The 72,089-nt window shown below is 43.8% G+C and overlaps 1 protein-coding gene, 3 long non-coding RNA genes and 1 other non-coding gene across 5 annotated transcripts; 4 read left to right on the top strand and 1 right to left on the bottom strand.

Annotated features, from left to right (window-relative positions):
- The first annotated feature begins 24,787 nt into the window (after positions 1-24,787).
- Positions 24,788-28,079, top strand: LOC138972814 (uncharacterized). The gene is made up of 3 exons (XR_011457769.1): positions 24,788-25,402; positions 25,984-26,147; positions 27,940-28,079. It is a non-coding gene; the product is annotated as an uncharacterized lncRNA (long non-coding RNA).
- Positions 26,670-30,462, bottom strand: LOC138972808 (uncharacterized). Its single transcript, XR_011457763.1, has 3 exons — positions 30,091-30,462; positions 28,775-28,949; positions 26,670-28,337 (listed from the first exon to the last, which is right to left on the bottom strand). It is a non-coding gene; the product is annotated as an uncharacterized lncRNA (long non-coding RNA).
- Positions 30,463-32,497: 2,035 nt separating this feature from the next.
- LOC138972800 (uncharacterized) lies at positions 32,498-36,938 on the top strand. The gene is made up of 3 exons (XR_011457759.1): positions 32,498-32,792; positions 33,580-33,670; positions 34,680-36,938. It is a non-coding gene; the product is annotated as an uncharacterized lncRNA (long non-coding RNA).
- Positions 36,939-39,621: 2,683 nt separating this feature from the next.
- LOC138972820 (probable arginine--tRNA ligase, mitochondrial) lies at positions 39,622-64,451 on the top strand. Its single transcript, XM_070345487.1, has 19 exons — positions 39,622-39,799; positions 40,510-40,619; positions 40,985-41,084; positions 41,967-42,041; positions 42,446-42,552; positions 42,981-43,120; positions 43,504-43,580; positions 44,057-44,156; positions 44,879-44,952; positions 52,490-52,593; positions 53,051-53,146; positions 55,048-55,108; positions 55,828-55,904; positions 56,649-56,782; positions 61,579-61,753; positions 62,281-62,376; positions 62,778-62,852; positions 63,354-63,417; positions 63,934-64,451. The coding sequence occupies exons 1-19, from the start codon at positions 39,764-39,766 to the stop codon at positions 64,018-64,020; spliced, it is 1,788 nt and encodes a 595-aa protein (XP_070201588.1). The 5' UTR covers positions 39,622-39,763; the 3' UTR covers positions 64,021-64,451.
- On the top strand, positions 46,216-46,334 carry LOC138951341 (5S ribosomal RNA). Its single transcript, XR_011451102.1, has one exon. It is a non-coding gene; the product is annotated as a 5S ribosomal RNA (ribosomal RNA).
- Positions 64,452-72,089: the final 7,638 nt, after the last annotated feature.

Raw genomic sequence — 72,089 nt, 5'->3', positions numbered from 1 at the left:
ACTGCTTCAGTCAAACTGCCAGTTCAACTTTATCTCTGTGGGTTGTTTTTTTCTCTCAGAGTAACATGGGGAAAAAAAACCTTTAAAAAACTTGCATGCTACAGAGCTGGATTGTTTCTAGTGATCATGCAGCATGATTTATCCGCATAGAAAACTACTGAAACACCTAAACAGAAATAACAATGTCTACAGAAAAAACCCACTGTTTGATTGCTGTCTGTAGTACTCCTCTTGCTAACAGTGGCATTAAAATAATTAAAACTAAGCTATGCTCTCTTGGGGGGGGAAAAGTGCTCTTAGTACTTTTTGTGTCTACATAGGCAAAACAAAACTATGCAATGTTTCAGATTTCCTGACCCACCCTATGTTTTTCCTCCTTATCCTGGACTATTTTGGACTCTTACAAAAATGTAGGCTACTTCAAAAATGACAAATTTTAATTTTGCAGGCTTACAAGGAAATTGACTCTTCTCTTACAACCAGAATACACCATGATTTCAAGCAAATAAAAAACTACATGCACCTGAGAAAAAAAAAACTTTAATTCAAGAAGTTAGACCTCCTAACCCCAGCTTTTCAATTCAATTCAATACGTTGTTGATGTTGATTATGGAGCTTAACGTCCTCCCAGGTAACTAGGGACCTATATTGGGGCATGATTTTTTATACAATGTTAAAAGTGTAGGGTGTAATGGGGGGGAGGGGGACTGGAGGGTGACGGGGTGTAGTCGCTAATAAATTTAAAGGTGCGTTTATTATCTAATATACCAGACATTTTGTTTTGGCTGGTGTACAGAATAACATCACATAAAATCACACTCGTAAAACATACAAAACACATAAAATGTACACATCAGTACACACATAACCCAAACCACACATATCCATACCAGCACCATCACACACATATCCACATACATACTCTAGTTTGTACATTATAAAAATAAATACATTATGATTAATATCATTACTAGTCAACTTAAATTAAGGCTCAAAATAGGTCTTAAGATGGATGTTATTTAGTGTAATGAAGAGATTATAAAAACCAAAAAAAAGCTATGAGAAAGAAAGTATGAAAGAATGATGCCCTTTCTCCGGTGAAAGTTCTGCTGATTGTGGTAACTTTTTTTTCTGTCTAAAACAGGCATCAGTTAACTGAACGAGCTGTTTGAGGGGGTGCATACACAGCAAGACTACAATGCAACAGTGCCCAGACTTTGACTGCTACAGGCTGCTTTCCCATGCAAAGTACAAATGCAAGTGTCCATAAACCAGGGTTTAATACAAAGTCATGTAGTATGTGAGTGAGTTCTGATGAAAAAGTGATTGTGTTGTAATATTGGTTATTACTGAGTGTTGATGTTACAATGATTACATTATAAAAACAACAACAGAACAATGTGAAGAGCAAACTTCTTCTGTGGGCATGCAAGTGAGTTAATCTTGTGTGTGTGTGTGTGAAACTATATGTGACTGAGTGTTACAAATTTAAATGACAACAGTTTTCTTGATAGCCTTTAAAAACAACAACAAATACATACATTTAACAATCAAACAAATATAGGCACCTCAAAAAAAGTTGTATGTACACCTTCGTGGCTGGTGATGCATTCTTGCTCCCCTGCAAGTTTTCATTCTACAATGTACCTCAGGCTAGCTTCCTCTCTCTCTCAAATCTGCCCCTCCCACACAATACACAGGTACAGTGGCCACTCTGACACCAGTCTCTGAAATAATCAAGAACAGTTAAAACTGCGATGAGCTGTTGTTCTTTTACTCGTGAATGCAATGCATGAACACTTAAACAATATCCCACTTATTCGCGAGTGCGTTGACAAGGCGAGAGTGAAAAAATAGCACAGACTCGAAAGCAGACGATAAGTTCAGCACAGAGAGCGGGCGTGTTTACCTTTGATCGCTGAGACAAACAGTGTCGCAATTTTCATCGTCACTGTTTCACTACTGCTGGAAGTGGCCTCCACCCTCATCTTTCATGCTTGATTCGAGGAGAGAAACCGGTAGTTCGAACATGTACGGTTCAATTTCGTCTGCAGTTACGCTTGTTGTCATGTTGGTAAACAACCATCTCCACACGGTGTGACGTCACGGATAATTTATTCATAAGCCAGTCTCGCGAAGATCACGCGGCACAATGGCGGGTCGTTTTGGAGAAGAAATCCGTCGCTTCGGTCACAAAATTCGTCGGATTACGGCCTTAGAAGATTCCGAAGTAAACCAAACATTGTTGAAGACGGTAAGAAAGTGGTTTTCTAACTAACTGCAAACATCGGGAAGTGTTCGGTCGCGCAGGAACACGATTCGAAGCGTTTTTGACGCTAAAACAGCGTGGTCTGGTCCTTTAACCAGCCTGCTTGCCTAGCGTTGTGGAGATTCGACCACTAGCACCTCGATCGAAACCTCTTAAGTGATATAATTATATCTGTGAATAAGAACCGTGCCACGGTCTGTGGCTTACGTCAGAACACAAAGAGAAGCAGACATACAGACACAAAGACAGACACACAGACATAAAGACAGACAAACAGATTATGATAACTAGTCAGCCAGCCAGCCAGTCAGACAGACAGACAGACACAAGCACCCCACACATCGACAGATAGACAGTACCAGCACCCATTATTACACACATTCAGACATATTCGCACATTTACACACACACGGAAAGACAGACGGACAGACAGACCGACCGACCGGCAGGTAGACAGACAGACAGTATTCGTATTCAACAGTTTTAAGAGAGGTTATTAGTACTTTACGGCAAGACTGAATAAACCACCACATCTAAAGTGAAGCCCGTTCCTCCGAGCACAGAAATGACCATTTTACCAGACGCATAAAATGTCTCTTTGTCCGATTGGTTTCCGACATGCAGTACTACTCAGTTGTACCCTGACAAGGCCACTCCACACCAGAATGTCTCTGCAGTTCCAGCAGAAGCTGCTCTACATTACCATTTATGTGTAGCAGACTACACGACGGTCGGTGTACGGTCTTTGCGACAATTGACTTCCGCGAGCCGCTATTACCGTAAAATTCAATCAATTTGTCCTTCCATAGGCACTTGACTTGAAGCAGTTTTGTTCCAAGGCCTCGGTCTTCGTCCTTTACGCGTGCTTTTACATTTTTTTAAATTTTTTATCTGACGCATTATTCTAACACGAGGCCTGTTAAATGTCCGAAAGCGTTAACCCGTGGGATGTCTTTTGACACAATTTTTGTTGTTGTTATCCAGAACATTTTGACCGATGTATATTCTGAATCCAGGTCCAACTGACCTATTGTTCTCTGTGTCTGGGAACAACACTGTTGAAGTGATATTTTGAGCTCAAAGAATTGTTCCCTCTCACCACCATTCTTACGTGGCGGATACCTAAGTCAGTGTGTGCGTAATTATTTTCTTTTCTTCTTTTTTAATCAGAGGATGCGCGTTCCTGGAAAAGTTGAATGTAACTAGACCTCGACGTCAAGCAACTGTGTGTCTAGTCTCACGAACAGTGCTGCTGTGGAAGCCCCTTTTAAGGCCTCTGGGGAAAAAAAAGCAGGTCTTACAAATGATGGAGTCTTTAAAACATACGACAGCGATTGACCTCGTACATCGAAGTCTGATTATTGGCAGGTGTTAAACTTGAAGGGGGTGGGGGGTCGACTCGAGTGCATGTAAAGTACTGCACCTTGCTTTCAGTGCATTTGACTCTGTGCATAAAGTTCTGCACCTTTCTTTCGGTGCCTGTGCCTCTTTGCAGGAGGCCTTAGCTGATATAATACGGAACGCGGATCGAATCAACTGATGCATCAAATTGATGCATCCAAAACCAAGATTTGATGCATCATGTTCACAATTTGATGCATCTTTTTCACAAAAGGATGCATCATTTTCAAAAAGGATGCATCATTTTCCAAAACTGATGCATCCGATACGAAAATGATGCATCCTTTTAGAAAATGATGCATCATTTTGATGTATCATTTTGATGCATCACTTTCGGTTTTGTATGCATGCGAAAGATCATTCATTTCCGGTCTTTCCGTAAGAAATGCCTGAGCACGGAAAAACTTGAAATGACATTTTGACGAATATAAACAGATGCCGTCGGCACCTCCTTCTCCTTCGTTTCTCGCCTCCTGCCGTCTTTGCTCGACTGTTTGAACCACAGCTTCTTCCAAACCGTCAATTACACTTGCCATGATTTCGGAAACATTCCTGCTGGTAGTGGGATTGGGAATGGCGCGTACAAAAGAGGCTTAGAAATAGTTCGTTTCGCTTCGTATTCCGGTTCAAATTTTGCTTTTTGCTCGGCACTTTCCGGGAAAACCCGAAAATTCTGATGCATCAAAACGATGCATCAAATTCGTGGTTTTGGATGCATCAATTTCCTGCATCAGTTGATACGATCCGCGTTCCGTAATATACCATCATATATAGGCTACCATACTCACAATAGCGTTTTATAACGTCAACCATAGCGGTGTATTACTGTCTTGGGTCATACCGCTTTTCATAACGGTGTATGAAGACAGCACCTCCTCGTGCCACGGAGAGTGACCACTAATGCAATCTACGGACCCCCTCACGGCGGGCTTAGCTCAGTCTCGTCACGCATTTTTCATTTAATGGTCTGCCACCCAACCGCAATACCATGGAACCCCTCTTTGTAAGACCTCCAAAAATCTGAGAAAGTCAGGTCTTAAAAATGGGGGAGTCTTAGTTAGTTAGTTAGCTGTTGCTTTTCGGGTCCAGCGGACCATAATAGGCCAAATCAGGACCCCGGGGAGTCTTAAATTAGAGCGGGTACATTTACAGAGGTTATGAACAGAAAAGCTGTAAAAGCACGATCTTAATAATAGGGGAGGACTATGATTCTTAAATTGGAGGGTTCCACTGTAGTAGTTAGCGTTGCCATGATCTTTGATGACGTCAATTGTGAGATGATTTACTTGGCACGAAGTTTGTTCTCTCCTGAACCTGATACTCTGCAAATGGAAGGATTGACGACTTGCTGTTTGGGTGATACGTACTGATAGTGTAGAACTTAATACCTGTCTAACGTCAGTGAACGGTGTTATTGCCAGAGCCATTTTAAAGTGTCTGTAATATAACCACGAAGAAGGTGGGCCTTAACGGAAGTTTGAGCCGATTTATAATTAGGAACCATATATTATACAGAGAATGAAGGGTTTTATGAAAAAAGTCAAAATACCAGCGCAAAAGCCGCAGAGAAAAGTGTACTAGGGTTGTTTCAAAAGTTAGGCTAGCCGCCTAGATATGAGTGTTTGTCTGCCTCTGACGTCACATGACCAAAAAAGGGAAAATCCAATGTTCAATCGATACCTTACGGGTTAATACAAACTTGGTTGTGTAGAGGCAATTAAAGCTATGTACACACTTTGTCCGCTCACCCCACTCTCTTATTAATCTTACACTCTAAGGGTATTTTCTTTGCTTTGGTACGACAATGCTCCTTCGTTAATGAGACCAGCATGCATAGAGGCCGATGGGGTCGAATTCCAACACTATACCCTGACTGAGCGACCCTGCACTGACCAACCACAGAACTGGCGACGTCAAGCTACTCGCACGCGCCGGGTGAACAACGGGAGTTTTGGTGGTCGTTTCATTTTTTGGATTTCCTTCTCCAAAAAAGGTGAAATTAAACCAAAAGTATGAAAAGGAATATTGAAGACTCTATTGTCCTGGCCTTGATATTTGAAGACATTTGCTTCCAGGCAAGGTCACGTGCTGAGGGTGTCGGAAGCTCTACTCGTGTCTCCTTGTGCGGGTTTGTACTACCAGACAGGAAAGCTGGGCCGAGGTGCACGAAGCCAAAGTGGGTGCCACCTAAACGGGTAGTACGCAGCCGCGAGATCTGATTGGTTGAAATTGACATTTGTAGCGATTTCAACCAATCAGAAACTGCGGTGTCTTCCCATCCAATTGGGTGGCACCCACTTTTGCATCGTGCACCTCAGCCCTACGCCCCGCCCACCTCGTGCCACCAGAGTCAGCACAGAAACATTCTGATTAAAACGAGTTTCATTTGATACGCGGACATCGGCACAGAAGACCTGTTGCTTTAACAGACATAAGAAAACTAAGCATTGTCAAGCAAGCATCGCCCTGCTGTCCATGGTATTCGAATAGCGTCGTTAAATTGCATGGTCGTTTGTTGCGGGTAGCTGTGGTCAATGGTCAAATCCGACCCCCTTACTGCCGGTGAATGGTCAGCATTCATTATTAATGTTGGTATTAGTCAGACCAGCAGGTCCTTGGACTTGGTTTGAACTTGGGTGAACTGTGCCCGAGATATGGTCTACAACTCTTCTACTTTTCTCGTGCGCATTCGAAAAAAGCGTCACGGACATTCTTATAGCCGGAAATGAAAGAAATCTGTTCTTGAGTGTGTGTGTGTGTGTGTGTGTGTGTGTGTGTGTGTGTGTGTGTGTGTGTGTGTGTGTGTGTGTGTGTGTGTGTGTGTGTGAGCGAGAGCATTAGTAAATGGAGGAGTTATTTACTGTTTATCGACTGTAGATTTAAATATTGTTGAGCGATTTACTTTTACTAAAGATATCAAGAAATGGAGAGGACCTCTGGCATTTATAGACACCACCCCCCCCCCCCCCCCATCCTTCCGCCCCCTCTCTCTCTTGTTCCTCTCTTTCTCTTGTTCCTCTCTCTCTCCCTTCTCTCTCTCTGTCTGTATGTCTGTCTGTCTGTCTCTGTCTCTCTGTCTCTCTGTCTCTGTCTCTGTCTGTCTGTCTGTCTGTCTGTCTCTCTCTCTCTCTCTCTCTCTCTCTCTCTCTCTTTCTATCTCTCTCATTCTCAACACCGTCAGGAGGTGGAATCTACGCGTGAGAATGTGTATCGATCCGGCCGACTCTTCCCATGCCCAGCTTTCAGCAATCTGTTCTGGAGATCCCTTTTGGGAGTACATGTAGTGGTTTCAAAGCCCACTGACTTTGACACTTCAGTGGGACTAGCCAGGCGGCATCAGGATTTTTCCCCAGAGCTGTGTACCAGTGGAAACCATGTTACGAAGTTGACATTTTTTTAATTTTAACCATACAAATTGATTTTATTAATAAGAACCGGTTCCTTATATATCCTTGGCCTGCAGATAAAGAATTAGAAATACTTGCACATTTGTTTGTCGACGTTCAGTAAATTACAAAGGTTTTAAAGTATGTCAACTACGTCACATGGAAACCAAAGGTTGTGACATGGATTTGAACACTTACAATTATTTTTGTTAAAAGACAAAAATATATATACTAAGTTTTTTGTTGCATGTCTGTATCATTATCTAATTTGAGTATAACTGAAACAAGTCGCGTAAGGCGAAAATACAACATTTTGTCAAGCTGTCGAACTCACAGAATGAAACTGAACGCAATGCAATTTTTCAGCAAGACCGTATACTCGTAGCATCGTCAGTCCACCGCTCATGGTGAAGGCAGTGAAATTGACAAGAAGAGCGGGGTAGTAGTTGCGCTGAGAAGGATAGCACGCTTTTCTGTACCTCTCTTCGTTTTAACTTTCTGAGCGTGTTTTTAATCCAAACATATCATATCTATATGTTTTTGGAATCAGGAACCGACAAAAAATAAGATGAAATTGTTTTTAAATTGATTTCGAAAAATTAATTTTGATCATAATTTTTATATTTTTAATTTTCAGAGCTTGTTTTTAATCCAAATATAACATATTTATATGTTTTTGGAATCAGAAAATGATGAAGAATAAGATGAACGTAAATTTGGATCGTTTTATAAAAAAATTTTTTTTTAAACATTTTTCAGATTTTTAATGACCAAAGCCATTAATTAATTTTTAAGCCACCAAGCTGAAATGCAATACCGAAGTCCGGCCTTCGTCGAAGATTGCTTAGCCAAAATTTCAATCAATTTGATTGAAAAATGAGGGTGTGACAGTGCCGCCTCAACTTTTACAAAAAGCCGGATATGACGTCATCAAAGGTATTTATCGAAAAAAAGAAAAAAAAACGTCCGGGGATATCATTCCCAGGAACTCTCATGTCAAATTTCATAAAGATCGGTCCAGTAGTTTGGTATGAATCGCTCTACACACACACACGCACAGACAGACACACGTGCACAGACAGACAGACACACACACACACACACACACACACACACACACACACATACACCACGACCCTCGTCTCGATTCCCCCTCTATGTTAAAACATTTAGTCAAAACTTGACTAAATGTAAAAAGTAAAGAGAATAAATTCTAGTTGCCATTTAATATACGTATAATCATTTAAAGGACTGAAAATGCATGTCACAAAATGGTACCCAGCTCTGGAGAATAACCCATCACCATGGTTGCAGTGACGGCTTCACTGACAGGGGGCGCTAGCAGAGCCCGAGGTTTGGTAATTGGATGGGTGCGGGGGAGGGGGTAGTGCATGATAAAAACTAGCTCTAACTGTTGCCAAAACACTGGCTTCTACATTATCGTTTACCTACATCTCTGGAATTCTGCGCCAGGCTATTAATAGCGCAATGCACATTGCGTTCCGCGCGAGCGTCACTGCAGCGGAAAGCGACATTACATACCCTCTACATATTCAGCTTCGCAGTGTGTGGCACAAACATATGTTTGTCTCGATTTATCTCAAACTGCACTCATTTCATATTGTTTTGGGTGAAAAAGCTCAGAACAAGACGACTTTCTTCTTCAACCCACGCTCTTCTGCTTGTAGCCAGCCGTGTTTTGTTCGCATTTTTGCCCATGACAATAATTGTGAGAGACAGTGAAGAAAATGCATGGTGTAAAAGCAACGCGGTAACGAGCAGTAACACGCGTTAGCTTCAGTTCTGGCTGGCAACAGTCTTCCAGCTCTCTAACGTAGATTTCGGCTAAACTTTGTTGCAGTACCCGTCTTGTACATATAAAGATCTGAGTCTTTTTTCAATCCAGAGCCGCGGAAGATGACAGATCTCTCCCCCGTGTAAGTGCAACCACATGCATGCATTAGTTGGTGTGCCCTGCATGGCTTCTCAAAATACCCCTATGTTTTTCCCACAATGGAGAAAACTAATACAAAGCAGTGATGATCCAATATCTGCGAAATTTGTATTTTTAGCCCAATGAAAATCTATGATGACGTGTCGGAAACATTTGATAGGGATCCCCCATCATGTACCACAGTAAAACGGTTATCAGGGAAAGAGAGAGAGAGAGAGAGGAAAAGAGAGATATGAGAGAGGGAAAGACTGAGAGAGAGAGAGAGAAATAGAGAGAGTGAGGAAGAGAGAGAGAGAGAGGGAAAGAGAGAGAGAGAGAGAGAGAGAAAGAGAGACTGAGAGAGAGAGAGAAAGAGAGACTGAGAGAGAGAGAGAGGGGGGGGGGGGGGCTTGGAAGGAGAACCGTCGTCCGAGATGACAAACTGTGTGTAATACCACCAACGGTCACAATTCGAGAAACCGTTGATGTTGTCTGCGCACCGGCAATCAGTGCAGACTCAAGCAGTGGGGGGCACCTATTACATTGCTGGTACATCACTTTCAACCTGAAACAAAGCAGTCGATCATATTGTAGAGTCTCTGAGACATCAACATTCTTACCAATCGAAGAAAAGAATGGCATTCGCAGGAATCCTGCTGTGTTGAACGATCTGCACAAACCGGGCAAAAAACGTTTGTTGCTCTGGGCACGACTGATCGCTACCTCTCGTTGTAGTTGATGGTCCAGGTGTATTCTCGGGGGATTTTGTAAGAAGAGATCGTTAGGTGTGTGTGTGTGTGTGTGTGTGTGTGTGTGTGTGAGTGTTTATGATCAAGTGAGTGTGTAAATGTGTGCTGTAGGTGTATTATGTTTTTATGTTGCGACGTGTGTGTGCTTGTGTGCATATTTGCATGCATGTGTTCAACCAACCTGATCCTTTGGCATGTTTCATTTACCTGTCGGGACAAAAATTCTACTCCTGCTTTTTCCCTCCCTTCCGAAACGTGGATTGTGTCACGCACATCTTTCATCGTTGTTTGCTTACCTGGAAAATCATTTGTCCAAAGTTCCGGCTGCTGCATGCCGTTTAAAGCTTCCTACAGGTGTGCGTGTGTGTCACAGTGTGTGTGTGTGTGTGTGTGTGCGTGCGTGTGTGACGGTGCGTGCGTGTGTGTGTGTGTGTGCGTGCGTGTGTACGTGCGTGTGTGTGTGTGTGTGTGTGCCAGTGTGTGTGTGTGTGTGTGCGTGCGTGCGTACGTGCGTGCGTGCGTGCGTGCGTACGTGCGTGTGTGCGTGCATGAGAGAGAGACTGAGAAAGAGCAGCGACTGTGTTTAAATACCGCAATATAGCAATATTTGATGCGAAATTAAACTACTCTCACGCGTATATAATTTTTTTTAAACATCGCTTGCCTATCCAGGAGGTGTTTCAAATTGTTTAAAACAAAGAAGTGTTTAACACATTACGATAGCTCCTTTACTTGTGTTAAAACAGGTGTTACTGAATTCAGCAGCACGGCTTGTGGAAAGTGTTTGTTACCCCCAATTATAAACTGTAGTTACGTGTGTACTACGTGACAGTCCTCACGGGCCTACAGTAAAAGTAGAGGAACAGGTGGCATGGGTTTTTTGCTTTTGATCGCTTTTGATCGCCGACGCACGTCTTCGTTAAAGGCACCTTCAACTTGACCGGCGTGAACTATTTACCTGTGAGCGGAGTGTGAAGACGGAGGGGTGAGGGGGAGGTTACTCGAGAGCCGGTAAGAATTCAGTTCGCACCTGTTTCAACTTGACTGATGCCTTGGCACACACCCGCACTGAGCTCTCTACACATGCTATATAACTCAGTGCATACAACGCACACTGAGACGTCAGAATATAAACAACATTTCTTGTAATATCCTGTCTGACGAGAAACATGTGTATATTTATCCATGGGCCTGCATATTAAAAGGTGAGGGTATTGTCAAGCGAAAATATGGCGAACGAAAATTAAGGGGCTTATTGTCCGTCAGGGCTTAAGTGCCTATATATAGTTTTAATACGATATATTAAAAAATTTTTTTTTAAAAAAGCTAACGAGAGCTGGTTAAAAGACGGGAAGATGACGGGGAGGGGGTGATAAGGAGTTAAAAGGTTACTGTTAAGACTTGATAAAATGAAGTACCATGTATCACCTTAGTCAGTATCCGTGGGTCCACATACGTATTATGGGGGAATGGGGCGATAAAATCGAGTATATTTTTTATTTTGTCAAACCAAAGTTTAAAAGTTATAAAAAAAATATGGCTTGATATTTGTGCCTTTTTGTTGTAGTTCTGTCCCGGTTTGTTTCCAACACCGTAGAGAAGCAGCGCCCTGGAGCGCATTCACTCACTTTGATTCAATTCATGTCCATACTTGTGCGTTTTCCAGAAAATCGAACCGAGCGCGTCTAGATTAAGATTCAGTGGATTACCCAGATTCTTCTGATTCTTCAAATTTCTCACTAAACGGTCAGATCAATAGAATCACTTTAAATATGCCATCCCGAGAAGACCGTCTTGTAAGTCAGCTTCTTCTTCTTCTTCTTTTTCTTCTGCGCACATTGGTTGAAACTCCGACGTACACCGGGTTTTTTTGCACGAGTAGGTTTTTACGTGTAATGACCGTTTTTACCCTGCCATTTTAGGCAGCCATACACCGCTTTCGGGGGATTGTAGGTCAGCCGCGCCACACACACGACAGAAGTCGCAGCGCAGGCTTCATGTAGTCTCACCCAGTCACATTATTCTGACACCGGACCAACCAGTCCCACTTCTGGCTCACCTAATTTCGTGAAGGACAGCTAGCTGCGTAAATCTGCAAAACTAACTAACTAACTAAGTAGCAAGCAGACTGTTGGTTTACTGACGCCGGTCTATTTGTGAGTTGTGCATCTATTGCATGGTATTGTCCATATGGGGAAAATGTGTTGCTGTAAGTTTATTAATTGTTACGTTATTTTTGTTAGAATGAATATGTATTTATTCATTTATTTTATTTTTTATTTTATTTACGAGGATTTATACCGCGGTGTTCGGGATGTTTACACGGGGGTAAGTGTATCTTTTCGACACAGCGGGGTTCTGTCGTTCGTTTTGCACCTGGCAAGTTGCCTAACCACCGCAATGCCAGACAGTCAGATCAGTGAGAGATATATTACCCTCTGACGTCATCACACTGCGTGATTTCACCGAAAACGCGGGTGTGGGAGAGGTCGAATCAAAGGGGAGGTGAATATCTTATTATCTTATTATTTGATCGTGCACGTCATATTAAAGGGATACTATTGGTCTGACCGTTGGCGGCAGGGGGGGGGGGGGGTGGGTGGGGGTGGGGGGTTCTGGCGAATTTGACGAATCTGGGGAATCTGCACATTGCACTATTTGCTCAAAAACGCACAAGGTATGGTAATTAACAACAACAACAACAACAACGAATAAACAAACAGGCAAAAAATCCAACAAACAAACAAATACATAAATATGCATCCATACCTCCAAAGAGTGCCCCCCACGTTTCACCTGGCAACTTGTGAAGTTCCCAGTTCGGCGGCCTGCCAACCAACCACTCATACAGCCCACACGACTTACCTGGCAAACACGGAGCAGGTAATTTGTCTTACTCGAACCAAATCAAGCAAATGTGGTTAAGCAGTCAGAAGTACTCTATATCACCTCAAGACTCTAGCCACTGCCTTCAAGTGTTTCTTTCTTTCCAATTCCAAGGTCATGGCTTTTCAGCGGAACGCCAAACACCAAAAAACATTTTACGATAAACCACATGCCAGGAACCCAAGAGCCTGATCCCTATGTGTGGATATGTATGTGTACATTACTGAGGAAAGTCAATTTAGTGTACATATGATCAGGAACGTTTCTTTAAAGGAGAGGAATCTGCTTTGAACATTCTTGGTGTTTTCATATGATATTTATTTCTGTGTTATTTATAATCATGCTTGCACGCACACACACACACAGACACACACACACACACACAAACAAACGTGTTTTTGTGTTCGCACGCACGCACTGGCACGCACACACACACACACACACACACACACACACACACACACACACACACACACACACACACACACACACACACACACACACTTCAGAGCAAACGCACTATTAGGAAAGGACAACCACTCAAAAGACACCTAACCATCTCTTCGTTCAAAATCCCCCGACAATACGAGTCCGATCTGCATCATCAGCTACACCGAGCGGTAGCAATCGTGCCCAGAGCAACAAACAACGCCCCCTCACGGCGCTTTCTTGTTTTGACCTGGTGGGTGCAGATCGTTCAACACAGCAGTATTCCTGCGAATGTCATTGTTTACCGGGGCTCTGGAATGCCAGCAAATTGTCACGGTACATCTACACCACACGATCTCTGTTACTGCTCCGAGAGCTTTGTAGGTTTTGTTTACATGTAGATCCTACTGATAGGCTCAGGAGTAGATTGGTCTGCAAGTTTGTAAGGGAGATACGTATGTATCTGGAACGGAAAGGGAATGCAAATAAAGAAAATCGGCAAACAGCGCCCTTAAAGCTAATAATTCCTTCATTTCTACCGTAATGAATGAGAAATTGTGGTTTTAGAGACCTTTTCCAAGTGTGCAATTAGGAACGTTTTTGTGTACCTCACTCAGTGGAGGTGTACTTAAAAAAAAGGCGATACGAAATCCGGGGAAAGGTGACTCATGTACGTGGAGCTGCAGGTGAATGTAGGTTAATTAATTTGTATCAGGTGACTACTAGTTGCTTGTCCATTCCAAGAGGTTCCTTATTGTCTTAAACAAGTCAGAACAGACTGTAGTTGTTGTTGTTGTTGTTGTTGTTGAGGTCGTCATTGTTTTTGTTATTGTTTTTGTTGTTGTTGTCGTAGTCGTAGTTATTGTTGTTTCTGTTGTTGTTGTTGCTGCTGTTGTTGTTATTGTTGTTGCTGCTGCTGCTGTTTTTGATGTTATTGTTGTTGTTGTTGTTGATGCAGTTGCTGCTGCTATTGTTGATGCTGTTGCCGCTACTGCTATTGTTTTTCCTGCTATTGTTGTTGTTGTTGCTGCTGTTATAGTTGGTGTTGTGGTGGTTGCTGCAGATATTGTTGTTGTTGTGGTCAGTGGCTGCTGCTACCATTGTTGTTGTGGTGGTGGTTGCTGCTGCTATTGTTGTGGTGGTTGCTGCTGCTGTGTTTGTTGTTGTGGTGGCTGTTGCTACCTTGTTGTTGTTATGGTGGTTGCTGCTTCTAGGTATATTGTTGTTTTGCCTGTGGAAGGATGGGTGCTTGGGGCAGTAATTACTGGCATTGTAGCATGTCAGCGACCCTGCCTAACAGTAAACAACATGTTGAAACCGCACCATGGATACGCCACTGCTGTACTTCGCAGTTGAACATGTGTGACCGCACTTTCCCAGACGATGTCAACACACTGAGAATAACAAGCAAAATGTAACACCTTCCAGCCGGCCTTATGTCAAGGGCGGGTCAATTCACTTTGGAGGGGGGGGTTACAAAATGACTGCAAAGATACAAGTTGACGGCGCCGAAGGCGCCTAAGCCTCTAGGGGGGTCCGGGGGCATGCTCCCCCGGAATTTTTTTTTTATCCAAAGAAGCAAAATAGAACTATCTGGTGCATCCTGAGCCAATAAATTACCTCTTTTTTTGGGGTGGGTGGGGGGGGGGGTGGTTACGTAACCCGTGTAACCCCCCCCCCCCCAGATCCGCCCTTATGTGACACATTTTACTCAGCACATTGCTTCACACAGACAGACTCCTTAGTTCTCTAGAACCCAGTATGGTATAAAAGACGAGATCATAAGTTTGTCTCAAAATAGAAGCTGCATGGCTAAAAACAAGAGACAACAAATCACACAAACAAACTAAAGAGACTAACTCTGTCAACCCGTCTCACATTCACAGGAACGAACCATTACAAGCTAGTGAGGATGGAATAGCAAAAACGGAAACTGCTGGTAAACAAACATGATACTTCAACGTTCTGAGTTACGGGTTGCCATAAATAAACACGTAATGAAGTTAACAGAAGACGAGTCGAGTTTTTTCAACTTACATCACTAAAAACAGAAAGATATGCCGACAGCAGCATCTACAACAGAAAAGTGCAGCGCAGTTGTACCACCGTACCTTAGAGGGAGAGGAAGGGTGAAGGGGCGAGGAGAAAAAGGGAGAGTAAGAGAGAGGGTGGGGGTTAAGAATGTGAAATCTTTGAAAGATGAGGTTGTAGATCCCAGACAGTTGCCAAGCAGCCAGACGAGTGTAATAGCAAATTCCCGATACGTTATCTCACAGTTTTTGCCAGAGTAAACTTCGTTCCGCATCTTACCCAACTTGTTGTTTTGTGTGAACCATCAGTTTCCCTGCTGTTGAAAGTGTTTTGAGTGTAGTACCACCAACCCCAGCAAAGCAACCTCATTCCCCACTCACCTGCCGTGTAGGTGTATGTGCTCTTACAGGTAACTAGCACTGATGAGGTCGATAGTACTTTACACTGCCGATCCTTCTCCTCCTCCTCCTCAGCAGTCGTCCGCCACCACCACCAACCCCTCCACCATCCTCCTCCTCCTCCTCCTCCTCCTCCTCCTCATCATCATCATCATCATCGTCATCGTCGTCGTCGTCTTCATCATCATCATCATCATCATCATCATCGTCATCATCACCACCACCACCACCATCATCATCTTCATCATCATCGTCGTCGTCGTCGTCATCATCATCATCATCGTCGTCGTCGTCGTCATCGGCGTCGTCACCTTCTTGAGATGTGACACTGCTACCTCAGAAATGCAGTCACACGACACTTTCACCAGCAAAACGCCCGCGAGTACCTGTAGCCCCATGGGCCCAGACGTGATAGCGATGGCTGTTTCCTGAAACGATTGCACCTTGCCGGTGAATGATGTGCAAATAGTGCCATATGCCGGCCATGCCTGTCCATTATGTCAGTGGTTTCTGATTTCTCCTGCTGACAACAAACGCCGAGCAACAAATGCCAGTTTTACAGCTCAGGAGTGATGGTAACATCAAGTGCCATTTTGACTCCACATAATCTGGTCGCAGAAGAAGTAGCACAGGTGTGTGTGTGTGTGTGTGTGTGTGTGTGTGTAGGAGGGTGTGTATAGGAGGGGGGTACGAACCTGAAAGACAAATGTTGACAGGGAGGGTTTAGGGGCGGGTAGGGCGTGTACACCTGCTTTACAGGAGTGTTTACATGGCGTACTTTTAACATTAGTTACCCTTAAATATACCTTAGTTACCTTTAGTTACCATTAATTATCCTTCACAATTTTGACCTCAGGTAGACATGTATCCTTCGCTGCTTCAATCTTTTTCCCCTCCCCCCCCCCCCCCCTCTATCTCTATCTCCGGTAAACAACAGAAGCAGCAATACTAATAAATAACATATAATTAAACAAAAACGTCCGCAACCGCTGAATGGATTAATTCGTGAAAATCGCGGCAAATGCTTTGTGCAGCTGGGAAACCCCCCAGAGAAATGAAGGAGAAAAAGAAGCAGAACGTGGTGAAGTCTGGGTAAAATCGATGTTACTATCAATACATCTCGACATCAGTGGAAGAGTAAGCGGAAACCAATACACAGGGTCACGCTTCTCTCCCTTGAAAAATTCACTGCCGCCATTTTGATCATGGCCGCTGATGCGGATTGGAAGTTAGTTCTGCCTGTAGACCATCTGATAAATCAACTCACAGCCGTCCAGACTTTTTTTTATGTGGGATACAAGCATCCCTTCCGCTGAGACACGCACCACAAATTAACATCCTGAATGCTTCCTGTGCAATATTGGCAATATTTGATCAGTGGCGGGACTGGCAAAGGTGTCATTTACAAAATCAATTCAGCAAACAAATGTATACTCTGCAAACTCGGACTGTGTGTGTGTGTGTTTGTGTGTTTGTGTGTGTGTTTGTGTGTGTGTGTGTGTGTGTGTGTGTGTGTGTGTGTGTGTGTGTGTCACAGTGTGTGGAAGAGTGCTCCCAGGACTATCCGATCTCTGTGCCCACCTTGCATCCTATACTCACACGGAATCCGAAAACTTGAAACGTAGCCTACAACACGTATTTAGAAACTCATGGAGGGGGTCCAGCGACGGACGCACTGGACCTCAAATGAGCGGGTCCCAGGACGTAGTCATTTTCCGTTATCATGCGCACCATCGGTAAGCTTACTATTTTTAGAACATTTTCTGCCGGATCTGTGACGACGCGAGTTTTACGAAGTAAATCTTAACGATATGACCATTATGACCATCATGTTTTTATCAAATGTTTTAAAAGTCGGCATTACACCGTCATGAGCGTTTTGTTTAAACAATTTATTCCGAAAATTACAGATAACAATGCCGCATACGATCAGTTTAACAAATGGAGCACAACAAGCAAAGCTTATACACGCGCTCTTAAAGGCTGACATAGTCCTATTTAATTAGTTTAATTTCTTCCAGGGCTTTTCCCATCGTTGCGGGGATGTATAAATTAAGCTTCCTGCAAAGTTTTAAGTTTGAAGTCCTTACCAATTACGAGAAATAATTAATTCTTTATTGCATTGTTTAGCAACAGTTCTCCAGGACTTGGGCTATTTTTAGACCGTTGACGTCACTTCGTGACGTTTCGTAAACCAAAGATGGCGTTTGAGACTGTTCTGTTTACATTCGACACTATCAACACCACTTTGCAATACTGAAATAATTTTTTCTGTGTTCGAAAGCTACAGCCAATCGTTATTATATCTCCTTAGGTACAGTTTTATAACATTATTGGCACATGTAAACAATATGAATTAATTAAAGGCACAGTGCAGCTCACAGCCTTCGTTTTGCGTTTTTGTTGCAGCTCAGTGCATTTACAGTTCAAAAATCCTCCTATGGTAGTATAACAAACCCAAAACTACCCAACGACGACATCTGTGAAGCTCGACAGTTTCTTGTTCACGCGAGTGCATAAATTAACCTAGTTATTACGTGGTGTTTGGTCGGAGTTCGATTCAACTGAGTGATTCCGGCCTCCATTTTGTTTTACACAAAGTCATGATGACGTCTGACATAGTTTGCTAGTGACGTGTCTTTTTACATTTAGTCAAGTTTTGACTAAATGTTTTAACGTAGAGGGGGGAATCGAGACGAGGGTGTGGTGTATGTGTGTGTGTGTGTGTGCGTGTGTGTGTGTAGAGCGATTGAGAGTAAACTACTGGACCGATCTTTATGAAATTTGACATGAGAGTTCCTGGGTATGACATCCCCGGACGTTTTTTTCATTTTTTCGATAAATGTCTTTGATGACGTCATATCCGGCTTTTTTTAAAAGTTGAGGCGGAACTGTCACACCCTCATTTTTTAATCAAATTGATTGAAATTTTGGCCAAGCAATCTTCGACAAAGGCCGGGGTTTGGTATTGCATTTCAGCTTGGTGGCTTTAAAATTAATTAATGACTTTGATCATTAAAAATCTGAAAATTGTAATTAAAATTATTTACATTCATCTTATTCTTCATCATTTTCTGATTCCAAAAACATATAAATATGTTATATTCGGATTAAAAACAAGGTCTGAAAATTAAACACATAAAAATTATTATCAAAATTAAATTTCCGAAATCGATTTAAAAACACTTTCATCTTATTCCTTGTCGGTTCCTGATTCCAAAAACATATAGATATGATATGTTTGGATTAAAAACACGCTCAGAAAGTTAAAACGAAGAGAGGTACAGAAAAGCGTGCTATCCTTCTCAGCGCAACTACTACCCCGCTCTTCTTGTTAATTTCACTGCCTTTGCATCGAGCTGTGGACTGACGATGCTACGAGTATACGCTCTTGCTGTAAAAATGCAGTGAGTTCAGTTTCATTCTGTTAGTTCGACAGCTTGACTAATTGTTGTAATTTTTCTTGTGGGAGGCTGGTACAAGCGTGGATAGATCTATCTTGACCTACACGCTGGTTTCATGGGAGGTGCAAGCGCGGAGAGATCCATCCCCATCTCACCGATGGTCGCATGGGAGGTGCAAGCGCGGAGATATCTATCCTCATCTCACCGATGGTCGCATGGGAGGTGCAAGCGCGGAGATATCTATCCTCATCTCCACGATGGTCGCATGGGAGGTGCAAGCGCGGAGATATCTATCCTCATCTCCACGATGGTCGCATGGGAGGTGCAAGCGCGGAGAGATCTATCCTCATCTACACGATGGTCGCATGGGAGGTGTAAGCGTTGAGAAATCTATCCTCATCTACACGATGGTCGCATGGGAGGTGCAAGCGCGGAGAGATCCATCCCCATCTCACCGATGGTCGCATGGGAGGTGCAAGCGCGGAGATATCTATCCTCATCTCCACGATGGTCGCATGGGAGGTGTAAGCGTTGAGAAATCTATCCTCATCTACACGATGGTCGCATGGGAGGTGCAAGCGCGGAGAGATCTATCCTCATCTCACCGATGGTCGCATGGGAGGTGCAAGCGCGAAGAGATCTATCCTCATCTCACCGATGGTCGCATGGGAGGTGCAAGCGCGAAGAGATCTGTCCTCATCTCACCGATGGTCGCATGGGAGGTGCAAGCGCGGAGAGATCTATCCTCATCTCCACACTGGTCTCCACGGGAAGGCAGAGGCCTTTAAAGCTGGCGTGCACCAAAACACCTCTGTTGGCAATACGCCAGGATTAACCTAATTCTTTTCCTAATCCCTTACGTTCAATCAATCTCTTGCACCTTGAGCATACGACAAGTACCTGTTTGTTGTGCCGGTTGGTTTGACCTGGCACCCAAACCTTCAAAGACCCCCCCCTCCCCCCCTCCCCGGGTCCCCTGTGTCGGCCACTGCAATAACTCACAACAGATTCGTCCAATAGTTTCACGAGAGATAAGAGCATGCTACCGCCGCGACGTATACCACTCTTTGACTGCAATGTATGTTCCTTATGATTATGGTCAATCGCGTCATTTTTAATTTCCATATAAGGTATAAACGGTGGTATAAAGTTTGTTTTTTTAGAAAGCAACAGTGAGAGTGGAATTTGTTGCTGAATAAATTCTCGCAAATTGACACAGTGTACGTGGCATTTACACAATTGATTCAGCAAAGAAAGAATGATGGTATGAAGATAAAGCCGAGCGGGACTCTGTCATGGTTTGCGCGACTGTAGTCACGTGAAGGCGGGAACATTTAAAAGTGGACATGAAATAAACATAACGATAATTAAAATAAAAATAAAATTAAACAAGTCGCGTAAGGCGAAAATACAACATTTAGTCAAGTAGCTGTCGAACTCACAGAATGAAACTGAACGCAATGCAACGCAGCAAGACCGTATACTCGTAGCATCGTCAGTCCACTGCTCATGGCAAAGGCAGTGAAACTGACAAGAAGAGCGGGGTAGTAGTTGCGCTGAGAAGGATAGCACGCTTTTCTGTACCTCTCTTCGTTTTAATTTTCTGAGCGTGTTTTCAATCCAAACATATCATATCTATATGTTTTTGGAATCAGGAACCGACAAGGAATAAGATGAAAGTGTTTTTAAATTGATTTCGAAAATTTAATTTTGATCATAATTTTTATATTTTTAATTTTCAGAGCTTGTTTTTAATCCAAATATAACATATTTATGTGTTTTTGGAATCAGAAAATGATGGAGAATAAGATGAACGTAAATTTGGATCGTTTTATAGATTTTTAATGACCAAAGTCATTAATTAATTTTTAAGCCACCAAGCTGAAATGCAATACCGAAGTCCGGGCTTCGTCGGAGATTACTTGACCAAAATTTCAACCAATTTGGTTGAAAAATGAGAGCGTGACAGTGCCGCCTCAACTTTCACGAAAAGCCGGATATGACGTCATCAAAGACATTTATCAAAAAAATGAAAAAAACGTCTGAGGATATCATACCCAGGAACTCTCATGTCAAATTTCATAAAGATCGGTCCAGTAGTTTAGTCTGAATCGCTCTACACACACACACACACACAGACAGAAAGACAGACACACATACACCACGACCCTCGTCTCGATTCCCCTCTCTATGTTAAAACATTTAGTCAAAACTTGACTAAATGTAAAAAGACACTGTGGGTATACTTCAGGATTTGCCAAATCGTTCAGCCACTCACTTGCACCATGAGCTACTGATGAAGTACATGTACTTTTGGGTGTGACCACAGGCACTTGACTGACACGGGGTGGGTGGTGCCTCGGCCGGGGCTTGAGGCTCGGAGCTGCGGGCTTGCAGTGAGCCTTCCTGCAATGCATGGTACTGGTAGTATTATTAGTTACATCAAATCCCGAATCAATGGTGAAAATCGCTATCCACTGAGTCAGTGTGTATCCAGTACTTACAAGCCCTTTCATTGTTTTAATGCCGTACAAAGTATTTTACCCCGCGTTTCCCGTGACTTACTTGGTGCTAGATTCGCTTCTGGTGGCTCGTTTGTAAAGATTTTCGCGATCAGAGTGTTCACAAATTGCAGGAGCAAGTGGTCACACCTCCTCCTCCCGCCTCCCCTGCCCCATTCACTTGAATCTGCTTCACGTGCCTGTGGGTGTGACGCTGTCAGGTACCGGTGTAACACGACATTTTTACTCCACGAAAAACTTACTCCGGAGTAAAAATTTCGTACGAAATTCGTACTCCGAGTACACCTTTCGTACGAGAAAAGAACTGCCCAAGGTACGAAAAAATGACTCCCTCCACGAAATTTTGACTCCCCAAATGTTAATTTTCAGTAAAAATCTCGTACGCGAAAATGGGATGCGGGCGAAGGGATTATGCCAATGACTGTGTCCTCTCCCTCACCAGCAACTTTCCACGATTTAACGAGGTGGTCCGACAGAAGGGTGGCTAGGATGGATTCCACATGTGTTGGTAGTCCAACAATGGTCATCTTGGCGAGTTGTAAAGCAAACACTTAGAGAGCTCCTGTCACGTCGACTTGTCTCTTACGCCAGGGGACACCACCTCGCCGAGAGAGAGAGAGAGAGAGAGAGAGAGAGAGAGAGAGAGAGAGAGAGAGAGAGAGAGAGAGAGGGAGAGAGAGAGAGGGAGGGAGAGAGAGAGAGAGAGAGAGAGAGAGAGAGAGAGAGAGAGAGAGAGAGAGAGAGAGAGAGAGAGAGAGAGAGAGAGAGAGAGAGAGAGAGAGAGAGAGAGAGAGCAAAAGTAAAACCATCGACAGTCATATTTTTTTCTGAACGTTTATCTAAAGTCAAAAAATATATATTCATCATATAAAATTATATACATAGGCTATATATTCTGCTAAGAGATTTTAACAAATCTCGGAAGAAAGTCTCTGCTGACTTTCAATTGTTTCTTTCTCAATTTCTGATGTTTTATATATATAACAAAATCAAGGAAAAGAAAAGCCAAACAAAAAATTTCAAGTGGCAGCCCAAATTTTCGACCTGTTGCCTTCCTCAGGGGCGTGTAATTCTGTGAGACGCCAATTCATGCATCATGCAATTACTAAGCAACACAATACCATGGTTAATTCAGGTACGACTCACAAAGCAAATATGTCAAAGATAAAATTTACATTCAAGCTAAGATCTACTTTCGTTTTGATTGTTATCAAAACAAATGTACACGTGCGAATTCCAAAGTTATTACGTCAAAGGTATACCTATCTTGTAGTGACGTATTTGTCGCTGGTGACGTAATTTCAAAGTTCGAACAAAATGGATACTTTTTCACACCGTGAACAGGCAAAACTATCCTTCCAATGTCTCTTCACCGCATTTTTTATGCCAAAGGTTAGTATAAAGATACAACACGTAACCCCTAGGACACAATACATCTAGGCTATGTCTCTGACAATACATAAACATAAATATGTATTGCAACTATGATCTTGATGCTCATGGACTTTAGATCAACATTCCGACAACCATATTCTATGACAAATGCATACTCTCTCTCTCTCTCTCTCTCTCTCTCTCTCTCTCTCTCTCTCTCTCTCTCTCTCTCTAACACACACACACACACACACACACATACATACACACACAAACGAAAGCTGTAATAAAGTGTTTACGGATCAGAATTGAGTCCACTCGGCACCAAAGTTTTTAATTTTGCAATCCAGAAAGACTCAGTCTCTTTTCCATCTCTCATCCCGGGTCGAACAAAAGACTCTTTCGATCACAGTGCACTCCATATCACCGAGAGAATGGTCGGGCTGGTTGAAGTGCACTGTGAAAAGAGTGTTCTTCCCAATGTGTGAGCGGTGGAGATAGAACCTTTCTCTATCTGAGACTGTTTTGAGTCTGCCCCACGTACTGGGCACTGTGGCATTTTTTACACGAAATGAGATAGATGATGTTTTTTGTGTCACAGGAGAAGTGTTCTCTAAGAGTGAAAGTTTCCCCTGTTTTACATGAATTGAATGTTGTGGACTCAATCAAGTGTTTTTCACAGATGATACATTTTTTACGCTCACACCTGAAACACCCAGAGTTGTTGTCGTGCTCAGGAGGAAGAACTGTAGGCATAAGGATATTGCGTATGCTCTTACAGTTTCTCTCCCCACAGATGGGCGTTTCAGGCATAACGTTTTTCATGTGTTCATTCTCGCTGATCAAGCTTTCCTGTAAACCATGCAACCACTGGCCGAGGGGAGGGTTGAGTGGGTTATGAGTGATGACGAAAGGGACTCTGTTTGTGTGAGTTTTTTTGCGATAATTATGAAAGAGTCTCCTTTCTGATTTTAGCTGAAGCTTTCCTCCTGCCATCTTTAACAGTCTTTTTGCTGTACCCCCTGGCACAGAACTGTCTCTCCATCTCATCGCACCTTTTTATATTTAGTCAAGTTTTGACTAAATATTTTAACATCGAGGGGGAATCGAAACGAGGGTCGTGGTGTATGTGCGTGTGTGTGTGTGTGTGTCTGTGTGTCTGTGTGTGTGTGTGTGTGTAGAGCGATTCAGACTAAACTACTGGACCGATCTTTATGAAATTTGACATGAGAGTTCCTGGGTATGAAATCCCCATACGTTTTTTTCATTTTTTTGATAAATGTCTTTGATGACGTCATATCCGGCTTTTCGTGAAAGTTGAGGCGGCACTGTCACGCCCTCATTTTTCAACCAAATTGGTTGAAATTTTGGTCAAGTAATCTTCGACGAAGCCCGGGGTTCGGTATTGCATTTCAGCTTGGTGGCTTAAAAATTAATTAATGACTTTGGTCATTAAAAATCTGAAAATTGTAAAAAAAAATAAAAATTTATAAAACGATCCAAATTTACGTTTATCTTATTCTCCATCATTTGCTGATTCCAAAAACATATAAATATGTTATATTCGGATTAAAAACAAGCTCTGAAAATTAAATATATAAAAATTATTATCAAAATTTTTTTTTCGAAATCAATTTAAAAACACTTTCATCTTATTCCTTGTCGGTTCCTGATTCCAAAAATATATAGATATGATATGTTTGGATTAAAAACACGCTCAGAAAGTTAAAACGAAGAGAGGTACAGAAAAGCGTGCTATGCAGCATAGCGTAACCACTACCCCGCTCTTCTTGTCAATGTCACTGCCTATGCCGTGAGCGGTGGACCACGAGTATACGGTCTTGCTGCGTTGCATTGCGTTCAGTTTCATTCTGTGAGTTCGACAGCTACTTGACTAAATATTGTATTTTCGCCTTACGCGACTTGTTTTTTTTAAATTGCTCCTCTTCTGAGCAGAGTCTTAAAGGAAAAGTCCAAGGTTTTTAAATATCCCCAAACACTTGAAAATCGAATGCCAAATGTTACAAACATCTCTGGAAAAATATTTTAAAAATTGAAAAAAAATTGTTGTTGTTGTAGTTGCAGATTTAGTGTTGCGGGGCTAACCAAGACAAGTCGCCTGGGGTCAAGTAGTGGTCACGTGATTTTTGGTACACTGTGACGTTGGTACACTGTGACGTCACAAGTTATTGTGTTGATTCTACCACTAGTACCAGCTTGATTTTCACACAGAAAAGTCACCACTGTATGCCCGAAAAGAATGCCTCGGTGGAGGGCAGCCGCAAACAGCAACAACTCGTCAATGTTCCCAGGCATTTCATAGCACACTTTCCCTCACAAAACTCTGAGTCTCTTGTGGAAATGGAAGAGATGTGTGCAGCACAAGCGTGCAGATTTCAAAGTGTCGGGCACTTTCTGGACACAGATTTCGCAATTTTTCTGCAGCACAAAAGTTGGCGTTTCATCCCTGAAACAAATGTTTTGACCACTGGCAGTGTCTTCCCTTCATAAAAGTCCGGAAAGGGGAGTATTACGCGAGGCTGGTACAGTCGACGAGCCATCGAAACTCCGAGGCGACATACGAACAGCGGATTATCTCACAAGAAGGAATGCGTTGAAGGTCAGAGTACATGCTTTTATTTTCATGCATACACGTAAACATTGTTTTGCTGCGCAGCGAATACGAATTGGTGCAGAACAGTGTGTCTGGGTCCAGCTGATATTCGCTGGAGTACAGATGCGCCACAGGCTAGATCTACAAAGTTACAGAACGGTCTGAGCTGAGCTAAGAGCAAGAGTAAAAAGTAGTCAGGGTTGTGGACACGTAAGACAATGCGTGTGTCACGTTATCTATTCTATTCAGTCGCAAACTATCCCCTGATATCAATTCATGAAATTGGCAGCGTTTGCTGGAATCATGGCTTAATGCTATTTTTACCAGATCTAAACTTTTGGTGGATGTGCAACCGGTAAGATAAACAGACACCTGCATGCTAGAGACAAGAAGATTACGAATTGTGCAGGGAATTAATCTTTCTGCATTGACTGAGAGACGCAAAACCAGTCTAATTGCTACAACATGGATACACATCCAGACGACTTCCAGAGGGTGTCTAAATGTTCAATGTACTGTATAGATCAGAAGCATACTTTCGAATTGATTTATACTCACACTCATTTTCTCTCTTCTTTTACTTCCAGACCTTTCATCATCACTCACGGCCACTGGTCAGAACAGGTCACTAGACACTGACACCGTGACCATTCCAGATTTCCCGGTTCTCCGTGATCACAACGAAACTGTTGACCAGTCCTGTTCCTACCGTCCAGAATCACCACAGGAGAAAACCAACGTGCCATTCATCGTAAGATTTTTGTTTTGTTTTGAAAATTAGTGCCTTATTCTAGCTTTGCAAAAAACGAGAAAGTGTCTTTGACAGATACCATCCAAATAATACATTATGAAAACAAGTACAAGTTCATTTCTACTCATGTTAATCGTTTATGCTTTCTGTGCTGAGCGACATATGGATTGAATTTCTTTCGTAACTCACCTCCCGTCAACCTGCAAAACTATATCTGTCGAAGTAGTTTCAAATAAAGTCAGTATGCTTCCGAATAAAAAATATAAAAAAAGGGTATTTTCTGAAATGTTTAATCATAGACCAAAACAAAACATTCACGAGTATGTTGTTGACCTGATGGTCTTTATGGTAGACAGCAAGAGTTGCATGTTCAATAAGTTTTAAGCAGTACATTTGAAAGAGCAAGGTAACTTAAGGTGGTATAATTTTAATGGTAGGTTCCACTGTGAGGCGACATGGAGGGTATCTTTGACGGACTCATTCAACATTCATACCCATGCACATCACCTCAAACACATAAGCTTTGTTCTTGAGTCAAATTTATTGGCTTCATAAATTTATATTGTGAATTTTTGTCCGTTTGCAGATTGGCTTATCTATGAATTTTTTCGAAAATATCTTGCGATCTACGTACGCATAATGTAACACATGAAGAAGAACATAAACAGTTCGTCAAAAGGAATCTAATTTGCATTTCAACCCATTTGCCTTCCTTATTGTTATTTTTTTCTTCATAAAGACCACTTGAAATAAACAAAATGTTTAACCATTTCAAGGCCTCTGAACACGTTTAAAAAAAATGCAGGTCTTTGCTCACTATATCAGATCTGCCAAGGCTCAGTTTACACAGGTAAAATCATCTGTCGACTTGAACACATACCAATAATCAACAGCCTCACTGCTTCTTGGAGCTGGATTTTGTGTGTGGAATGAATCACACATGTGGCGTTTTAGAATATAATTCATAGAAGATGTACATTCTTGCAGAAAGGCTTTAATTTAATAATTCGGTCTTCGTGATGTTCTCTTAAAATAACTAACTTTGCCGGACCTCTGAACCAGTTTTGTGAATATGCAGGTTAAACTCGTGCTTTTTCTGTGTTATCAGTGTATTTCTCATCCAGGCATGGATGCCTCCTCTTAAATGGACAGCCCTTCGACAGCCCTTCCCGTGTAAACGATTGGGTTCAAAATCTCAAATCTTACCAGGCTTTTACATGGGATGTGGCCATCCTTCCGTTTTGAAAAATACCAGAACTCAACACTCTGTAACAGTATGAGTACTCTCTTTGCGAATGTAGAATTTTATGAATTAATTTCTTAAACGCCACACGTGTAAAACATTCCCTAAAAAATCCAGCTCCAAAAACCAGTCAGGATGTTTATTCCTGGTATATGTTCAAGTCAAGAGATTTTTTTCTCCATGTAAAAGTCTTCGCAGATCTGTGTAGTGAGCAATCCTGTTTTGGAAAAGGACGTGCCTTTATGCCTGTATAGACGGTTTGATTGTTGAGATACCTGGTGGCAATGACCGCACGGGTGGCAAGAGGTAGTAATGCACAGATGACAAAAAACCGACCTGCATTTAAAAAAAAGTTAGGAGGCCTTGATAGGGGGAAACATTTTGTTAATTTCCAGAATCTTTATGAAGAAATAATGAACGAAAAGAAAGTCTGGTCTTGAAGTAAATGCAAATTAAACTATGTATACTTTTGACAAACTTTTCTGTTCTTATTCACATGTTAAAATGTGTGCAGAGATCGTTAGTTACTTCCCCAAAACCATGTTTCAGGCAACAGGCAAACGGAAAATACTGGACACAAGCTATGCTGACCGGCTCATGGACTGACTACCTGATGCTGGAGTACACCAACAGTGGAAAAAGTCTGGAACAAAATGTTGCAGAATGTGAACCATGTACCGGACCACGTGACAACTCAGTATCTTCAAACCACGCAGGAATCTGTTCAACCAAAGATACTAGTTCAACACAGTCACACGATTTGTAAAAGTATATTTCAGCCTTCTGTAGCTCAGGGAGTTTGAACCCCACTCTTCATCCGTTTGGGAAAGTATTTCTGATTGTTTTGACTGCACAGGTTGGTAATGGTACTCTGATGCTTCTGCCTAGAAACCCCACTCGCTAGCGCACCAGCTGCCTGTTATGGGTAATCGACGTGCCTGTATTTCCTGCAAAGCAAGACAGAATAAAACAGCAGCTTAGTTTGAGCTTTTAAGACATTCGTACCAGAGAAAACGTGTACGTGTTTGTTTGGAGAGGGTGGATAGAATCATAAGACACGCTGTGTCTATGTGACGTAGAGCAGGTTTTCAAATTCATGCTGAAGCACTGTGTGATCGCTATTTTTTTGGCATATCTTACCTTGATTTCAGATAGACTGGGAACCGAAATGAGGATGTTTACATGAATAAACTATGCTGATATGTATGTGTTTAGAAATAAAGAATAGTTTTAATGATATATGATGGTGTTGTTGTTTTTTTAACCCAATGTGATATTTTCGTATTTGAAAACAAATTGTACACTCTGTTGTCAATTTTACTTTCAGTTTCAGATAAATAAATCTATCATAATGGAAATCATCTGTTTGTGTTGTGTTACTTACCCATTTTGATCAATGTTGAGTCGTCCATATTCCTGTGTGTACGCATAGTATGCAGTTTGAAGGTAGTATATGTCCGAGCAAACATAGGAGGATGTGCTGTTAGCCTGTCTATCTCCTCATCCAGGTTTTCCAGATATTTGAATTTCGTTCCCTCTTGGAGTTTCTGCACTGACACCTGATAAGCAAAATACACGTATCACTCTGTGATCATGGCAAAATGCATCATCTCGGTATGCCCCGTTCAAAAATTACCTTGAGATTCTAAGGTATACACATAAATTGCAGTGGATCACAAAAACAACACGAACAGTAGTACATGTAGCCTATAAATTGATATATTCAGTTTAAAAATTCATGCAATGAGAGTCAATAACCCGATTTAACCCCAGGTAGATTCAGGGTCCCACTGACTGAATCTCATATGGTTGCTTTTCGGCACACACCACACATTTTTAATGGGACTGTGAGGTTTTGTTAATACAGTAAAATATATAGTAGCAACGTACTGTCTGTTCAGTGTTCGTGACGTTTGAGAATACCGATCTATGCACTAACGCATTGTCTTTTTGTAGTGTGACTGTCCGATATTGCGTACTCCTAAAAATCAATAATCAAAAAGTTTGAACTGCTGTAATCGTGTTTCAGCATATGTCTGACACTGACAGTGCTTATTTGCTTCCAAAACGGCTTGCGATATCACGCCATCAGCGTTTCGCCACTGCTCAGAAAATCTTATGATTTCAGATCTAGTTTGAGATCGGAAATTACGTGTGCTCGTTTAAAAAAAACTAAATTCATTTATTACTTCCCTTTGACCGTTTCGCAAGAAAAATGTCAGGATCACTATTAGATCTAGTATTAGCACATGAAAGCAGCCCACCGCCATTTCAAAAAAGTTTCACTGTTTAGTGGTGTCGATGTGTCTTACTGTCGCAAATAAAAATACCAGGATAATTGCAGTTTTGTCCGCAAGAAACAGGCTTTTTCGCAATGTTAACTTGATGTCTACATGTTTCGTTGTGTGACTGAAGAATTACTCAGAAAGAGAAAATAAGGATAAGTCGCGTGTGAACATCACTGTGGAAGCATTTATTCTAAACTGGGCAGTTCAAGGACGAAATCCTTGATTAAAGATAGGAAAATAAACAACACCAGATGCCTGAAATAATAGCATAAATCCATAATCTTTGCATGTTTACAGATCTGTGGAAGCACATCAACTGATCTGTGAAAAACACACCTGACTTCGATCTAGCATGCACGAGGTAGCGACTACGGACTAGTGTTTCAACATCACAACAAAGAGAATCACATACCATTTCGTATTGCCGCTTATGCTGGCTCTGTTTCAAGCAGTTCCTTGTGGCCCCGCCAGCATTTTGACGACGAAGAGGCTCAAACGGGCACGCTAAAACCTCAGGCTGGCTGAAAACCGGTCCGTATTCCACTTGTCTTCCTCACTGCTTGAGCCGGCCATATTTGTTGTTCAAGGCTCGTGACGTAGCACACGTATGTGCACAAGGTCATGAGCCAAGACTGCGCGCGCGATGGAACGATTCAGAACAACCAAAAACGAGTCAAAGTATACTTTTTGGATTTCTGTGTTCATTTTTACACACGCATTTGTGGTTGATGAATTAAGAGGGTCAACGTATCAAAAGTGACCCTAAACCTTGGACTTTTCCTTTAAGTCTCAGAAATTGTGAGTTGGGCAAATTTCGTTTGACGTGAGCCGGGTGACACGAGTCCTGGCACAGGTAGGCATGGCTGTCGGTAGGTTTTGTGTACAGGTCAGTCTGAAGGAGTCTGAAGGTATCCATCCTTCAGACTGACTGAAATATCTAGAAAGGAGACTTTTTGTACCGATGATTGGTGAGTGAATTTGATGGTAGGATGAAGGGAGTTGATGTGTTTTAGGAATGAGTCTAAGTCATCATCTGTTCCTGTCCAGAGCATAAAGATGTCATCAATGTATCTTCTCCAGAGTTCAGAATTCACAGGCACTGGACTTTGTTGGAATAGTTTTCTTTCCAGTGCGGCCATGAACAGGTTAGCCACAGATGGTGCCATTGGAGTCCCCATCGCTGTTCCGTGAATCTGCTGATACACTTCATCCTCAAATGTAAGGACATTGTTAGTTAGTACGTGATCTCAAACACTGTACAAAAGGAAGACGTGGAACTTGCGAAGAAAATGCGAAAAAGTGTTTGTGGGTTATCGTCCCTAGTCACATGCTGGCGGCGAAAACAAAATGGCGGATCGCGTAGGTACCGATCGCGTGCGAGGTGGTGGTAAATTGTGCTCGGCTTTTTGTTGCAAGAACGCCCGTTACAAACAGAGCTGCTTCGGGAAAACTTTCCACAAGTTCCCTAAAGAAGAAAAAAGGTGGGTTGCAACTTGTGCAGTGATTATTTCATCAGGTTTACCTTCTTCAGAATGAGAATGCAATGGCTCGAGTCAACTCACTCAGTAGACTACAGCGTCAGCGAGTACTTACGACTGTGAGTGTGAGTCAGCAGTCAGTACAAAACAACAGTTTACACTTGATGACAAACTACCCGTGGGCATATTTGCCGAATCTATCAAACCTTGCTTACGGGAAAACTACAGTACAAAGGTAGAGTAAGTGCGCCGGTGTCCGTACCCCTTCAGGCTTGAAAGCTCATAACTTCGGAGCTGTGGCTGCGATCGCCATTCTATAAATTGCTACAGCTACTGCGGGCTGTCGGCCTTTCTTGGCTGCCATTGGTTGGTTTAGAGGGGAATCCCCTAATTATGTAGAAGTCCGTTTCTAACGTCATTCATCTGAGCCTCGGACCGTACCGGGTTTTCCTTCATCCGTACTAGCTGTTCCTCGAAGCCGTACCCGGGTAAGCCTCGATCCGTACCCTACTACCCTGGTCCGTCTGTCGTTGTTTTTGACCAAGTTAAGGGTTGTAGAAAATCGTTTGCATACCTATAATTATGTATGATTGCTTGTCTGTAATTTTATGGTGAATATATTCATGGGATAGTTAATTTAGTTTAGTCTATGTGTGTGTGTGATGTCAACAACAACAAAAAAGTTAGGAAATGGAGAACTGACCAGATCCTAGTAACAAACAATAACAGTATCACAATCAAGTCATCCAAGTAACCCGTATATATTCAAATCTGTAACATAATAAATTAACAAAAAGTAATGAGTAGGCCATAAAACAGACATTGGCTTCAAAAACCAAAAAAAAGAGTAAATTAAAAGTGGGTACGGACCGAGGAAGACCCTGATTTTTTCAGGCCCCGGGACCGTACCCCTTTCAACTCTGCTGAACGCTACGTTATGTTTTGACAAATACCCTTGAAACTTGACTCAAAGCATACTTTTAACCTCCATAATCGTGTTAAGCGTGAAAAATACATCTAGAAAGACCCAAACTGAGCTGTACGACCATTTCAAACAACCATATCAACTGAATTGATCGAGTGGAAAACTTAAAAGTTTCAACAAGCAGAAAGCAAAAGTAGAAGTGGGTTTGCCGTGTAGGCTGGTAAGGCGGTAAACGTGAGCGCGAACACGTCATTGGCTACAAATATTCGCTGCCGGATAGTTCTAGTTTAAAAATAGACACTTCACGAACCGACTGGAGGTCTACAGACGAGTAAAAACAACAAAAACCGAAGGGGTACGGTCCGAGGAAGGGGTACGGACACCGGCGCACTTACTCTACATCACTCATCCGTTTTGCGTTCAGGCAGAGCGTTAGATTTAGACTGAAGATCTGATTTAGCTTTTTTTGTAAAGTTCCTTTTTGCTTAGTTTAACAATAACATTGTTGTTTTTATTGTCAAACTAGGTGCAGAATATGGGTGCAATTCACAAGGCGAGAGGACTTTGAAAAGCTGCAGCCAGCTGATGTTCAAGGTCTCAAGCTTTGTACTGATCACTTTGAGGCCAACCAGTAAAACAATCCTGCAGAGAGGATCACTTGTGTGGAATGCTGTCCCGACATTGTTTGCAGTGCCCAATCCACCACCGAAGGTTATTTATTCATTGATTTTAGGTTTTTGCAAACCAAAGAAGCACACTATTAAATGCAGGTTGAGTAATGACAAGTTTGAGGCTGATGTAAGAATTGAAAAAAACAGCATTGTTCCCATCAAATAATGCCTGTTTGCATTTAGCGCAAAAAAATAAGGCCAACAAAAAAAAGTTACTTATTTTGGATCGACGTCTTGATTATGATGATATGATGAACTTATTTTGCAAAAAAACAGCCCCAAATGGCAAAAAGAGTATAGGGTCGGCGTCAACAACAAAAAAGTTGTATGTTTCTGGTCACCTGACCCTACCTATGTTTTCCTGACGACCCTAGACTTTCTTTTTTGCATTTTCAAAAATAAAAGGGGTATTCGAAAATCAATTGTTTTCCTGTTTTTCAACAAAATAAGTTAAAAAGATGGTTTAAAAAAAAAAGTTTAGAAAAAAAATCTCCACCTTTAGTCATGTTAGGCCACAAAAAAAGTCTGTTTAATAAGGTAACATAGGCCCCCCAAAAATAGCGTCGGTAGGTCGGCTTTTTATTTTTGTATTTTAGCCATCTGAATATTTTAATTTAATTTTTTAATGCCCCCAAAAAGTCCAGGGCCGGTGGGAAAAAAATAGGGTCGGTCCGGATACTGTAAACAGATTATTTTTTGTTTGGCCTTACCAGAAACATACACTTTTTTGTGTGGCCTAAGACCAATGCCATGAAATTGGGAGAATTGTTTCATTGTGACTGGGTGTTGGTTGTGAGTTTGTCAGTTAAAGAGCTGTACATTTGCAGGTTGCTAGTGGGAGGAAGCCACCATCGCAAAGGGTAGCTACAAATGAAGCCAGCACCGACCTGTCGCCTGATGCACAAATTGTTCAACCAGGTAAGAGATTTTTAACCATGAAGAACACCCTGACATCAAAAAATGTTTAAACCCATCCATTACATAGTTGATAATTGCTGTATAGGGTGACGGGCGCTGTGGCGGGGTGGTAAGACGTCGGTCTATTAACTCGGAAGGTCGAATCCCGGTCGCGGCCGCCTGGTGGGTTAAGTGTGGAGATGTTTCCGATCTCCCAGGTCAACTTATGTGCAGACCTGCTAGTGACTTATCCCCTTTCATGTGTACACGCAAGCACAAGGCCAAGTACGCACGAAAAAGATCCTGTAATCCATGTCAGAGTTCGGTGGGTTTTAGAAACACAAAAATACCCCGCATGCTTCCTCCGAAAGCGGCGTATGGCTGCCTAAATGGCGGGGTAAAAACGGTCATACACGTAAAATTCCACTTGTGCAAAAAAAATGAGTGCATGTGGGAGTTTCAGCCCACGAACGCAGAAGAAGAAGCTGTATAGGGCGGATGCATGGATGGATGAAATTGTACCTGTAGTTCCCACACGTAAAGATGGGAAACATATCCTGTTAGAGGCATGGTGTAACAAGAAACAATTAAGTGGCTCTATTCCCATCTCCCCCCCCCCCCCCCCCCCCCCTTTCCCCGTCGCGATATAAGCTTCGTGGTTGAAAACGACGTTAAACACCAAATAAAGAAAGAAAGAAAGAGGCATGGTGTGTGAGGAGTTTACCTGGTACTGTTGTCCTAATCAATCAATCAATCAATCAATCAATATGAAGCTTATAGTTATATAGCGCGTATTCCGTGGGTACAGTTCTAATGGCCTCACCCATTCAGTACCAAACAAGGTCAATCCCATCATTGTTCCACATCGTATCCATAGTTGCTAATACACTTCATTTCTGGCCTGCCTTCCTACGCTATTGTTTATTTTCATTTTGTGATTTAATTACACGTGTTTTAATTTCTTCCAGGTTGTAACTTGTTATGGTTATGTTATTTTATGTGTGTTTTGTGTGTGTGTTTTCTTTTTTAGATGACATTCAGGCGATCCTGGAGGACATACTATAGGATGTAAAGCATCAAAGTCGTCATCCTCCCCATCCCCTCGTGAAGCGGAACTTCGGCAGAAGGTCAACAAACTGAGGAGCAAGGTTTTCCGATTAGAAAAGAAAACGATGGAACCCCGTGTAAAACGAGCGAGTAAATTAGCCAAGCCTCCCAAGAAAGACTTTGTAATAGAACAGTTGTCTCATATATTATCAGGCGAGGCGAGCTATTTTGCCATTTATGCCTGTTACATATTTACCGGTTATCTGCTGCTGTGTCCAATCCTGGCGGAACGCATGTTACCGAGGAGCCGAAGGAGAGTCAATGAGATGAGAGAATGTGATTAACAATTTCCAACTCTCTCCGTACAAAGAGGGTCCAAAATTGTATCAAAATATAGATGGTAGAGAATTCAAAATAAAAAAAGACAATAGACAAAACATGTACTTCGGCTCATAGAGCCTTCTTTAATTTTTGACTCATTAAGTCCATGCTCCGAGAGTCCTTTTTATATTTAGTCAAGTTTTGACTAAATATTTTAACATCGAGGGGGAATCGAAACGAGGGTATGGTGTATGTGTGTGCGTGTGTGTGTGTGTGTGTGTGTGTGTGTGTAGAGCGATTCAGACTAAACTACTTGACCGATCTTTATGAAATTTGACATGAGAGTTCCTGGGTATGAAATCCCCGAACGTTTTTTTCATTTTTTTTATAAACGTCTTTGATGACGTCATATCCGGCTTTTCGTGAAAGTTGAGGCGGCACTGTCACGCCCTCATTTTTCAACCAAATTGGTTGAAATTTTGGTCAAGTAATCTTCGACGAAGCCCGGGGTTCGGTATTGCATTTCAGCTTGGTGGCTTAAAAATTAATTAATGACTTTGGTCATTAAAAATCGGAAAATTGTAAAAAAAATTAAACATTTATAAAACGATCCAAATTTACGTTTATCTTATTCTCCATCATTTGCTGATTCCAAAAACATATAAATATGTTATATTCGGATTAAAAACAAGCTCTGAAAATTAAATATATAAAAATTATTATCAAAATTATTTTTTCGAAATCGTTTTAAAAACACTTTCATCTTATTCCTTGTCGGTTCCTGATTCCAAAAACATATAGATATGATATGTTTGGATTAAAAACACGCTCAGAAAGTTAAAACGAAGAGAGGTACAGAAAACCGTGCTATCCTTCTCAGCGCAACGAATATCCCGCTCTTCTTGTCAATTCCACGGGCACTGCCTTTGCCACGGGCGGTGGAGTGACGATGCTACGAGTATACGGTCTTGCTGCGTTGCGTTGCGTTCAGTTTCATTCTGTGAGTTCGACAGCTACTTGACTAAATATTGTATTTTCGCCTTACGCGACTTGTTTTAATTTTGAATTGCCTACCATCTATTTTTTTTATACATTTCAAAAAGATTCAACAGTCACCTTCCGTTATTCTTGAACTTGGCTATTCCTGTGATATTTTTGACGTAAAATCAATTTTTACTGTAAAACTCTTCGGCAAGAGGATTGGTCCAAGCAAACAAATAATAAACTTGTTAAGATTTGTCCTGATATTTCCGATCAATTGCCTATGGTTTTATTTAGCTAAAAGATTCAAACGTCACACCTATGACTCATGGCTATTTTTAAGGGGGGAGTAGCATCCCTGGTGTGTTGTTTGTGATGTACCTTTTAGTCTGTTTACAGTAACATAGGCACACAAAAAGAGGGTCGGTAGGTCGGCTTTTCTTAATTTTTTTTATAACCATCTTTTTAAATTATTTTGCAAAAAAACAGGAACAAAATTGATTTTTTTTTTCTTTTTCTTTTTCTCCAAATGCCAATAAAAAAGTCTAGGGTTGGCGGGGGAAAAATAGGGTTGGTCGGGATACCGTAAACAGACTATTTTGCTTTGTTTTGCCTAAGCAATGACTAACAAACTTTCTTTAGGGTCTGACATTGTATATACTATACAATTTTTGGGGTATTAACTAAATACATGTATACAGTTTTTGATTCCTTTTATACTTTTTAACAAATTAGCCCCCCCCCCCCCCCCTTTTTTTTTTTTGTAGTCTGCCCTGGGGGCGGGAGGTCTCCTAATTTCGGTTTCTAGGGTCACCTTATGCTTCCCCATGAGCTGAGAACTTAATTTAAAATGGGCCTCGATTTTTTTATTTGTATTTTGTAATTGTGCCTTTGTCCAGTCACATGATTTCACTTTGTACTTAAAAACTTGGCACTGTCATCATTTATTGCTATTTATTGTTCAGTTGTTCAGTATTTATTGCTATTGGGCATCAGTTGTTCAGTTGCCCTCTTTCGAATGAGCCATGCATGCATTATGGATGTGTTTAGCGAATTGGGATACCTAAAGCAATGTAAAAGAAGATGTGAAGCAAACATATAGCACCAAATAAAATAACCGAATCAGAATGGAAACTTCTTCAGTATATGTGTGTGTGTGTGTGTGTGTGTGTGTTTGCTGTTTTAAATACCGAAAATGTGAAAATAAAGCAAGTCACAGCATGAGAAAGATCGACTGTACCAGTCATGACAAAGCAGGCGACAGCCAGGTCAGCATGTAGAAAAGGGGAATAACTCGTATTTAGCCATTCTCTTTTCTAAGCATGCCCAATGAGGAAGTTATCCTTCTTCCCATTGTAGTTTCTTTGGTGATCTGCAACTTTGACAATAGTCTCTGTTGGTGGCCGATCACCCTGTGGTCTGGAGCCTAGCTCCTCCTTGATAGCTGTCTTCATGTCCGAGTGGGGAATGTTAGTAATGTATTAGTATACAATCCAACAACATCAACCGTGACGAGTTTAGTGTTTTCCGGAAATGGTCCGTGCTGGTTAAGTGTTCAGCATGTCTGTGGTGTCCTGGATGTAGCTAGGAACGCTTTTTACACAGTCTTGCAACCAGTGGTCAACCGGCAACTTTGACAGTTTTTCTACGGTTGGTCCGTTCACACCGCTAACTATAGGCCTACCCGGAGTGTTCGTAAGGGACTTATGAATTTTAGGTAACGTATAGAAGCGGTGACATTGCACATTGTTTTCATCAGTTACTGCCCAGTCTTTTGTCGTTTTATCAATGTCTGCCTTATCGTAAAGGTCTGCAACAATAGCATTAGAAGTTTGAACAATCTGAGAGGTAGTATCCTTGGTCAGTTTAGTGTAATGGATAGGGTTGTCCAACTGTGTTTTAGCTTCCTGGATGTAGTTTTCACAGTTCTGCACTACAACTGCTCCTTTGTCAGCTTTGCTAATTCTTATTTCTCTCTCTTTGACCTTTTCTTTCAGTTCTTTCAATGCCGTTCTCTGGTCTTTAGTCATGTTGTCCTTTGTTGGGTTAGGTTTAGCATCTTTGTAGTTTTGCAGTTTACATTGCACACTTTGACAGTACGTTTCGAGTGTGATGTCTCTACCAGTCGGTGGTTCATATCCTGTAGGTTTATAGAATTTAGGTGTCTTTTTGACCTCCTCGTCTCTCTCAGAATCATAGAAAAGTTCCTTTAGTCTGACTTTACGACAGCCTTCACCAATGTCACTCTCTAGTTTTTGTATATACAGAATTCAAGAAACTCTTTTTTCCTCTGCACCACTCCACACAATGAAGGCTGGAAAACCTTTTAAAACTTAAAAAAGCTTATTTAAACAACACAATAAAAAGTCCAAAACCAAGCCAGAATGTCGCATCTTTTTAAATCCAAATTTTCGGCCCGCAGGCCTTCTTCAAGGTGCACAGACCAAGCGTCTATAGTTACAAACATATATATAGTCTATACATACATCTCTCTCTCTCTCTCTCTCTCTCTCTCTCTCTCTCTCTCTCTCTCTCTCTCTCTCTCTCTCTCTCTCTCTCTCTCTCTCTCTCTCTCTCTCTCTCTCTCTCTCTCTCTCTCTCCTTGTAAAATAAAGTTCAGTCTCAGTCTCTCTCTCTCTCAGACAGGTATTTCGTTTGTCACCTTGTACTACCTGCTTCTCAACAAATCACATACATAAAGCATGATAGCAGAACAACTCAACCAAACTAACCGAACCAGATTTTTACTGCCAGGACCTTCTAGTCAGAAGCAGTGCTATTATCACCTAGCAAAAATCGGTTTGATCAGACAACAACAAAAAAAGAACATAAATACACTAATAACCAGTACATTACATTTTTCTTTGCATCAGCACTATCAAACTTATCACTGTACCAGTGGCGGACTCCACACAGGATGGCATTGCTGCAGGTATACATTGGACAAGGTAATGTTGTCATTTGTCATTACTATTTCATTTCCAAGTAACTAGATACGCCCTATTCAAAATACATGTTAGGCCTATCATGTCTTTTGTTTTCTAACTCAAAATCAAGGACACAGACAGGTCAATGTCATGTAGCCTGCCATATGTGTAAAGATCTGCATTCTTTTTAAGATCAGGACTTGTGTATTTTGTATCTTTATTTATTCATCTATGATCTACTTACTTTTTTCTTTTGTAGTCACTAATTTTTATTTCTTTTATTTTTGGTACTTCAAGAAACAAATATCAAGATTTAGAATTTCTTGACTGGTGTATTCTTTTCTTTTCTGTTATTTTACTAAGTAACTTGACTTTTTTCAATTTAAAAAAAAATTCAATTTGTTTTTATTCATTTTAAATAAACAAAGTGGGTGATAAAGATTTGGGGTAGCTGCTCATTAATTGCACACAACTAGAGTAACCACCAACAAATCCCATCAAAAGTAATTACACGATCAGTTTTACCTCTCACAAACCCATAATCGTGCACAACTTTGCAACAAGAATCATTGCCTGTTAGTGGCGGAGTACATGATGATGGTTGTAAATCCACGTTGAGCGAGCCAATTTACTACCGGGCTTGTGAGTCCAGTGCGCGCCTGTGGCCCATTGATTCACCTCTTTGGACTCTTCAGGCTGAGAAGAGCAAATAAAGCATAACAATATGGCGGCGCCCATGAGAGTACACCTTGCCTGATTTGCTGTGACAGAAATCCACCCCATACCATCGAATAGCTGATGTTACAGTCCCTCTGTGGCTTAATGAGGCTTTGACAGCATGAGTGGATACTTTCGTCGTACCATTGCCAACAGGGTTTGAACATTATTCAACTATTCTTTTCTTACACTTGCTCGTCGTAGTCTGTGTAGACGTAGTTTTGCTTTTCGAATTACATTTGACTGAGCGTTGCGAACTGACCTTAGCTACTTAGATTGATCAAACGCGGGCTCAGATACAATTGCAGTGACTGATTGGTTTACACGATTGATTTAGCATGTTACAGACTACGTATACAGAATCACAGTTTTTGATTGAATTACAAAATAACTGCAATGGCCTTTTGGTTAAAAAAAATTGTAGCAGTCTGAATATATCAGTGGGTGTATGTATTCCAGTTGAACTGGTTGCTTACCTAATGGCAGTCATTATGATTGACCCTTTGATTGCAAGTACATCACCATGCACAAATATTCACAGAAAGAATGGACTTGTTAATGTTAACTGTTATGATGTAATTTCTTCAGTGTTACATCTAGAGTAAGCAGCTGCATGTACCAAGTTGCCCATTCAGTGAGTCGTGAGTCAAGAAGGAGCGAACGAGAAGAAAGAAGAGTGAGTTGTGGCAATAACCCTTTTTAGTCCCGTGTGGCTCACAGTTCCACTGAGTGAATCTTTGAGTATGTGGTGTCGCTTCCAGTCCACTGGGTTAATTTGGGACTATATATTGTTGCGTGTGTATCATTGTTCTTTTGCACTTGTACTTGTAGGGAGTAAAACTGATATTGCGTCATTTGTTTTCATAGATTTTGAGAACGCTGTCAAAACATGGAAAGCTGGCAGCAGCTGAGGTGGAACGGCTGGAGAGAAATGTTGCATTGCTTGTTACCACACAGGATGTTAGGAAAAAGACCAGGTTAGTTTTTCACTCCCAAATAAGGTCACAGTCACTTTAAAATATATATTGTTTGTCGTTCTTCGTGCACAGCCTAGAACATAATATTTGCTAGATTTATGTCACTGTTGCATTTCTGCTTTTGTGATCTTTATTATGTGTCACTGTCAGTGAACTTACTTTGTAAAACTAAAAGCATCATTAGTTTCAGTGATTGTGTCAAACGCAACCGTAGCTGAACTGCATGAGCGCAAAGAAAATTAATTTTAAAGATATTCTCTTGATTCACTGGTTTTCTGAATGTAGTGGCTGTTTTTTGTTTGGTTAATTTATATTGTTTATTTTCTTATAATTATATACTTTTTATTTTTGTAAAATGATTTCAGGCTTGGAGAGCCACAATACAAGCTTGATTTGGCCAGCCTTGGAAGGACAGTGCAGATTTCAAGCACACAGGGACTGATGGACATTTTGGCCCAGATCCAGGTACACACAAGACTTCTTGTTGTTTGCAGTTGCACATGTTGTTCTTTATCAGTCACACACCACACCAACTTTATTAATCATGATAAATTGCGGGCATGTGACACATGTGACTTTTTGACAGATTTAGCAAGATTGGGTAAGGCCCACAAAAAAAAGGTCTGTTTACGGTAACAAGGCAAAAAAAAATAGGGTCGGTAGGTCGGGATTTTTTTTCTTCTTTTTTTTTTTTTTCCCAAAAACCATATTTTTACGTTATTTTGCAAAAAAAACCAAAAGATTTTTTTTTTCCCCAAATGCCAAAAAAAAGTCTAGGGTCGCGCGAAAAAAATAGGGTCGGTCGGGTTACCGTAAACAGACCTTTTTTTTTTTTGGGCCTCACAACATTTTGGATGGGTTCTTAGCTTAGTGCTTCACATGCTGCAAGGCACTCAACCTAATTCACATTCATTTTCACTTGGCTGACTTTGAGGATAGCAGTTTTTTGTACCATGCTCTGAAGTTAGGTAACTTTTTAAGTGATGAGCTTCTGAACATTTGTACCATATAACTTTGAAGCGACAAGTGTCAGGAGACGAGGGTAGCGTATGAGGCAGTGAATACACTTGTATTGTAAAGGGGGGTGGTGTAGTTGTCAGATTTTGTTATCTCAGAGACAGCAGGTTTTGTACTTTATCCATTGAGCCACAGGCAGCCAGTACAAACTGAACAGCAGCAGTGTGCAGTGTTGTGCACACACTTTGACAAGGGTAAATGAAGACATTTTGATTAACTCACCCTCATGAGGAGTAACTTCAATAAGCAAGTGTGGGATGCTTCTGATACCAAGAATGTTGTCATACATTTTATATTTTTATAGATTATAAATGCTTGTGTTTGACACAGGGAGATGTCGTTAGGGAGTGCACACCAGACAAACATGCAGTGATGATCTCTGTTGATCCTCACACTTTTCACAAGGTAAATTGTGTGTTGATATGTCTGTATCTCTGTTTGTCTCTGTGTATGGTTTCTGGGGTTACTAATAATTATTAGCACTAGCCGTGCAGTTATTAACACTGGTGAAAAACTTGTATAATTTGTTGGAGTTTTAGTATCTGTTGATGGCATGAGGTGATTGTGATACAGTGGTACCTGTGATGAAAGACACCCTTAGGACCAGCTGAAACTATCCCTACATTGCGCGTGGCCTGTCAGTTTGTCATGACAGGTATGTTTTGGTCAGGATCATTGAAGAACAGACAACATGTTTCTTTATTGGGTCCAATGTCGCAGGTACCACTTATATGAGCGGAGTAATATATGTGATTACCGTTGAATCTTGCCAGCTGTTGTGGCAATTACAAAAAGTATTCTCTGTTCAGGAGGTGTTGGACGTGGTGCAAAGGGAGGGCCCGTCGTTTGGTTCCGCTTCACTGAACTTACCTCCCACTGAAGGCACAAGTCAGCAGACAGTTTTGGTCGAGTACAGGTACTGAGGAGATAAGTTTGGCTCCTTTTTTTGAAGTTCTGGTACTTAAGTTTGTGTTTAAATTTTTAACTTTTTTTTAAGAAGATACATGCTTCTTAGACTTGTATTTCAGATTCTTGAGTGTCTTTTTAGTGTTAAGCTGTGTCGTGATGAAGATCCATTTCCTTGAATAAACAATACTGGAAGCAGTCATGCAAAAGTTATACTCTCCACAAAACACGAACAAACAAAGACCTGATTATAAGTTATTAATAGGTTTTGGCCCCAGGGGGCTAAGAAACCACACAGTAACAAAGTTTTGTCCACTACTGAACATGAACGCAGACATACTTATCACAAATCATTAGAATTATCAATAGATCAGACAGAAGGTGAACGAGAGTGTTCGATGAGACTTGAGAGTGACATGAATGTTGTGTGTGCCGCAGCTCTCCCAACATAGCCAAGCCTTTCCACGCCGGTCACCTGCGGTCCACCATCATTGGTCACTTCACCGCCAACCTGTACCAGCACCTCGGTCACACCGTCCACAGGGTCAACTACCTGGGTGACTGGGGAACACAGTTTGGTGCGTATTTACCTGGGGGACTGGGAAACACAGTTCAGGGGGTGTCCACTGTACTGCTTATTCTCTGTTGTCTCCCAAAGATCAGCCAGCAGACGTTAGGCTAGTTGTTCCATCCCATCTACAAAAGTTATCTGAAGGCAGTTATACTTATACTGTTTTACTTTTAGCGAGAATTAAAAGTGTACGTTTCCGCTCAAACAGGATGAATGTCTGATGTTCATTTTCATGTTTGTCTTGATTTTTCCAGATCCTGCGCTGGTATGAGTCTTAGCGTGGACTGCAAGATTATTATTTTGCATGTGACTTAAGAAACAGTAGAGAAAAATACTTTTTGTCAAGATTTTTTGTGTTGTGTGTGTTTGCATTCATACATTTAAAAACAGGTTTACTGGCGCTGGGTTTTCAACGTTACGGTGATGAGACATCGCTTAAAGAAGATCCTCTCTTGCATCTGTTCAAGGTAACACTTAATGTTTTCTGTCATCAGATGAATATCAGCTATTTAATCAGGCATTAGTCAGAAACACTGATATACAGCTAAATCGGGATTTTTATGTTAGGTAAGCTTTAGAGCTAAACTATTGAATTACAGTGTCTTTATAACTGCAATAGTTGCTAGTAGCTTGAATGCGTACACTGGAGGTCCGATATACTTTGTTGTAGTGAATGTATACATGTAGTACACAGGGTATTGACAGATTAATTAGTGAGCTCACCCGTTTTTAGATCAAGATTTTGAAAAATATCTTTTGATTCTCTGTGAGAAACTTTTTGTGTTGACTGTTGTGATATTGAAAGTTGGTTGTCATTGTTCAAACATTTTGAGTGGAGTTGTTTCTGTTTAACTTGTGACAAGATCTTCTGGTCACAATTTATTATGTTCGAGTTATTTCCGGAACTTGTCTATAGTTGATTGCTTGTATGTTTGTTGACCAGGTGTATGTTGAGATAAACCAGAAGGTTGAGGAAGAGAAACAGAGCAAGTCAAACAACACATACCAACAAGGGCTGCAACTCTTTACCAAACTAGAACAAGGTGCTCTCTTCTTTATTGATTGCTTTTGATGTTTGGTAAACATTTCATCAATGATGGCTTTGCACAAAGCTTTAAACCTATGGCTAACAAATGTCATTAATCAGACAAACAAGAATACTATTTAAGTGTGTGTGTTGGGTTGTGAATGTGTGTGTGTGTTTGTGCCTTTAATTATTGCTATGGACAAAATACTGCAGAAGTAAATAAGTCAAAAGGAGACCTGCAAGTTAAGAGATTAGTCACAAGCAATTTCTCTCCAGTCTTTATCGTTGTAACTCTAGCGTTAGCCTGTGTCCCCCCGCGGGTTAGGGGGAAGAATTTACCCGATGCTCCCCAGCATGTCGTAAGAGGCGACTAACGGATTCTGTTTCTCCTTTTACCCTTGTTAAGTGTTTCTTGTATAGAATATAGTCAATGTTTGTAAAGATTTTAGTCAAGCAGTATGTAAGAAATGTTAAGTCCTTTGTACTGGAAACTTGCATTCTCCCAGTAAGGTCATATATTGTGCTGCGTTGCGGGCCCCTGGGGCGGTTTTTTGATTGGTGCTTTTGTGAACAATTAACAAGTGGCTCTATCCCATCCCCCCCCCCCCCCCCCCCCCCCCCTCCCTTTCCCCGTCGCGATTGAACGGTTGAAAACGACGTTAAACACCAAATAAAGAAAGAAAGTTAGCCTGTGTTGTTGCTGTGATTAATGCTTGAAGTATATTTTCCTTGGCAAAGGTGACCCTGAGATGTTGAAACTGTGGAAGCAATTCAGAGAACTCAGTCTGGAAGAATACCAAAAGATGTATCAGGTAAAGGATATACAGTGGATTCCAATTCGATGATGCTTAAACTGTGGTAGAGGTATCTGCCAACAAGTCTGTCATTTGTTAAGAGTTATTCCTTTATAGTGAGAATTTTGCGGACCTAAGAAGGAGACATGTGTATGATTTTAATTTAGTTTTGCACTTCTTTCACTCAGTAATGACGAGACATAATCAGGGAGTGTGGAAATAATTGTGAAACAAGTTGCAAACACTGACGGCACAACAGTTAAAGTTAAAGTAGAAGTCATGGTGTGTTTTGTCAATATAACACTTACCTCGACAGTACTATTCTTGCACATTATCTATTATAGGCCGAAAAAATTGGACAAAACGCTGAGTGGGTACAATTATCTCCCATAACCATGCGCCACCGTGGATCCCAAGCACTGTCCGAGTGCTTCCCCCTTACAGGATGTAGGTGGCGCGGCCTCTTTCTTTTTTCGCGCGTGTCAGACCGGCTGTGTTTCTGCTACGCTCCCGGATTATTTTGGACTAAGAGGCTTCTTTTCTGTGTGGACTATCACCTGTTGGATTATTGTGTGTTTTTCCACTTCTGGCTTGAGGCTACGTTGTGTTTCCTTCAACTTGTGCCTCCGTTTTTGTGTGGCGGACTCGGCGTGCCTCCCGTCCTACTTCGTGGTGACCGGTCGTCTGCTTCTCGTTTCGCCGCATTCACTTGAGTATTGACCTAAATTTTCTTTGAATTTTGTTAATTCTCGGTCTTTAAGGGTACGTACAGGGCGAGGTAGGATGTCTCGTCCTGTTTTGGGCTCTGGTTCTACGGAACCAGAGTCTGCCGGGGGCAACCCTTCTCCGGGCGCCCAGCGTCATGTTTTACGCACGGAGAAGGGGATCTTTCGGCGCTCCGACTCTCCCTCCCCAAACGCTTTGCGTTTGCGGCGAGGGAGGGCGGAGAAAGCCTGTTTGAGCAAGCTCAATGCGAGCTTGCTCAAACAGGCTGGGCTTGAGCCTGGGACTTCGGGCGGGGCTGCGCCGTCGAAGGTTCGGGGAAGGTCGAGGGGAAAGAAAAAGCTTCTTTCTCCTTCTCCTTCAGTGGAACAAGCTTCCCCCCCTTCGACGCCGTTGTCCGGCCCTCAGTCTCAGACTTCAGCTCCTCCCGGTTTCAAGCCTGGGGGGAAGGTTTCCTTCTCCTCCCTGGCTCGAATCCGGGGGCAGGTCGATTCCCAACCCTCTTTGGGGGTTGGTGAATCCGATCTAGGGGCTACTGGAGAGACTCAGGTTTTGACAGCCAACGGCCATACCACGTTGTAAACACCGGTTCTCGTCCGACCACCGAAGTTAAGCAACGTCGGGCCCGGTTAGTACTTGGATGGGTGACCGCCTGGGAACACCGGGTGCAGTTGGCATTAAAATCTTCCTTTTCCGGTGCCTCTCCTGTGCCCTCCTCGGTTTCCACCGCTGTGGAAGCCAGGAGGGACACGGGTCCTCCTCTGAACTCCCTCGCTGGGTCGTCTGCTGCTGTTTCGACAGTAGTTTCGGCCTCCTGGGGGGGGAGATCGGAGGAGATGACGGGGTCTCTGAATTCCCTCCCCGCTGGGGTTGGGATGCGAATTGACCCCGTTCAGGGCGGTCCTGTGGGGGCAGGGGTTTCAGGCTTCGTGCCTACGACCACTGGTACTACGGTTCCCTCTGACGTCCGTGTGACTGGTGGCTGTCCCTCTTGATAAGACGCTCCGGCCGACTAGTTACTGGACGTGGAGGTGTTCGACAGAACGTGGTACTTCTGTCGAATGGTCAGGGCGACGGGAACATTGTTTCTGTTGCTCAGACCGACACCTCCGACCGGACCGTCTTGACCCCACGCCATTCCTTAGCGTCTGGTGTTCGGGTGACGGATGGTCCGGACCAAGGGTCCGGAACGTTCCAGGCTTACGGGTCGGGATCGAACCGGACCCACGGGTCCCGACTGGACTTGACCTCCGGGTTTGGTCCGGACGGGACCCATGGTACGGGACCGTACCGGACCTTAGGGTCCGGTGCGGGACAGTACCTCTGGCCCTTGCCGGACCCCCGGACCTAAGGGTCCGGATGGTACGGTACGGGACCAGTGGTTCGGTCGGGACCGGACCACCCGACCACCTCTGTTGGTCTGGGTGGTCTGGCACCGAACCGGAACACACCGGACCACCTGACCTACGGGTCCGGATGGTACGGTACCGGACCAGTGGTCCGGTCGGGGCCGGACCACTCGACCACCTCTGTTGGTCCGGGTGGTCTGGCACCGAACCGGACCATGCCGGACCTACGGGTCCGGATGGTACGGTATGTCCACGTCCGACCGAGCCACCCGAACACTTTTGTGGGTACGGATGGTTCGGTACCGAACGGGACCTCCGGATGCTACGGGACCGGACCGAACCTACGGGTTCGGATGGTCCGGTACCGGACCAGTGGTCCGGTCCGAACCGGACCACCCGACCACCTCTGTTGGTCCGGATGGTCTGTCACCGAACCGGACCATACCGGACCACCGGACCTACGGGTCCGGATGGTACGGTAGGTCCACGTCCGGACCGAACCATCCGAACACTTCTGTGGGTACGGATGGTTCGGTGCCGTACGGGACCTCCGGATGGTACGGGACCGGACCACATGACCGGAACACCGGACCACCCTATCGGATCGGTCCGGACCACCCGACCACCTCTGTTGGTCCGGATGGTCTGGCACCGAACCGGACCTACGGGTCCGGATGGTACGGTATGTCCACGTCCGGACCGAGCCACCCGAACACTTCTGTGGGTACGGGTGGTTCGGTGCCGAACGGGACCTCCGGATGGTACGGGACCGGACCGGACCTACGGGTCCGGATGGTCCGGTGCTGGACCGGTGGTCCGGTCCGGACCGGACCACCCGACCACCTCTGTTGGTCCGGATGGTCTGGCACCGGACCATACCGGACCACCGGACTTACGGGTCCGGATGGTACGGTGTGTCCACGTCCGGACCGAACCACCCGAACACTTCTGTGGGTACGGATGGTTCGGTGCCGAACGGGACCTCCGGATGGTACGGGACCAGACCGGAACACCGGACCACCCTACCGGACCGGTCCGGACCACCCGACCACCTCTGTTGGTCCGGATGGTCTGGCACCGAACCGGACCTACGGGTCCGGATGGTACGGTACGTCCACGCCCGGACCGAGCCACCCGAACACTTCTGTGCGTACGGATGGTTCGGTGCCGAACAGGACCTCCGGATGGTACCGGACCTACGGGTCCGGACCTACGGGTCCGGATGGCCCGGTGCCGGACCACCCGACCACCTCTGTTGGTCTAGATGGTCTGGCACCGAACCGGACCATACCGGACCACGGGTCCGGATGGTACGGTATGTCCACGTCCGGACCTAACCACCCGAACACTTCTGTGGGTACGATGGTTCGGTGCCGAACGGGACCTCCGGATGGTCCGGCACCGGACCGGAACACCGGACCACCCTACCGGACCGGATCGGCACCCCCGACCGGACCGGACCATTTCTTTTCTGATCAGACCCGATGGGTTCCTGTTCAGTCTATAAATGGCGGGGGTTCGTTGGCTGGGCTGACCCAACAGTCGCAGGGTTGTTGTTTTTCTCCCCCTTCGGCTGCTGGAGACGTTTCGTCTTTGGGGCAGGGGTCTTCGCGGCCTCTTGCTTCTGTGGGCGTTTCTTCACAGCCTGCTTCATCGCTTTCGGCTCTTCCCCCTCAAGCTCCCTACACTCCTGCTTTTGAGGAGTTGTCGGGAAGTGAAGAGGAGAGTGAGTCGGAGGACGATAGGGAGGAGGATCAGGGTCGCCCTGAGGTTAACACTGATCCTCTACCCTTGCCGGTTTCTGATGGAACTTCCGAAGCTATGCTTCGTACTTTCCAACAGTACATGACAGACATCACGCGGCGTCTTGACGTCACGGATGCCTCTCTTAAGCGTCTGTCGTCTAGTGTTGACACACAGGACCTGGACCCGGGGTCTGAGGACGAGAGGCAGGAGGCTCGTCCTCGCACAGCTAGAAGGACGTTTGAACAGTTTCAGGACGTCCTTCCCTGAGACGCCCTCTCGTCCTTTGAGTCCGCTTCGGCCCGGGCGCGGGAGGCTCACGCCGCGTCTGCCGGCGGCTCGTTTTATGAACGATCCGTCCGCCGGCAATTCGCGTTCCACCCTAGTCTTAGTGCCACGGTGGAAGCGGCAGCACATCGCCTGAGGAGTACAGATTCACGTGCAAACGCGACCTATGTTCCTCGGGAGGACGCGGGTTCAGTGCCATGCTTTCCTTCGGGAGGCGCACCTCCACTGTTTCCTCGTGTCCAATCTGTTTCGTCCCTCCCTTTTCCCTTTGACTCTCGAACTCTCCCTTTCCAGACTTCGAGTGTTTAGGGTGGGGCTGACGGTGATGTGTTCGTTGGGGAGGTGCCTTCGGTCAAGAAGGTGGAACTGAGCTCTGCTTCGTTCCACAATCTTGAGGCCACCGTTTCTTCCACAGTCGAGGCCCAATCACAGGCCTTGACATGGATGAGCACGCTGTCCACACTGTTGGACCCTCCCGATCGGGCAGAGTCCGATTCCACTCGGGTCCTTGACACGGTTCGAGTGGATCGGGCTTTGCATGCCGTGCGATCGTGCGTGACGTCTGCGGCAGAATTGGCCATTGGAACACGGGTCCACTTTATTGGCCCTGTTCCGTGATCATTTTCTGCCTACTTCTATAGTGCCTCCGGATATGAGGAAGAGTCTGAGGAACACGTTTCCTCAGCCTTCTTCCCTCTTTCATCCGGACACTGTTCGTTCTGTGGTGGAGTCCACACGCCAGAGGAACACTGATTCTCTGATGGTTGGCCTCGCTGCTTCGGCGACGGCGGCGGGGAGTAAGAGAAGTGCTACAGTCACCTCCAGCTCCCAGCCTCAGAAGAAGAAGAAGAAGAAGAAGCCAGTTTCACTGCCTCCTTCTTCCTCCTCTTAGGCGCCTGTTGCGTTCCCAAGCTAGACGAAGGGTGCTCAGACAGGTAAGGGGAAGCAGCACCACCAGGGGGGGTGGTCGCAAGCCTGCGCCTGCCCGCCAGCAGAATTTTCAGTGAGTCCCGGCCCTACGTTGACGCCCCCTCAAGTTGCCCCTCTTTCGTCCGTCGGTTCCCTTTTTCGGGCCCGCGGCATGTGGGGCAGACTGGTCTCCAACCAGTTTTTCTTGAGGGTGGTGTGGTCGGGGTTTTCTCTACCGCTGTCGTCACAACCTCCATTGTCCGCTCTACCCTGGACGTTCCCCCCTCCTCGAGACCCTGCCAGATGGCAGGCTCTTCAGGACGAGGTGAACTCGTTGGTCGAGAAGAAGGCGGTCTACCCCCTTTCTCAGCCTTCTCCGGGGTTCTGCTCCCGCCTGTTCACCGTCCCCAAAAAGGACGGCCGGTTCAGGCCGGTGTTGGACCTCTCCACCTTGAACTTGTACCTTCACAGGTGCAAGTTCAAGATGGAAACCCCTTCGTCGGTCCGGTTGGCCATCCGGCCAAACGATTGGGCCATGTCTGGGACCTCCAGGATGCTTACTTCCACATCCTGGTGGCCCCGGGGTACCGACATCTGCTCCGGTTCGTTTGGGAGGGCACAGTGTTCGAGTTTCGGGCCCTCCCATTCGGCCTGTCCTTGGCCCCTCTGATTTTCAACGGGGACAACAACACCACATGCTTAGCTTACCTTCGCCACCAGGGGGGCACCAATTCTCGGTCCCTCTACCTGTTGGCGGAGGAGATTCTGCTCTGGTGCCAGACCAATCAGGTCCGGATGTCAGTCCAGTTCGTTCCGGGGAAACTGAACGCCCTGGTCGACATTCTCAGTCGGGGCGATCAGGTTCTCTCCACAGAATGGACCATCGCTCACAACGTTCTACAGCGTCTGTGGGCAAGGTGGGACCGTCCTCTGATCGATCGGTTCGCAACTCGATTCAGCGCTCGGCTTCCCAGGTACGTCAGCCCCTTTCGAGACATGAATGCGTTCCACTTGGACGCATTCACTCTCTTGTGGAGGCTCCTCGATGCTTACGCCTATCCCCCGACATCTCTGATTCCGAGGGTGCTGGCAAAATATCTGCAGGAACGACCAAGACTGATTTTGGTCGCGCCTTACTGGCCAACAGCTCTGTGGTTTCCAGATCTTCGCGGTCTCACCCACGTAGACCCTCTACCTCTGGATCTGGACGGGGGAGGTCTGCTCCAGCCTCGATCATGCCTCCCTCATCCACGTCCAGAGAGTCTGTGCTTGACCGCATGGCTCTTGTGCGCTCCAAACTGCTTGCACTAGGATTGCACAAGAGTTCAGTAGAGTTTTCCTTGAACGCTAAGAGGCGATCAACTAATCAGCTCTACGACTTACGCTGGAGAGCTTGGGCCACCTTCGCCTTGTCCAAGGGGATAAAGCCGCTTTATCCCTCAACACAGGACTTGGCCAACTTCCTGGTGGAAGTGTATCAAAAGAAGAGTCTTTCTTCTAAGACTCTTCTTGGATACAGATCTGCCATCGCTTCCACGATTGCGGCCGCTACTGGTCGCAGACCTGAACACTTGATCAGGTCCTCCCTCATCGCTAATGTCCTTTCGGGTATTAGCAATGCAGCGGTGTCTAAACCTCGGGTTTCATTTCCCAAGGGGGATGTCTTTCTGGTCCTCAAACTCCTGCGTAGCAATGAGTTTGAACCCCTGGCAGGCATCAGTATCAAGTTGCTGATTTTTAAGACTAATTGTTCCTCATCGCTTTAGCCACTTGCCGTAGACTCAGTGGTATTCAAGCTTTGAGTGGCCTGGACTTTGACATTGAGTTCACCACACAGCAGTGGTTGCCAGCATGGTCACGTCAGTCTAAGGTATGTTTCTTGGGTATATTTTCTTTTACGGTAGTACTGTTCGAAAATTGCCTGGGTATCTTAATCCTTGGATTTAAGTGATTTTGATTAAGGAGTTTAATACTCTACATATCACCCTCACACCACTCTGGTATTCTGTGCAAGAATAGTACTGTCGAGGTAAGTGTTATATTGACTGTAAGGTTTCTTTTTAAGCCTACTGTCTATATGATACTTACCGAGACAGTACTATTAGAGTTTCCCTCCCGCCTCCCCTCTTGATATGTTATGGGCTTTTTGAGGGTCTGCAGCTCATAAAGAAAGAGGACGCGCCACCTACATCCTGTAAGGGGGAAGCACTCGGACAGTGCTTGGGATCCACGGTGGCGCATGGTTATGGGAGATAATTGTACCCACTCAGCGTTTTGTCCAATTTTTTCGGCCTATAATAGATAATGTGCAAGAATAGTACTGTCTCGGTAAGTATCATATAGACAGTAGGCTTAAAAAGAAGCCTTACATTCTTTTTCAAAGAAATCTCATTTTTAATTCGCGAAGAATCAAGACCTATTTTTGAGATTTTTGATGACATGACAGATAATAAAGTGTACAGCACCCATTGGTTGACTAAAAAATAATACATGTACAGTGCAATTTTGTTTGGAAAGTTTCAAAATGATTGTGTTCCTTGCAGCGTCTGGGTGTGACCTTCACAGACACTCAGTACGAATCCCAGTACAGCCACCAAACACAGGAGCTCCTCACGTCTCTGCAGAACCGGGGCTTACTGAAGACAGAGTGAGTTGTCTGCTCCGTTTCTTTATTGACCTTTTTCCCAGTCATTAGGACCGAAAGTATGCAGACGAGGGAATTCTCATCGGATCAGCAAATTTCTTTCAAGACTGGGCTGAGAAGATCAACGGTTTATCAATATGGAGGGGGGGGAGGTCTCATAATGTTAGTAAGTTGTGCGTTTTGGGGAGACGCAACCTGAGGGAAATCATGTGCACAGGTATAAACTTGTCAGCAGTTTTGTAAAAGAGTGAGTCATGGACCCTTGTACAGTGGAACTCCCCTTTTAAGAGCTTCGAAATTCTGAGAGAAAAAAACAGCTCTAGAAAAGGGGGGGAGTCTTAATACCGAGGTAAATTTACAGAGATTATGAACAGAAAGTCTGATAAAACTGTTGCACTGTGTTGTTGATGTCTGTGTTGAGATGGAGCATGTAATGTTTTTCTCTGAATGTGTTTTCCAGTGAGAAAGGAGTGGGATACATGATGGTGGAGGACAGAGGATCAGACATCAAAGCAACACTGGTCAAAAGTGATGGGTCATCTTTATACCTCACCAGGTTTGTCCGTGTGTGTGTGTGCGCATGTCTGTTCGCGCATGTGTTAGTCCATGTGTGCAACTGTCCGGATGTGTATTTTTGTGTGCACGTGTCTTTGTGTTCATATGTGTGTTTGAATGCACATGTGTGTGTGTGTGTCCATGTGTGCATGTCTGTGCGCACATGTGTGTATCTGTATGTGTGCATATACAGGGTGGGCCATAAAAAGTGTCCACATTTAATTTGTTAATATTTTTCCTGTAAAGTGATATTTTCTTTTCTGTTTCAGATAGAATTTGAGACAAGCATCTTAGAATTCTTTTAAAGCCTGAATGGATCGCATTCCAGTACAGGAAAGGACCAAAATCGTTGAACTTTACTTTGCTACCAATTCTGTGGTTCTCGCCCAGCGCGCTTTTCGGAGAGAGTTCCCTGGCACACACTGTCCATGTGCGAGAACTGTGAAGCGCCTCGTGGATAAATTCAGGAACACTGGTAGTCTCGCAGATAACAATAAAGGACATAGTGGTCGACCATGTTCTGCTAGAAGTCCACCTAACATTGAAGCAGTAAGGGACCGTTTGCAGGAATCCCCACGAAAATCAACAAGGCGGCTGTCACAGGAAGTCGGTATCTCGAGGACATCTGTACGAAGGATCATACACAAAGACTTAGGATTGTTTCCGTACAAGATACAAATTCTCCAACAACAAACTGATGCAAACAAAAGAGAAAGGTTAGAATTCAGTCAAAGCATTTTTGAAAGAATTGAAAACAACCCAGGAGTTCTCGACCTCATTTTCTTCAGCGATGAAGCCCATTTTCATTTGAGTGGACATGTCAACAAACAAAACATGAGATTTTGGGCACCTAATCAGCCCCATGAACACATCCAGCCACCACTGAGCCGCGAAAAAGTAACAGTGTGGTGCGCAATTGGCAAAGGCATGGACAGTGTGTGCCAGGGAACTCTCTCCGAAAAGCGCGCTGGGCGAGAACCACAGAATTGGTAGCAAAGTAAAGTTCAACGATTTTGGTCCTTTCCTGTACTGGAATGCGATCCATTCAGGCTTTAAAAGAATTCTAAGATGCTTGTCTCAAATTCTATCTGAAACAGAAAAGAAAATATCACTTTTCAGGAAAAATATTAACAAATTAAATGTGGACACTTTTTATGGCCCACCCTGTATGTGTCTGTGTGTATATGTATGTCTGTGCACGCATGTGTGTCTTTGTGCACATGTGCATGTGTATCAGTACCCTTCGTGGTTGAAAACGACGTTAAACACCAAATAAAGAAAGAAAGATGTGTATCAGTATGTGTGCATGTGTGACTGAGCGCATGTGTGTGTCTGTGTGCACATTTGTGTGTCTGGGTGCATCTGTGTGTGCATATCTGTGTGTCTGTGTGCGCATGTGTTTTTCTTTGTGCACATGTGTGTCTCTGTGCACATGTGACTGTGTGTGTCAGTATGCCCATGTTTGTGTCAGTCCGCATTTGTGTGTACGTGTGTGCATGCTTTTGTCTGTGCATGTGAGTGCACATGTGTGAGTCCTTGGCATGTGTGTATTTGTGTGCGTCTGTGCAGGTGTGTTTGTCTGTGTGCCCATGTGTGCATGTGTGCGTCCATGTACATATATGTGTGCATGCACAATGTAAGTTTGTTTTCTTGTCTTTGTCTGCAGTGGAAGAAAAATGGGTCAACACATATTTTTTACAGTTAAATATGAGATAGCTTGAGGTGCAGAAACTGCCAAGATGCCAGAATTCTTTGTTTGTACTTTGAGCAAACTGAAATGATGTCATGTATTTTTTCTCCATCAAAATGTGGAATATGTTTGCAAGACTTAACATGAAAGAGATCAAGTTTTTGTAGTTGCTTTCTCATCTGACTGTCTGCAGTGTTTATTTCTCTCTTCAGAGATGTGGCCGCTGCTCTTGACAGGCGAGACAAGTTTCGCCCAGACAGGATGCATTACGTTGTGAGTACACAGTGTCAAGACAGATCCCAAGATGGGGGATATAGAGAATACTACATGGCTTGCTGTGTAATACTGTACCAGATTTACACTTTTTTCCCCCTCCAATATTGTAATGGGAGCAAAAGTGACCATCGCATCCATTACAGTTTGGTGTTCATAATATGTAACTGAATTAAAAGACAACTCAAGACTTCAACTGCTTTCACTATCTGTGCAACTGATTCAAAATGTCCATCTGAATTTGACATTATGCTGATGACAGACTGATTTTTCTGTATGCGTGTGTCCAGTTTTCAGTTCCTTGTGTGAATGTGCCTTTGTTGTTTTACAGGTTTGATGTGTGAATGTGTGTGCATTTGATTTCTTTTACAGGTATCATGTCCTAATGTGTGTGTGTGCATGTGTTATCACAGGAATTATGTGTGAATGTGTGCGGGTGTGTTATCACAGGAATGATGTGTGAATCTTCTTCTTGTCGTTCGCAAAGATGAATGAATGTGTGTGCATGTGTTATCACAGAAATTATGTGTGAATGTGTGTGCTCGTGTTTTCACAGGAATGTGTGTGTGTGCGTTATCACAGGAATGTGTATGCATGTGTTATCACAGGAATGATATGTGAATGTAATTGGCTCAGTTAGAACAGGGATGATGTGTGAATGTGCATGTGTATGTTATAACAGGTATCATGTCCTTATGTGTGTGCGTGTCTTTTACCAGGTGGAGGGGGGCCAGCAGCTGCATTTCAGACAATTGGTGGGGGTGCTCAGACACCTGGACGTGCCCTGGGCTCACAGTTAAGCTTTTTACAAACACGCACTGTGTAGAGTTCAGACATGTAGTACAGCAGTCTGGGCGGAGATGTAGCTCAGTCGGTAGCGCGCTGGATTTGTATCCAGTTGGCCGCTGTCAGCGTGAGTTCGTCCCCACGTTCGGCGAGAGATTTATTTCTCCGAGTCAACTTTGTGTGCAGACTCTCCTCGGTGTCCGAACACCCCCGTGTGTACACGCAAGCACAAGACCAAGTGCGCACGAAAAAGATCCTGTAAACCATGTCAGAGTTCGGTGGGTTATAGAAACACGAAAATACCCAGCATGCTTCCTCCGAAAACGGCGTATGGCTGCCTAAATGGCGGGGTAAAAAACGGTCATACACGTAAAATTCCACTCGTGCAAAAAACACGAGTGTACGTGGGAGTTTCAGCCCACGAATGCAGAAGAAGAAATCCTCCAACAAATCTGAGAAAATTAGGTCTTTAAAGAGTTAACCTTGTTTTTAATGCACGTCTATTTGCATAGCCGATTAAACGGAAATCTGTGAGAGCAGGGACAGGAGGTCATCTCAAAATGGAGGCCCTGATAATGGAGAGATCATTGTAGTACACCTTACCATCAAAGACACAAACTACTCTTCAACACTTATGTCGTTATGAAATGTAGGTTTCTGATTTCAGCCTCACAAATGAAAACTCTATTTGCAATGCAATCAGTCATAGATTTTCCCCCCATTATTTTTGTTTCGTTGTTCCTTTGGTTTTCAGGCCTGTGGAGGATATTCACATTCAGTTTGGACGCATTGAAGGGATGAGTTCTAGACGAGGAACAGTCGTTTTTCTCAGGGATATTCTGGACGAGGCAAGGGAGAGGATTCTGCAGTCTATGAAGGAGAGGAAGAGTAGGTTACTTTTGCTTCTCTCAACTGTTTATAGTGAAAGATTTCTTTGTAGACTCTATCTGTACTGTTTAATTTTAGAAGCATTTTGAGTTCTGAAAGTCACTTGGAAGTGGATGAAAGTCCCTCCTTTTTCCTTGTTCATGATTTTGACAATATAGTTGAACCTGACAACTGCCTCTCAATAACAATCACCTGTCCCCAACAACAGTGGAACCCCCCCTATTTAAGACCCTCAAATTTAAAACTTCCTCCCTTTTAAGACCTTGTTTTCTCAGACTTTCTGTTCTTAACCTTTGTAAATTTACCCCTATTTTAAGGCCATGTGAGGGCCAAATCGCTATTTTCCATATATGATGATCAGCACTGTTTGTGTCGCTTTTGTTATAATACTGATGGTCTCTGAATTAAAAAACGTTAACGTGTTTGTTAATTGTGTATGTCGTTGCTATAGAAACAGGAAAGTAAACAGCAGCCATATTGGATTTTAGGAACCGTTTTTTCCATATCCAAATGCTCGATTTCTGTCCAATATTTTGCATAAATATAGATTTAGATCATATCTACAGATTTACTATTGCTTTTTTCTGTGAGTATTACAGTTATTTAAAAAAAATTTTTTTTATCATAATGTTGAAATTTTGCGTAAAATTTAATATTAAAAAATTCGTAAAGCCAACATTTCTTTTCCGATTCATTATTCAAATAGTAACTCTGTAGATAGTATGTAAAAGTACAAGTATGCAGAATTTCACAGAAATCTAACCAGTAGATTTGAAATCATTTTGTTCCCAAATGTCAAAACATGCAAACTGAGAAAAAGGCAAAAACGCACACAATTTGTTTTGAAACCATTGATAGTTGTAATTAAACTCAAAATACATACATGTATCTCCAAATTCCACACTGAGGAACGTTTTTCACACCTTAGAGACACCGTTTAAAAGTTAGGGAAGACATAAAACATAAGTTATTTCAAACATGTGCAGTACACCTGGAAAATTGTTTGTTCCGAGTTACAAACAATGCATACACACACTCCCAATCACAGCATGCACACCAAAAAAAGCTCGCTCACTCGCTCACATTCGCACACACACACACACACAAGCTAGCTCCAAATTACGAAACGTACCCAAGTCATCAATTGCACGCGTACAATAACCACAATAACCACAATATTGAATATATATGAGAATAATGTTAACCACAATAACAATGACAAGTCGCCTAAAGCGATATAAAAACATTTAGTCAATCGGTATGAAACTTAAATATCAACACCACAAACCAGTCATCACCAAGACTACGAGATACATTTAGATAGTCTCGGCTAACAATACCGAGACGGATCACGCTCGTCTCCGCAAAGCATGAGACCATATATGTAGTACTTACTAAACCTATTTTCTGTAATTATGAGCACATTGTTAGAGTGAACATGACATTTCTATATATTTTTGAATTCAGGAAAAAATGAGGAATGCAATGCAGTCAAGGTTTAATTTGTTACTAAAAATTAGATTTTAATGACAACTTTAACAAGCAAACTCATTAATTTATTTTTAAGATTTTGAGCTGAAATGCAATACCATAGTCTGGACTTCGTCGAAGATTGCTTTACCAAAATTGCAATCAATTTGGTTGAAAAATTAGGGTGATACAGCGCTGCCTCAACTGCCTAAAAAAATCCGGATATGACGTCATCAAAGACATCTTTCCAAAAAATGGAAAAAAACATCTGGGGATATCACACTCAGGAACTCTCATGTTAAGTTTTGTCAAGATTGGTCCAGTAGTTTCCTCGGAATCACTTTATACACACACACATACACCATGACCCTCATCTCGATTCCCCGTCTAAGTTAAAACATTTAGTCAAAACTTAGAACATGCCTGCAGCATATGCAGGGCCACCTTCCAGCTGAACAAGTTCTTCCAGTCTCTCTGACTTGGCTGCCCGCACTTTGTCTCTCCTTTTACTTTGCTTGTCTCTCACAGCCTTCAGACTGTTCCGCACCCTCTTGTGCATCCTGGCTGCTCCAAGCCTCTTCATGTGATGTCCAGTCTAGAATCCGAAGAACTGGGCAGAGTCGGCAGCAGCAGCAGGTCCAAAGTTGAACTCTCTAAGTCTAAGAGCTGTACCAAGTCGTTTACTCACATGGTTCGCACACTCTTCCTTGTCAATGTGAATATCCTCACCATAGGGCTTGATGTCGTTGAGCTATGTAAAAGTCTTGGAGTCACCGTCCGACAGTAGTGTTGTGTAGCGAAGCTTGTTGGTGTTCACCGATCGACGCCATATGACACGGGCTGCTTCCACCTCCATCATCCCTGATGAGCCTGCAAACAAGAACAAAATAAGAAATGTAATTTGCAAACAGAGTATTTTTTAAGTGTGTGTGTGTGCGCGCATGTGTTATTCACAGTCATTGTCCAGCTAAATTTACTTCAATTATAATTAATGCGGAAAAAAAATGAAATAAACATGGAATTACCAAATTACTGAATATTAAATTTCTAGCAGCAGGTATAGGTGCACTGAACATTGTTAGATTGTAAACGTTAAGCATAATGCATTAATTGATACCATTTGAACGTTTTTAAATACACTTGTATTGTGCCACACATACATGTACTATTTGCCATCCCCTGACCACTATTCTAGCTCCCTCAGTTCTGGGAAGCCCGTTGATTCTGAAGACTTGTGAATCTCTCTTGATGCTGTAGATACAGCTCTCTCTCTCTCTCTCTCTCTCTCTGTCTGTCTATCTATCTGTGTGTGTTTTCTTATTATTTTCATCACACACATGCACTCCCCCATGCCCTGAACTATTCAAGATACAAATTGGATTTTTACGCATGTGTTACAACTTTCATTATTATTATCATAAATTGATGATCTGTCTTTATGACGCTTTTTTTTTTAATCCATCATCCATGCCTTTGGTTTTGGTTTTCAGTTTCACTGGAATGCATGGAAAATAATATCCACTCATCACTATTACATTTACTTGTAATTTGCTATATATTATTTGAGTAAGTTGCTTAAATTTGAAATAAACTCTATTCAAATATGTCTGTGCAAACAGATATAATTTACCTTTATAGTTCACCTCACACTTGTCCAAGTGGTCCACGAGCCAGGCCGCATACTCCTCTGGCTTTTCCTGAAACAGCTTCTGCCCCGTAGACTCCACACCTGACAGTAGGTACACATGACATGGGCATCAACACAGAGTCCAGTAATTAAGTCCACAGCACACCCAACTCCAATGTGCGAAGAGTGTCCACGAGTAAGCCAGGTGCCATCATAGCTCACAATAATGTTCAGGGTGTCGTCGACACCAAGAGTAGTGCCACAGTATCTTGCATGAACTTCTCGAACATATGCAACAGTGTCACTGAACACATGCTTCCGGAATTTCTCCAGTTGTGTGAATAGTTGGCTGGCATGAGTATGACTATGAAAGGTCTTGTGGTGAAGTCCAGCTAAATCCATGTTTTCACAGAAATTTCTGAATGTGGTGGCTCCCATGCAGTCCACAAGCAAGTGAGGAATACGTACACTGCCTGTCTGTTCATGTCGAACACTTTTGTCTTCGATTTAAATTTTGTCGCCAGATACTGTTCATACACAGGCTCTTCGCACGAAGAACAGTTCACCTGGGCAAATACTGCCAAGCCACTTGTTGGTCTGGAGTCTGTGCAAAGAGACAAGCACTTGTTTTTACACTGTGGACAGCACAGACTTGCAACCATACTGTCTACTTCGGCAAAGTCTACAACACCCCTCTGGGTTTTTACCAGGGTTTCAGTAGCAGCAGATGACTTAGTGTCAACTCCACCGGACACAAACCTCTCATACGATTCTTTTTTGAACTCACTTCTTGTCTTCGTGCCGAGAATGTTTTCAGTCGAAGGAATCGACGCGGAAAATGTAGCACTAGCAGACGACCCCAAAACCGGCACTAATTCTGCCACGTCAGCCAGCACAGAAGCTGATTGCGCTGATTTCTTCGCCTTCCATTGATTCTTCACTTGATCTGTCCTCTTTTTCGTAGATTTTGGGGCTCCTCTGGTTGTTGATGGCTTGGTGCGAACCATTTTTGCACAGGAGCGTGTACTTTCACTGCTTGTAAACAAGCGCCATTGTTGTACCACGTGACCCCGGTTGAACGAATCAAGATCACATCATACGTCATACTCTCCGTATAAGGAAGTTGGCGTAGATTGACCTACATTGAAAATGTTCCGTTAGAGCCGAAGTAGTCCGGAAAATAACGAAACAACGGTCACATGCAAACAGGGGAGGCTATGTAGCAAGCAACGTCATGCAGTGTTCGCCCTGTCGTCTGCTCAAATTTGCTGATCAAGGTGTTGAAAACCGGCAATAATAAGGCAAGTTCAAGACAAATGAACGCAATCAGGCGAGGGTTGGTGTATTGAATTTATTTTTATTGCACAAAAAAAACATGTATATGCAACATCAACGGCAGAAATTGAAAGAAAAATGACCACAGTTTTCCAAACAGTCAAAATGTCTAAATGCCCAAATCTGCCCAAAAGCTCAAAAATCACCCCCGCACATCCCCTTAAGACTCACTCTTTTTTAAGACCTGATTTTCTCAGATTTTGGGAGGTCTTAAAAGGGGGGTTCCACTGTACCAGTTCAAAGAATCTCCATGTGCCTTTTTCCCCCATATGACACACTGCCATTTTCAGCCACAAAGATGGAGGATTTTGAGTGAAAGGTTCTTCATGTGCTTTTTCCACATATGACACACTGGCGTTTTCAGCCACAAAGACGGAGGATATTGAGCGAGTGGCGGACGTGTTGGCGGTGAGTGGGGTGATGGTTCAGGACATGAAGGGGCGACGGAACAACAACTACACCTTCTCATGGGACAGGATGCTCAGTTTCTCCGCCGACTCCGGCGTCTTCCTGCAATACGCTCACGCTCGACTCTGCAGGTCAGGGAGGTCACGCACAGAAAATTACATTCAGAGAAAAAAGCATGTAAAAGATTCCAACCAGTACCTCAATAAACCAGTAGCACAGTGCAGCCTGAATTCTTATGTTTTTATCAGAATAACCACTTTACTAAGTAGGGAAAAGGATTTGACAATGGAATTATCAGGGATTATTTTATATTTTTGTTTTACATCATATGAATATTCAATCATTTATGTTTGTGTGGTCACCTAAAAGTCGCCAGTACTATAAAAACACAACGGACGCACTGAAACTGTTATTCCACGATGACAACCCTAATGAACCAACTAATTGATAGATGTTGAAGCTTTCGAGCTAGCTGAAATGCAATCCCACAGTCCGGACTGAGTCAAAGATTACTAGGTGAGGAGTGGGGGGGGGGGGGGGGGGGGGGGGATGCATATTTATACTTTTCTTTTGCATTGTTCTGTTGATCATTATATAGATGATCATGGTGATGAAAAAGAAGAAGCAGAAGATGATGATAATAGTTTTATTATTTCAGTTTGATCGCCAACTGTGGAGTGGCGATGTCATCAGAGGTTGATGTCTCCTGCCTAAACAGTGACAGCGCTCATCAGCTCTTGTTAGTTGTTGCAAGGTACAGGAGCAATGTTTTAGTTTCTTCTAGTTCTCCTTTACCCTGAACTATAGTGTATTACGGGCTTCACCATTACACAAAAACAACGCAGTTCAGGTCATTTTAAATTTAGTGTAGCTAAAGTCGGCTTATCTAAGAGTGCTTTGGGGCAAAGATAGTCATTTTGATGAATATTTTGAGAGATTTGAGATTTAGTGTTTCTGTTTTGAGATTAAGTGTTTCTGTGAAGATCAAAAAGAGAAAAATGGATCATCAATTGCCATAATACCGTTGCCTGTAATAGAGGCACTTAATGAACTGAATGATTTTGGTGTTAGTCGTTCTGAACATATGCCATCTTGTTGACACTTTTTGTGTTGCTTTTTGAATTAAAAAAGAACTAAGTGCAACGGTTGTTTCAGGTACCCGGAACTTGTGGAGGAGACACTGATGACCCTGGAGCCGTGTCACATTGTGCAATATTTATTCAAACTCAGGTCAGACTTCTTCATACTTGTTTTCTGTTTTGCTTGCTTTGATAGTAAGAGATAGAACTTAAAAATATTACAGATTTATTGGGGGGAGGGGGGGGGGGGGGGAGGGGGGGGGGGTGTATACAGTGGAACCCCCCCTTTTAAGAGCCCCCCCACCCCGACTTCATCCTTTTTAAGACCTTGCTTTTTTCAGATTCTCTCTTCATAACAAATAACCTCTCTAAATGTACCTCCAATTTAAGACTCCCTCCTTCTTAAGACCTGATTTTCTCAGATTTTGAAAGTCAGAAAAGGGGGGTTCCATTGTACCAGAAAGCAATAAAGCAATGTCTGAATAGACAACTTGTACATACCCCCTCCTCCCCACCACCATACACAGTCAAGCCATTCTGCAGAGACGGAGGCCCAGATATAATTTCATCATTTCTCACAGGAATGACAATACCCTTCTTTTCTGTCTTTATGAAAACAACTATTGTTTAGATTTCTTCCTCTCTGTTTCAGTCATCTAATAAATGCGGCTTATTCAAACTTGCCTGTGAAAGGAGAGGCTACTGAAGTCGCTCAGGTAACAAAAACTTGTATTAATTCATTAATGTGCTGTGTTTTTGTACCTTTTCTTGTCTTTAAAAGGAGCAGTGCTCCACACAAATAGACAAGCCTGGTTTACTACACAGATCTCAGCCCAGTTTGTATGACTATTGAAAAATTGCCTTTCACTACACTGTAGTAAGAGTCAAGCAATGGTCGTCTTCACTTAAGTCAACGCAAAAGATATAATCTTGTCTACAAAAATCTATGCCTCGATCATGACCTCATCACCAACCGACTGGTCCATGGAATTTTGAAAATGTTTAGATGGCATGATGAATGAGGTATACACAAAACATTGTGGCATGACCTGCGGCAGTAGATTTATGGCACTGCACGACTTCTAAAGACGGCGGAAACAAGTCAACTTTAGCTTGCTGATTTTGCAGCTGTATGACTTGACCCCCCTGCTCACTTTCAACCATCTTTAGTCTTAACATGTGCTGCTGTTATATTGCTTTTGGTCAGTCCTGATTCTGATTTACATGTGCAGGCACGACTCCTGGTGTTTGACAGTGCGAGACAGGTGCTGTGCAATGGGATGAAGCTAATTGGCCTGCAGCCCTTACACCAGATGTGAACAACGTTGGTTTACAAATCAGTGATCCAAGATCGTTTTGTTTTGTGCACGGTTGGTCTGGTGGTAAGGCGTCCGCCCCGTGATCGGGAGGTCGTGGGTTCGAACCCCGGCCGGGTCATACCTAAGACTTTAAAATTGGCAATCTAGTGGCTGCTTCGCCTGGCGTCTGGCATTATGGGGTTAGTGCTAGGACTGGTTGGTCCGGTGTCAGAATAATGTGACTGGGTGAGACATGAAGCCTGTGCTGCAACTTCTGTTTTGTGTGTGGCGCACGTTAAATGTCAAAGCAGCACCGCCCTGATATGGCCCTTCGTGGTCGGCTGGGCGTTAAGCAAACAAACAAAAAAAAACACAAGATCGTTTTGTATAATAAGTGATCCAAGATTGTTTTGTACCAGAGGTTGCGTTTTACAAGCAATCTCAGATTAAATTACATATTCTTACTCCGAATCACATGATTAGCATTGACACACTTCGAGATGCATAGGTCCTGATAAAAGCTTACCCGTCTAAGTATAAGGGAAGCAACCCCAACTAAAAAAGTGACAGCACCATGGTACTTGTCACCCGCGGTTGCCTCCCATTAGTGGGTGAACTACGTCACCATTGATGCATACCACGTGATACCCAATTCAATCGACTTCTATCACTTGAGAGAGACGGTCGTGTTTGCTTTTGCTCTGGCTGTTTTCGTTGTCTGCTGACACCCACCGGCCTCGGCTCCCGTCGTCCTTGCTGGCTTTGCGGCTGGTGAGATCATTCCTTTTAGTCTTTGACTTGTTGTTATTGTTCTGCTGTTAATTTTGCTAGTCCGTTGGACTTTGAAGTTCTCAGTAGTTGTTGGCTTCCTTGCCGGTCGCCATTTTCTGTCTAACACGTGCCTTTGCTATTCTGTTGTTTTCGTCCGTGCGGACGCTTAACGCTGTTTCTTGCTTGCTTATAGCTTCTTTTCGGTTGCTACTTCGCATGTGTTAGTTGTGTGTGCTTGCTTGCTTCTGAATTTTGTGTCCGTTCGGACTTTGCTATTTTCAGTTGTTTGTTTACATTTTTCGCTCGGTCTTAACATGGCTGACAGTGAGAAAAAGAAAGGGGGGAAGGCTGAGGGCAAGGGCATGGGCCCTGGTAAGCCCAAATCCTCTACTCCCGTGTCTTCTAGCAAGAATCCTCTTATCACTGTGTCGGACCCTTAGGGTAATGTTTCGTTTTCGGTACCGCTCTCGGCGCCAGACGATTTGCCGTCCGGCTCTCAACCACGTGCGTCTGCCCCTAAGGCCGCCGTTTCGATCTTCGGTTGCGGCACCAGAGTCTTCTGCTCTGGTGTCTACTTTGATTTCCTCTTTGCTTCCAGGGATTAAAAGCTTGGTACGTGAGGAGATGTCTCGGACAGACACTGTGGCCAGCACTGTCCCCCGCCCGGGGGTTAGCGACATTCATTCCTTGGCCTCTTTGTTGAGTTTGGATCCTGCAGTGTCCTTGTCTGCCCTTTACCAGACTGCCGGCCACCGTGACCTTGGTGGACTGTCCCAGCCGGGACCCTCGTCTTCTCTTCCTGGCCTGCACTCGTTGCCTACTACTTGTGGTAGTGTGACAGTGCATGTCCCTCCGGGGACAAGGTCACAGCAAGGTTGGTGCTTGCAGCAGCCGTTTACGGCAGCTGTGCTTCCGTTTCTCGGAAGCAGAGGTTCACCGGCTAGTGCACAGGCTACTGTCACGTCTGGCTCGAGCTTCGCCCTATTCCAGCAGTCGTCCGCGACAGTTGGGCTCACGGCTCCGGCCGGGAGTAGTGGTTCTTCGGTTAGTGCACAGACTACTGTCACGTCCGGGCTGAACCACGCCTTACCGCAGCAGCCGTTTCCGGCAGCTGTCCTCTCCGGAGGTAGAGGTCATTCCTCAAGTGCACAGGCTACTGTCACTTCTGGTTTGACCCAAGGTCATTCAGGTCATTCCGCAAGTGCACAGGCTACTGTCACTCCCGGTTTGTCTCAAGGTCATTCAGGTCATTCCTCGAGTGCTCAGGCTACTGTCACTCCCGGTTTGACTGAAGGTCACCCCTACGGGGTTCCGGGCTTCAGCCCTCATTCTGTTTAGCAACAAGGCTGGCATAGCGCTGCTGTTTCGGCTGCATTTCCGGCTCCGCCCGGATTGGCCAGTTCACCTCCTGTGACCTTGGGACACACGGGCTTCCTGCCTCAGGTGAGCCTTCAGCTGCCACACACTTCGGTGGTTGGGTCTGCTGATGCCTCACGACCTTCAGCTCCGGTCTTTGACTTTGCTCGGCTTCCTCTTGGTCAGGATATGAGTTTGGTTGACCTTCAGCAGGACGGACTTCAGTTTTCTGGCCCCTCGACACAGCGTCCTTTCATGGATTCTGATGGCTTTGCGCCACCTCCTTTGTTCGTTGCTTCGGACTCCAGGTCCGTCGACGACGAGCAGACGCTCTCGGGGGCTCCGGCCATTTTCAAGGTTGCCCTTGAGGCTGCCGCGGAGGTCACGTCCCGCTATTTTCCGGAAGGAGCTACAGCGTCGGCGATGCCCTCTGCGGCCGCGCCTTCCGCGATGGCTGACTTCTGGTTGGCGAAGGAGGAAGATAGCTACTTCCGGGAAAAAAGAACAGAGAAGGCCGGTTGGCTGAAGGTCATACAGGTCATTCCTTGAGTGCACAGGCTACTGTCACTTCCGGTTTGAATGAAGGTCATACAGGTCATTCCTCGAGTGCACAGGCTACTGTCACTTCCGGTTTGGCTCAAGGTCATACAGGTCATTCCTTGAGTGCACAGGCTACCGTCACTTCCGGTTTGACCGAAGGTCATACAGGTCATTCCTCGAGTGCATAGGCTACTGTCACTTTCGGTTTGACTCAAGGTCATACCTACGGGTTTCCGGGCTTCAGCCCTCACTCTGTGCAGCAACAGATCTGGCATAGCGCCGCTGTTTCAGCTGCAGTTCTGGCTCTGCACGGATTTTCCGGTTCATTTTCTGCCGCTTCCTCTGGATCGTCAGGGAACGTTGGACACGGTTTGCCCTTCGGGCATACGGGCCTCCGACCTCAGGTGAGCCGGCAGCTGCCACACACTTTGGTGGTGGGTTCGGCTGATCTCCTCACTCCCTGTCCTTCGGTTTTCGATGCCTCCCATCCTCCTCTTAGTCAGGTGGTGGGGTTGGGTCGTTTACCGGCAGAAAAGGGGCTTCAGGCTCCGGCCTCCCCCGCTCAGCGTCCTTTCTCGGGCTCTTATGGCTTTGAGCCAGCCCCTTCGCTTTCCACGTCGGACTCTCAGTCGGTTGTTGGTTAGCAGACGCTCTAGGGGTTGTCTTCCCGCTTCAAGGTGGCTCTTGAAGCGGCGGCTGAAGTCTCTTCCAGATTTTGTCCGGAAGGGGTTTATTCTTCGAAACTGCTTCTGCAGATGCTTTTTCGATGAGGACTGGTTCCCAGTCGGCGAGAGAGAGGGAGGGCTACTTCTGTTTTTAGGTGTCGCCTTTGGTGGCCTTTCAACTCTCTCCCATCTTTGCCAAACACTTGTCTTCTGGCAGCGGCTGCCTCTAGTTCCGGTTTCTTTGCTGTCCTCACGGCCAGCCTTGGAACTGGCGCGGGTTTGGTTTTCCTCTCCTGCGCAGGCTTCTTCTTTCGGGACATTAGCGGCTCAGAGGAAGTTGCCTTTGCCCAAGACGTCCCGGAATTTGCTGTCGTCTGTTGCCCCTTCGCGTGCACCTTTGCAGGTCACGCCGGAACTTCTTTTTTGGGGAACGTTCGAGCAGACTGAGCAGACTCTCTTCCCCTCGGAGGAAGTGGGCAGACAGCTTTTGGAACTTGCTTCCATTTTGGAGACACTCCTTTACAGAGTCCTTGACGCCCTTTACACTCAGTAAAGAGCAGGACGCAGGGGATGCTTTCTCCACCTTTGCTAGGGTGAATTTAGAACAGAGGAGGGCTTCCTCTCTGCACGAGGTCCATGCGGTCATGTACAGAAGGGACTTGTTCCTCGTCCATTCCTTGTTTCATGAGGAATGAACGAGAGACATCCTTAGTTCTTCACCCTTGGTGGATGGGTCTCTCTTCGGCCTCCTGGCCTTGGAGGCCAGGGGGTAGGAGTTAGAGACTTCTAGGGACCTTCAGGTCTCTTCCTTTGCTCTTCAAACTTTGAAGCAGCAAAACAGGCTCTACCTAGCAGACTCAGCCCTTTCAGGCTTAGTCCGCAGCTCAGGTTTGATCGGAGAGGTTCTTTCTTTCACATACGTTATAGTCTGTGTTTTTTGGAACAACAGCCGGCCTTAGGGCATCCGGGTTTTTTAGCCTCGGCTGGTGCAACAGCCATTCCATCCGTGGGCGGTGGTGGTTGTTGCTTCCTCTTATGGTCTTGGTCCTAGTTTGTCTTTCGCCGAGTCTGACTCTGTCTTTCTCTGGCGATCGGACGCGTTCTGGTGTTTCTTCCAAACTTAAGGTTTCCTTGAGTTGGCCTCGGAAGTTACATTCAGATTTTCATGAGGGTGCATTGTTTTTTTTTTAGCACTGCATGGTGAGGAGTCATTCTGTGGCCTATCACCTTTCTCAGCTTTTTTTGCTACTCCTCTCCTTTCGGCAGAGGTCTAGTTAATGTTCCGGTTCTCTTGGTGCGGGCTTTTAGTCCAGCATCTTTTATGGCTAGCCTACGGGCGTCTTGGCTCTCAGCCTTAGCCTGTGTAATAGTCTCTTGCCTGGCATGGGCGACTACGGTCTCCGTGTCTTTAGAATTTGTCTCTTCCTCTTCTCCCTCATCCTGGCATGAGGCGAGTCGGGTCGACTTCCAGTGGGTTGGGTTGCCTGTTACGGTCACCCGTCTACCACATGCTACTATTACTGAAGTTGGCCTGTTGTTCTCCGTGTCTGACTCTCAGTTTTGAGGAAATCAGACGCGTTTGGCTTTTCAGCTAAGCTCTGGAATTTTTTCTGGGTTTGGACTGCCGCGAATTTTACTTCGGGCCCTTTTCTCTGAGTACTCTTGTTCAGGGAGTCTTATGGCTGGTTGGCTTCACGGTTTTCCGTTTTTCCTTTCCAGTCTTGTTTTCTGGTTTAGGTTTTTGATTTTCATTCAATTACCTACAACCAGACTGCTCTGCGAACACTCTGACTTTTCGTCATTTTGTTTAGGGTCACCGGTCACATCAGGCTTCGACCACTGCGGTTTCCGCATTTCCGGTGCTTACGCACTATCATAAATCTCTGCTTCCTCATTTTACCCCTCTCTCTGCTTTCGCAGGGACTGGTAGAGGACGGCTGGTGACCGTCTCCTTTTGAGATTTTCTCATTGAGTTGGACTCTGGTACCTGGTACTCAGGTGTCTCTCTCTTTCTCTTTTTCGGAGATTGGTCACTCTTCTGGAGCTGACTGTTATCTCAAAGGCCTTTCGGGCCTTACTCCATCCCAAGGGTTCATACTTGGGCATGGTTGCCTTATGGTCACTGTGAGGGTTGGTCCTTTTCAGGGCTCAGCGTCACCTTACGCACGGATCGTTTCCAGGCCATTAGCATTTCCTTCCAATAGAAAGGGGGGGGGGGGGGGGGGGGGGTCAGCTTGTCTTTCCCTCTACTCGGCTCGGGTTTATTCAAGGCTTGGGTCTTTTTCTGGACTGTTTTACGGTTCAGGAGATTGGAAGAAATGCTGGGCACAGCTTACCGGCTCTCTGATGTTGTCTTTCGCATTTTTTGCCTGAGAGACATCGCGGCTGTCAATCAGGATGGTTCTCGGTCCTTTTTCTGTCATTTGGCAGTGGGCCAGTTCCTGGCAAGGGTTTTAGAGTGAGTTAGATGTTTCTTTCTCACGGGGTCCTTTCCTGACTTTTGGCAGTGGGCCAGTTTTTGGCAAGGGAATTTCTTTCCCTCCGCCTTGTCGTAGCTATCTGCTATCTTTCCCCTCGGCTTGGCCCGAGCTCATTTTCCAGGGCCTGGGCCTCCTCCTTGGCCGTTTTACGGTCTAGGAGGTTGGATGATGTCCTGCGCACAGCTTACTGGTGCTCGGATTTTGTCTTTATCAGTTTTCGTAGGGAGACATTGCTGCCGTCTGTCAGGATGGATCTCGGTCCATTACTGCCTTGGTGGCAGCTGGAGGATGTCTCTCCAGAACTTAAGAGTGAGTTTGAACTTTTTTGATCTTACCCACCACCTTGTTGGAGTTATCTGCTAATCATGTGATTCGGAGTAAGAATATGTAATTTAATCGAAAATTTTTAATTAAATTTTCATTTGATTAATATACTTACCCGAATCACATGGGTAATTCCCTCCCGCCTGCCCCGCTTTATAGTTTCTTAGTATTCTATAAGTCGATTGATCGGCTATCACGTGGTATGCACCAATGGTGACGTAGTTCACCCACTAATGGGAGGCAACCGCGGGTGGCAAGTACCATGGTGCTGTCACTTTTTTGGTTGGGGTTGCTTCCCTTATACTTAGACGGGTAAGCTTTTATCAGGACCTATGCATCTCGAAGTGTGTCAATGCTAATCATGTGATTCGGGTAAGTATATTAATCAAATGAAAATTTAATTAAAAATTTTCGATTGTTTTGTATTAGAGGTTGCGTTGTAAATGTAATGATGATCCAAAATTATTTTGTGAATGATAAAAGATCATTTGATTTAAAGTGATGAGATTTTGTATAAGTGATAAGAAATTGTTTTGTTCAAGGTTTAAGAGAGTAATTTGTAAAAGTGATGGGAAACTGTTTTGTGAAACTGAAAGTGATCAGAGATTATTTTGTTGAAAGTAATCAATAATTGACATGTAAATGTAATCAAGATGGGGTCAGAAATTGATTTGTAAAGATGATCAGAGATTTCTTTAGAGTAAAAGGTGAGGAGACGTTGTTTTGAAACAATGATAAGAGAAGTGCTGTGTCTGCAGTTTTTTGTTTACATGTTCGAAGACAAAATAGTGAGTGAGTTACCCTTATTTGTGATACATAAATGTACAATTGTACATTAGACTTGACAATGTAAATATTTATAGAAGTATTCCATGCAGATTTATCATTATGGCAGAGATATTTGATTATTTGTTTGACAAATGGACAGATGGATGGATTAATAGATGGATGGATGGATGGATGGGGAGAGGTCGTGTGGATCAGTCACATGGGCAACACATTGAAGCTATATGTCACATATAGGTAACACACTGAAGCTATAAATCACACAGGCAAAGGATTGATGCTATGAGTCACACAGGCAACACATTGAAGCTAAATGTCATGTAGGCAACACATTGAAGCTATAAGTCACATCAGCAACACAATAAAGCTCTAATTCACACAGGCAACACATTCAAGCTATATGTCACATATAGGCAAAACATTAAAACTATCAGTCACACAGGCAAAACACAGAAGCTATATATCAATCAATTAATCAATCAATCAATATGAGGCTTATATCGCGCGTATTCCGTGGGTACAGTTCTAAGCGCAGGGATTTATTTATTGTTTTAAATTTTTATTTTATGCAATTTATATCGCGCACATACTCAAGGCGCAGGGATTTATTTATGCCGTGTGAGATGGAATTTTTTTTACACAATACATCATGCATTCACATCGGCCAGCAGATCGCAGCCATTTTGGCGCTTATCCTACTTTTCACGGCCTATTATTCCAAGTCACACGGGTATTTTGGTGGACATTTTTATCTATGCCTATACAATTTTGCCAGGAAAGACCCTTTTGTCAATCGTGGGATCTTTAACGTGCACACCCCAATGTAGTGTACACGAAGGGACCTCGGTTTTTCGTCTCATCCGAAAGACTAGCACTTGAACCCACCACCTAGGTTAGGAAAGGGGGGAGAAAATTGCTAACGCCCTGACCCAGGGTCGAACTCGCAACCTCTCGCTTCCGAGCGCAAGTGCGTTACCACTCGGCCACCCAGTCACAGAGGCAACACATTGAAGCTAAGTCACAGAGGCAACACATAGAATCTATATGTCACAGGCAACACATTGAGGCTATAACTATTAAAGCATTAAATCTGCCTGCATAAACAACAGCCGAAAGCATATGGCAGGATCACTAAACACTTACAAAAATGTATTGGATGATTACAGAA

The sequence above is a fragment of the Littorina saxatilis genome, linkage group LG1, assembly GCF_037325665.1.
Source record: "Littorina saxatilis isolate snail1 linkage group LG1, US_GU_Lsax_2.0, whole genome shotgun sequence".
NCBI classification, from domain to species: Eukaryota; Metazoa; Mollusca; class Gastropoda; order Littorinimorpha; family Littorinidae; genus Littorina; species Littorina saxatilis.
Note: the sequence above shows the minus strand (reverse complement) of the source record. Positions and strands in the feature narration are given on the sequence as shown.

What these genes read in the sequence shown, in the direction of transcription:
- LOC138972820 (XM_070345487.1), top strand. Translation starts at nt 39,764, where the DNA reads ATGAGTGGATACTTTCGTCGTACCATTGCCAACAGG. An exon ending in CGGGGCTTACTGAAGACAGA is followed by an intron (nt 52,594 to 53,050) that starts GTGAGTTGTCTG and finishes TGTGTTTTCCAG; the next exon opens with TGAGAAAGGAGTGGGATACA. An exon ending in CAGACAGGATGCATTACGTT is followed by an intron (nt 55,109 to 55,827) that starts GTGAGTACACAG and finishes GTCTTTTACCAG; the next exon opens with GTGGAGGGGGGCCAGCAGCT.